This window comes from Lampris incognitus, chromosome 4 (assembly GCF_029633865.1).
Source record: "Lampris incognitus isolate fLamInc1 chromosome 4, fLamInc1.hap2, whole genome shotgun sequence".
Classification (NCBI taxonomy): Eukaryota; Metazoa; Chordata; class Actinopteri; order Lampriformes; family Lampridae; genus Lampris; species Lampris incognitus.
Genome location: NC_079214.1, coordinates 18,147,467 through 18,219,555, shown reverse-complemented (window position 1 = coordinate 18,219,555; position 72,089 = coordinate 18,147,467). Strand labels below are relative to the sequence as shown.

The 72,089-nt window shown below is 42.6% G+C and overlaps 1 protein-coding gene across 1 annotated transcript; it reads right to left on the bottom strand.

The window, feature by feature from the left end:
* Positions 1 to 22,207: 22,207 nt before the first annotated feature.
* loxl1 (lysyl oxidase-like 1) lies at positions 22,208 to 65,505 on the bottom strand. Its single transcript, XM_056278728.1, has 7 exons — positions 64,265 to 65,505; positions 48,463 to 48,571; positions 43,417 to 43,554; positions 29,081 to 29,237; positions 27,529 to 27,624; positions 23,767 to 23,882; positions 22,208 to 22,478 (listed from the first exon to the last, which is right to left on the bottom strand). The coding sequence occupies exons 1-7, from the start codon at positions 65,358 to 65,360 to the stop codon at positions 22,472 to 22,474; spliced, it is 1,719 nt and encodes a 572-aa protein (XP_056134703.1). The 5' UTR covers positions 65,361 to 65,505; the 3' UTR covers positions 22,208 to 22,471.
* Between the last annotated feature and the right edge of the window lie 6,584 nt (positions 65,506 to 72,089).

Genomic DNA, 72,089 nt, shown 5'->3' with positions numbered 1-72,089 from the left:
TAACACAGTAGGAGCATCAGAAAGATGAGACGCACCACACTCACCCTGTTTTGTAATCATTTGTGTGCGCCTCTTTTATTTATGTCTCTCTTGTAATTGACTTTTTTCACTGAATAAGTCAGAGCCAGAGTCAATTTTATTGGCCGAGTAAGAGTGCAGGAATTTGACTAGCTACATTTCTTTAATTCACACAGATATATATACCTGTAAAAATGAGATAAGAGAAGAAATTTAAGTTGGATCTACTGGAAATTTGAAGCTGGGATATCAAAGCTAAATGCATCCATTTATCCAAGCCGCTTTTCCCAACCGGGGTCGCGGGATGCTGGAGCCTATCCCAGCAGTCATTGGGCGGCAGGTGGGGAGACACCCTAGACAGGCCGCCAGGCCATCACAGGGCCCACACACACATTCACACCTAGGGACAATTTAGTATGGCTGATTCACCTGACCTACACGTCTTCGGACTGTGGAAGGAAACCGGAGCACCCAGAGGAAACCCACGCAGACATGGGGCGAACATCCAAACTCCACACAGAAGGCGACCTGGGACGACCCCCAAAGTTGTACTACCACGGGGCTCGAACCCAGGACCTTCTTGTTGTGAGGCGACCGCGCTAACCGCTGCGAAGCTAACTACATTAAATCATGAAAATAACAATATCAGTATGAGTGCCGCTCCAAGTATGAGCAATATCTGAGCTGTAGCATGGTAGAGGTGTGCTATAAGGGGGCCATGATGACATCGGTTATTACGAGGCATAAAGTCTGCATCATTGCGCTGAAGGAAATGATATTGCACCGATCCTGAAGCACAAAGACGAGTGCATAAACATTTTATCACCCTCGTCATAGTAATCACCGTCAACGCTGAGGCCAGGACAAGGAGCCCAGTTTACTGGCGACTTCAGTAGACTCTTAGATGGTGTTTTCTGGGATTTACATTAAACATTATATTAAACACTCCCCTTTTAAAAAAATAAAAATAGAGATGCCCTGTGTTGCATTGTACGCGCTACTCGGACACAGTGCTATGGAAAAAGGGACGATTATCTATTCAAATAACATCTTCAACTAGACCATTAATATTTATGCTCATAGTTTACAAACAGTTCATCATGTTATTATTCTGCAGTCACTCAACCAAGTTGCTTTGCACAAAGCTCTTATTTGTGTCAATTGTTTGTGTGTTTGGTTTGTTACTTTTGCTCCATTTAATCAAGACATTGTACTCGATCGTTAAAATGTAATTTTAAATTGTTTCCAATACATTGAACACAGCAAATGACACCGAACTTCATTAAAACACTTGAGATGAAAAGGGGGGAAAAGGAAACAGCACAGTCTCTGGCTCTAGGTGGCAGTGTTGGTCCTCTGTAGGAGGGCGCTCCAACGACGCCTACGTTTACACTAACTCTCCACCAGGGGCACTGTGTAACGTCAGTCTTTTTCCCCCTCCGGTGGCAATGGTGGCTAAGTACTGTTGCCTCACAATAAGAGGGTCCGGAATTCAAGGTCCATCTGTGTGCGGGGAGGGGGGGGGTTGCATGTTGTCCTTGTTTGCATGGGCCCCTTCTGGATACATCAGTTTTCTCCCACAGTCCAAAGACATGTTTGTTAAGTGAACTAAAATCTCTTAAATTGCCCATAGATGTGAATGGTGTGTGTGTGTGTGTGTGTGTGTGTGTGTGTGTGTGTGTGTGTGTGTGTGTGTGTGTGTGTGTGCGTGTGTGTGTGTGTGCGTGTGTGAGAGAGAGAGAGTAACTGTGTTTGGGGGCCCTGTGATGGATTGGCGACCTGTCCAGAGCATCTCCCTGCCCTCTGCCCAATGCCTGATGGGATATACCCCCCGCCCCCCCCCCCCCACACACACACACACACAACCCTGAATTGGACTAAGTACAAATAGATGATGATTCCCATCAAAGTGTGTATCACAATGTACAATAGTCAGGGTGATTTAAGTGCCCCAGACAGGCTATGTTTACTTGTTCATCTAATAACTTTACTCTTGGTAAAGTCAAATACACCAAACACAATTTCACCCTCGGCATCCTCTGAGAAGGTGCCTCATCACAGATTAGATTCAAAATGCACTTTAAATGGATTTATCTGTGGATGTCCTCTTCCCTGCTGTCTGCCTCTCCCTATGTTGGGAGTGAATTACTCAGTGGAGCTGGAGATGAAATTACACACTGATATAGGCACCCAGAGGACCGACTGGCAGCCACCAACCAGCACTATTATTGCCAAAAACATGAAAATATCTTGTCGGCGGACAGGTAGTGACAGCTAAACCTTGCGGCTTCAGGTGAATCTGACTGGATGTTACCCATAGAAACTAGTCTCTTTTGTCCCCTAATAGCATATATACTGGGGGGATTCATCCAACCGCTTCCCTCCAAGGAGCTGGAGAAGAAGAAAGAGGTGGAATTTTCTCCGAGATTTACTGGATTATATGCTTTCGACCCGATGTTACAAGCTAAAGCTCAGACAGCCCTTAAATAACTTATTTCTAATTAATGTCATTTAGGGTCCCTGAGGGGGACATTAAGGAAATATGACCGCCTTCAATAATACACTCGCAGCCTAAAGTCACTGGCAGTCACTGAGCTTCTGACCTGCGTTTCCCTCACCCATTGGTATTTAGATCACAATGAAAACATATCCAAATTCTGTTTTCCTTTCGTGAAAAGTTAGAAATGCTATATAAAAGGTGAGAAAAAATATGTTTCCAATGGAACTTAACCTGTTTCAAGAATGTTCTTGACTATATGGCTATTTGGTGCTAATGGGGGGGGGGGTCTGTCTTTCTGTCTATTGCCCATTTCAACCTTGCTTTCAAGAACATTTAGATTTCCAGACTAAATACAACATTAAATGAGGAATTTTTTTCATTGCAATAGTGACCTGCTTAATCCCCAAGATCATTTAGGCCAACCCAAGGGAACAGGGGTGGGGGTGGTCCAAATAAAAGCCAATATATGTGGACTTAAGATTGAAGGAGCACAGAGGGGCTTTCTATTTTATTACTCAGAAGAGACAAGGTGAAAGAGTGCCCCTTCTTACTATTTACTACATGCATATGTACATTCAGAAGGTCTGCAGTCATGCACACAAACACTGATTGCAAATGCTCAAATATACATGAGAATTCGTGCATGCAGACAAACACAAACTTAGAGAGAGAGAGAGAGAGAGAGAGAGAGAGAGAGAGAGAGAGAGAGAGAGAGAGAGAGAGAGAGAGAGAGAGAGAGAGAGAGAGAGAGAGAGATTTACCTTTCTTCTAAGTAATTTTGGAGTGATATTTGTCTGTGGTTCAAACTCAGATTTCATTTCCTACTTTGGAATTACTCAGACATCCTTTGGGCCGGCAGTGACGAGGTGAAGGAAAAGGTGGGTGGGTGGGAATTGAGTTCTTCTGACCACGATGAAGAGTCAGGGGACTTTTACATGAATCTAAATCAGTGGCTATTTCTTTCAGCTGTTAATATTCAGCAAGACCAGGTCAAAACCCGGTATATGTCTGTACCGTTTATGGTCAATGTTCTAAATAAACTGTGGCCAGTTTGTTTCAGGGATCGTCAGCGGTAGTGTCTATGACGTGATTTCCCGGATGTTAAATGTTAATCTGCAGTTTTCTGTAGTGGTCCCGGTAATATTTGTTGTTAAAGTGTACTGAAGTAGCATTGTCACATGGCATGGTTAAGCTACGTTCGAATAATAATAATAATGTAAACTACTAATAAGACACGTTAGCCCCTAGCTAACGGGTCTGACCCTTTAGCCGAGCGGTTAGTGATGTCGCAATGTGGTGCAGTGCACCTCGTATCGAATCCCGCACCGGGCAAGAAAATAACCGGTTACAATAATAATAATAAAAAGTCTATAAATGTAGTCGCAAGAACAATAATTTCCACTCGTATCTTGGCATGTTCTCTTTGAAAGAGAACTTCATTTAACTGTAATTATAACTATTCTAATTATGTTAACTCCTCTTTCATCTGTTTCTATCTGTGGCTGTCTCGTTTTTCCGAGACTCGCTCTGTATTGAGGGTTTTGTCAGAGGGATTGTTATTTGGGGGGCTTTAACTGTGCGCTCTCCCTCATGCCCCTCGGCGCATGGAGGGCTGTTTTCTCTCCTACCCTGCTCTGTGCTGGACTGTTGCAGTGTGTAACCAACCGGATGTGGGAAAGGGCAGCAAAATATCCCGTTCTTAGCGTTTCAGCGTGCGGTAAATGTGGAATGAGCTGCAACCGCGGTGCCGATCGGTCTTTCGGTCGTAACGTCACAAATGCCGCTGATCCTTGGAAGATGGCGCCCGGCGTCGCGCTGCCCTTGGTCCAAGTTACGAAAGACCGATTCATTTTGAAAGAGCAACGGCGTCCATAAGCAACGGCAATAGGGGAAACACCCGCTTCCGTGTTTACCGATGACGTCGTTGGTCGGCCGACCAATAGTGTAACTTAAGTGACATCATTTGTAATGTTTTGAATTGGATTTCAATAAAGTTTTGTTAAAAAAAGATTAAAAAAAACCTTAAGCGACGTCGTTGGTCACCTGATCCAAAGGCTCAACCGTGTAGCTTGGTCACTCAGTCGCTCTAAACAGGATCACTCGGACAATCAAAAAATTACACGGTTTTGTCATTTTGTTGTCTCTTTTGGATGGCCTAATTGTGTAAATACGGACATGACACACAAGTAGCTGTTAAAAAACTTATTTTGGAAGGAAAACAATGTAACGTGCGTGGATAAGAAGACACGCTGGTCGCTGGCTGGCGGGTCTGACCCTTTAGTCAAGCGGTTAGCGATGTCTCCTGCGGGGCGGGCGATACGGGTTCGCCTCCCGGCCGCGGCAGTTCCTGTGATGGCGTTGTCCCCCGAATTCGCTACAATAATAAAAGGCAGCATAGTTGCTTACTTACCTTGTGTATCCGTATCTGTTATCTTCAATGGGACGAGGCTTTGCAAAGGGGACAAAATCAGTGGCAAGTGACGGAGAAGTCTATAAAGAACAAAGTCGTCACTCAAAAATGAGGTCAAAATTCTTGGCAAATATTAATGCTTCATTTTGATCTCTGTGTATTATTGCCTTCAAAGCTTGCAAATGGTATGGGACCTCAACATTTTCTCTTTTTGTCCGTCTGATTACTGACTGCATTACAGGATGTCACACAAACTACTACGACTATTACTTTGGGCCGCTCCCATTAGGGGTCGCCACCACAGATCATCCGTTTCCATCTCTTCCTGTTCTCCGCATCCTCCTCTGTCATGCCAGCCACCTGCATGTCCTCCCTCACCACATCCATAAACCTCCTCTTTGGCCTTCCTCTTTTCCTCTTGCCTGGCAGCTCCATCTTCAGCATCCTTCTCCCAATAAACCCAGCATCTCTCCTCCACACATGTCCAAACCATCTCAATCTTGCCTCTCTTGCTTTGAAATGTCACTTGTCACACAAAACTAAGTAAAATCGAAGTATTTCTCTAGAATGATGAAGTTCTCTGAGATTTGTTTTAGGTAGGAATTAGGCTTGCCATAAATGGATTTATTTTGTGTATAGCAGTAAATAGCCAGAGATGGATCAAATACGGCAAAGGAGCACACCCCGTATGATTTTATACCAATGTCTACACCTTATATTTTCGTGATTTATTTTCTCAAAAATAGACTAAAATATGTAGGATATGATGAAAGATTTTGGTCCTATGTAGCACAATGGTTAAGATCATAGTACTAAACCTGCCAGGATGAGGGGTACAATTCCATTTTGTACGGCTGATACTGAAAATGTATGCACACATGAATGTGCTTTATAAAAGGATAAAAAATGCACTAAACATAATGAATGTGCTTTATAAAAGGGTAAAAAAATTCACTAAACATAATATACTATAAATATATATACTGTGTAATGTCAACAGCAAAGGGACATATTTTGCAAAAAGGTGGTAGATTTTAATCCCAACTGCTGCTTAGTCTTTGGTGTTGATGAACAGAGCAGTGAGCAGGAGAAATTAACTTTACAAAAAGAACATCTTCCTTGCGAATTGTTAACCTAGGCTACAAAAAAATTAATAATCATGCATACAAAAGCACAAAAAACCCCAAAAACAAAACAAAAGCAGATGCATACTGCATGCAAAAGTGCAAACAAAAACAGATGCCTACTCATGTGTTCACAAACACTTAAACATAAATGCACATGCCTACATCATACATGCAAATGTGAAAAAAAATACACAGGTACATACATACACATGCGCACAAAGGCACACATATGCATACCAATATAAATACATCTACTGTTCCCAAAAACTTCAGGCATCAAATTTCCACCTCAGCTCATCCTCACAATGCACATTATGAGCAGAGTCAGGGCAGCCAGCCAGCTACTAAGGAGGGGTCACCCAGCTGCGTGGAGTGAGGCCATGTTAGTCAGCTACAGCAAAAGGAGTGCCGCCGCCACCGGCCTGTGAAATCACCGATCGGATGATGGGAGTCGTCGCTGTGACAGCAAAGGAAACAGTGACAGTGGAGATTGGAGAATGAGTCTTGTGAAATATGGGCCTGTCAGAGGAGAGAGAGGTTGAACACAGTGGCACGGGCCGTTGCTTCCTGCGGCTGACTTCATCATTGGCACTCCCCATGGAGCCATAGGGTAAAGGCTGGTGTGGGTGGTGGTGGGTTGATGGGGTGACGTTTGCAAGACAGCCCACTGACTGAGAGAACCCGATTAAAGGCTGGGAGCCTATCTCCCCCTCCACAAGATTCACTCATTTGTTCCAATTGCCTGGGACTATAAACACGAATATCCAAACTTCACTTTCTGCCTTTCAAGAAAGGGGAGCCTTAATAAGAATTTATTGCCCTGTTGTTGCAAATATGCGGACACCCGGGATACCAGAGGAATTGTCCATTTGCATGCTCCTTAAAATTGATGAGTAGAGAAAGTGAGGGAACCAAGTTCTGAGAAAGAACACCTCTTCTGTGCCACCAAAGTCAAGCCAGATGTTTCAGTGATGAGGCAGGGGGTATTTAAACTGTCAGGCCGTGCATTCAAGTGTGTCTTGATTCTACAACGCAAGCTGCTTCTTTGCCTCGAATAACGCCCATCGCTTTCGATGTGGTGCGTTAGCACAAAAAGTGAGATGTTTGTTAACTCAGATATATATGATGGAGTTGGCTCTGCATAAATTGTGCACAGGATGGGCTATTATCAAAACAAATGAGCCGGTGACTGCAGCCGCATGTAAATCAGAACACTATTTTCCCCTCACAATTCAAATGCCAGCGGTTTCTTATTTGCACCCATTCATTCTTTTCCTTTATACAAAGCCAGCCTTTCCTTGTACCTTTCCCATGCAGCAACGTGTTTATCCCTTCGGAAATGAAGATTTCCTCGTGTCTTTATTCATTTAATTAGGTTGCAAAGCAGAGCTCGAGCTAGAAGATGAATTACCTGTGGCCTTGATATTGTGCTACAGAATCTCTGTGCAGCAGGCTCTGCAGAAATTAGACCTCAAGTCTGGAGGTGGGATTTTTGGCAATGTCTGTGTACAGACTAGTCCCCCCCTCTCTTCCTGTGCTTAATTCAATTATCCTCACACAAACCTGGCAAAGTGGGGAACGGATGTCTTAAGTCATGTCTTTGAGCCTTGTCTTATTCTAAGCCAGCTGGTCTAATTAGGGGTGGAGTAGTTTGGAGCTTTGCATGCAATTAGTCTTTTCATTGATCTCAAGGAAAGTCAAACCATTTGATATCATTGTAACTTTAGTGGACTAAGAGTGCTGTGTTTGTACGCATGATAACCAAAGGGGGTATACCTTAGAGATGGCATGCATACAGCATGGGTATGCGCAGGGGCATGTCCAGGGAATAGCCTGGGGTGACGAAGCCCATTCTTGAAATCTGATTGGCCACCTGAGGTGCCACCCATTATCCTAATCTATGATTGGCTATCTGCCCAATCAGAGGCGGGACTTAGTTTGAACCGTTTGACAAGTAAACCGCTTTCATTTATAGGTGCAATTCAGTCTTAGACCTGGCAGGCAGTAATGCGCCCGAATAGTGTCTAGCCTGCTAAAAAAACAGAGAAGAAGAAGAAGAAGATCTCGTTTTGAGCTGGAGCATAGCGGTCAAACACGCGCCAAGAAGTCTCCAGGGATTCTGGGCTACGTGCGTTACGCTGGTCTTGTCTCAATACTTGTCACTCCTGAAAGATGTGAGTAGACTTTTTGATACACGTACTGTGTCAGTGGTTATAGTGGCTGGCTAAACACCCCCCCCCCCGTATTTTTTAGTTTTCATGATAATATGTTGCAGGTCTGTCATCATCCCAGCTTTCTAGCAAACCTGTCGTCATTGTTTGGCTATTGTCAGCGATGCTAATGCTAGCTATGTGAGTCTGTCTTGTGTAACGTTGGCTTGAGTAAGCTTTGCATGTCGCATTCATTCATGTATGCACAATTAAATGTATTGTGCAAGAGATAAAGTGTCATTCGTCATGTGAACTATTACAGTATGAAAAGAAGTCAGAACATTCCTTCAGAAGAAAGAAATCCAAAACAGCAGAGCAGCCAGCAGTGCGAGTCACTCAGGACGAGAGCCAGCTTGACTCTGGTAGGAGTGTTCAGCAGGAACCTCCTGCTTCAGCTGTACACATGGGTATGTAAAATCCTGATGGTTCCAGATTGCTCTTTTGTAAGAGCCTGTCTTGATAATATCAGTGACATTGTGGTTAATTGCCAGAAATTGCAACTAAAGTTGAAAATCGTGAATTATGTGTGTAGAAGTGCAATAGTCATTGTTTAATTTTAGTCATCTGGGTTGGGTAACATACCACTGAGCCTGCTTAGAAAAAGGCCGATTGTATTCTGATGACAACCCGTGTTTATGTATTTGTTTTTGTTTTTGCAGACTCAGACATGGATGCTGGTGATGAAAGCCCTTCAGCTTCACTTGCACATCAGGGTATGTATGCATTTGCCTTCTTTAAAACTTTATCTGCTTCAACTTGGGACGGGGATGTTTCACTTTTGCTATACTTATATACAGTGTCTTACAGGCAACTACACTGTAGCAATTTTGAAAAGTTGCACAATTTTGTCCACATGGGCTTTTGGCACTTTATACTGTGACTGTATTTTTGAATGTGCATTGTTTTCTTTTGTATGTAGCCTACTTTTGGAGGTACAATTTCTTTAAGTAATTCAATATGGAAGCATTATACTACATATGTCTTTATGCGTACTCAATAATCTAGGTAAGGAAACCACAGACAGTTGAACGAGTTCATCTGGACATGATGCTTACATTTATTATATTACATAAATGAAGTGGGTTTTGGAGACAAAACTGGTAACATAATGCTATTCTGCACGCGCGCACGCACACACACACACACACACACACACACACACACACACACACACACACACACACACACACACACACACACACATACACACACTTCATGCCACCCCTGCATAAGTCAGTGCTCCACTTGGGCCACCCCAGTCAAAAAAGTCTGGACACGCCACTGGGTATGCGCTGAAAATGTTACTAGAGAATATTTTACAGATACAGTTTGGACCCTGGAAGTAAGACGGCAGCCCTGCCAGTGACATTAATACGGCCATTATTAAATAACATAATTTCCCGCGAAAGACCACTGTATGAAATTAATCAGAGCGAACCGGTTGGTGTGTAACACTAATTTTCCTCTTTGGCCGGTCATTTTAAATTTTATTTTTTTCCTTTCAGCTGTTGTTCAGTTATTGATATTATGCATTGAGAGCATTTCCTTGTTAGTAGTAGACCTCGTGGTATATTGGTTATTAGTATGTACTGGGTCCCTGAAGGACAATCAGGGTGGAAATAGCTGGATGGCTGGCTGGATGGATAGATTGATAAGAGTATTACTATGTCTGCTGGTATTATTTGTCAGTTATATGTCGCTGGTATATTAGATTGTTAGTATTTTGTTTTACTTGTTTGGCATAATAACTTAAATGCAGAACATCCCTTTTTACTCTGACTGGACTCCATGTCCTTAGCCCCCCCTTTATACCTTACCCAAACCTGGTTTCTATCATAAATGGGGTAACCCCAATGCTGCCTACACACCCATTACCCTAACCAGTGCTCATCATCCCCATCATATGCCCCTCGCTTCACATACCCATTCACACACATGCAGTTTAACATAACCCTGACCTAGAGCATGCCCCCTCCCCCAACCCTGTAGTACTGCTGTCATTTTCACCGGTAACTTTGTTTTGGTGTCTTTTGTGAGACTTGATTGGGAAGCACTTTGCAGTTGTTGTTTAACAAAGGTACAACAAAAATGTCAAGTTATTGTCATTTGTGTACTTCCTAGACTCAACCCATGAGTCCAATGCTTTCAAACATTACCTATTATATGTCTCTTATTTCACCTTTACTTATAAAATATTTAGAATTACTAGGAATAGGATTCTGAGAAGGTCTTTGAAGGGGTAAGGAGGATAATACAGCTACACAACAGTACTTCTGGCTACTGAGCAGCGCCACTGGAACAGTCGGCATAGTCCCTCGATGATGCTGATTAACACGTCAAATAAGAACTGCATAGGATACTTCTTTCACTCTTGACATCCACCATAGATAAGGCAAGTCCCTTGAATTGTTTTGTTTTCTCAACAGTATTATTTTTTTTGTTTTTTTATTTTTGGTCTCCTAGCACCTGATAGCACAATCTCTAATTGCCACTAGTGTTAAAGAAATGCTTTTGGGAAATACAGGTCCTGGCTACTTCTGTTGCTATGTGCTTCGCTGAAAATCCATCGGAAGCATGTAATTTTTTACCTTTAATTAATACGTCTAACTAGCAGCACTCCCCGCTTCAACCACATTCACTGTCCCTGATGTTGGGACCGTGCAACAATGGGTCCTTTTCATTACAGTTAAAAAAATATAAATAAAGCTGGCAGCGTAAAGAGGTTCCTGCTGGACAGCAACTTTACTGCCTCCACCCGTTTGAGGATACTAGGCCTCATTTGAGCCATTTAGCCCCTCTAGTTGCATGAGAATTCACAGAAGCGAAGACAAAAGCATGTCTATGCAAAAGATGACTCACACAACTTGGATTGTGGTCACACTGTTCCCTCTCAGTGGAAGAGGCAAGGATACACTTCCCCACCCCGTATGAAAACTAACATCAGTACCTGGTGTGTCCTCATTAATCAGTCTTTCTCATGGTTTCAAAACAGCCCCTTCAGTTTTATATGGATATTGGTGAACACAAACACACACACACACACACACACACACACACACACACACACACACAGAGAATGAAGTATGGTATACAGTGCGAACAAGCAAAAATTTGTGGGAACCGCCTGAACAAACAGTCAGAGGAAGTCCCCTCATTGGGGTCAGGGTTGTGATGGGACACACCAAACACCAAAGTGAGAAATGAATATCAAAACAACCGGACACATGAATATTTTTTCCTCTTGAGATGGGAGTTGTTTCCAGCAAGATGCTTTCCTGATGCCCTCCTAGCTGCAACAATAAGTCAATCCCCATTAAAAGCAGCCGTGCTATATTCACACTTTATATACATATAGTATATATATATATATATATATATATATATATAAAACAACCCAAAAAAACAAGCCATGCTTTTTAACTGACATTAGTCCCAAAGGAAGCGGAGTCGTCGGTTGGCTTGTGTGAAACTGCCATTATGCCGCTTCAATTTGTTGGTGAACAATTCGGAGTTGTCACAATACAAATGCATGTGTTCTCACTTCGGAGGATAAACAGTCGAAATGGATGCTTTTAAAACTGCATGCCACTGTATTAGCAAATGAAAATTGTAGCAGTGAGCACCCCCCCCCCCGAAGTTAGGACGTCACACTTACAATCTGTGTAAATCTGCTGCCCTGGACAGATGGCGCTGAAATATCTTCAAACATTGTCAGCCCGTTTCCTTTCCTCTGACTCTGTGTGTGTGTGTGTGTGTGTGTGTGTGTGTGTGTGTGTCATCATCATCATCACCACGTGTGTGTATGTGTGTCATCATCATCATAACCACCACGTGTGTGTATGTGTGTGTGTCATCATCATCATCACCACCACGTGTGTGTATGTGTGTGTGTGTTATCATCATCATCATCACCACGATGTGTGCAAGTGTGTGTGTGTGTCATCATCATCATCACCACCGTGTGTGTAAGTGTGTGTGTGTCATCATCATCATCATCACCACGTGTGTGTGTGTGTGATACAAACCTATAGTTGTATGAGTTTGTGTTTGAGAGTGTAGTATAGGTCTGCTCTCTTCTAATTCTCTTCTGTCTCAGTCTGTAAAGAGGCTACATTTACCTTTTTTGTTTGGAGAATCTTGTTATTTCTTGAAGTAACTTTCTCTTATTTCGTTCTTTCTTTTTCTTTTTTTTTGTTTTTGGACCCCCCCCCCCATTCTCCTCAATAGTACCCGGCCAATTACTCCACTCTTCCGAGCCGTCCCGGTTGCTGCTCCACCCCCTCTGCAGATCCGGAGAGGGCTGCAGACTACCACGTGCCTCCTCTGATACATGTGGAGTCGCCAGCCACTTCTTTTCACCTGACAGTGAGGAGTTTCGCCAGGGGGACATAGTGCATGGGAGGATCACGCTACCCCCCCCCCCCCAGTTCCCCCTCCCCCCTGAACAGGCGCCCCGACCGACCAGAGGAGGCGCTAGTGTAGCGATCAGGACACATACCCACATCCGGCTTCCCACCCGCAGACACGGCCAATTGTGTCTGTAGGGACGCCCGATCAAGCCGGAGATAACGCGGGGATTCAAACCAGTGATCCCCTTGTTGGTAGGCAACGGAATAGACCGCTACACTTCTTTTTTTTTTTTACATCAGCAATGTGTTCTTGTACTTACTGTTCCCTCCTTCAGAATCCCCTGTAAATACATTTGTTCACATTTCTGATTCCATAAGGCAACATGGCGGTTTAGTGCCAGTTCAGTTATGTTTACAGTTGTCATTGAAACCTGTCACGCGGTGCTTGCGGAGTGATAACATATGGTTATAAAGAAATGGCCACTACGTTGGAGGATTAAGGTTTAGAGAACGATACAAGCTTGAGCTTCTCACTGCCCTGCTGATGAAATAACGGATGTGCTTTATTTCCGTGGAGCCTTATAAATATCTTTCTTTATGCCTTTCGTAGTGCGATTGGGATTCCCATAACAAAATTTTATTTGACATTTTTACAATTTTGAATTTTCTTGTAACGCCGTTTTATCGCCACTCTCGGTGGTTTGTCCTCTGCAGCAGGGCCTCAGAGTATAGTATGTTGAAGGAGTACTGCTGGCCCCTGGAAAAAGTCGCTGCAAGTGGTCAAACGTCATCTCATATTAAAAGCTGCAATATGCATCTTTTTGCTGTGAGGCAGAAACGTATACATGTCCTTCCCTCCTGCTAACATACTGGCTTCACACCTCGCCACTTATCATAATGAGCTGTTTACCTTAAAAGGACACATCTAGTTAGAGGCTGAGGTAAGTGGCATCTATCAAGCCATTTTTTTCTTCTTTCGTCCCCCCACAGGGTGGCGGGATGTATAGTTATTACATATACATGTGTTCTATAACAGCTACAACCTGTCATGACCAACAAGTAGGATATGGGATGGATGGGAGTGTTTGTGTGTGTGTGTGTGTGTGTGTGTGTGTGTGTGGGGGGGGGCTCAGTGGTCAGGTTTACTAGTTTTAGGTCTGAATGGCCCTATAAAGTGAGCATGGATATTTGGTTATCTTAAAAAAAACAGTACTGACAACTTTCTTACAATAAACACCAGGTCAAGCTTTAGAAATCATGGATGGGTTTTTCACCCTAATTTTAAAGGGATAGTTTCAGTTTTACTGTGTCCTACTTACGTAGAGTCAGACATACTCATGGATACCCTTGTTATGTCTTTGCATGCAGTTTGCAGTAACACTGAACAGTGAGTTAATAGCCTAGTTTAGCTCAAGAGCTGGGTGTCTATCGGGATCATTAGCAGCTCCTCAGGAAAAAAAAAATTACACCTTCCCTGAAGCAGATAGTTAATAATTGTCAAAAATGATAGAAATTAGATTATAGTTGTGAACTATTTTTGCATTAGATATATGTATAGGCATCATCTTCCAACGCTGAGGGAGATGGATACAAGCTGTAGAAGAAGACGTGCGTAGAAGACAAAAATAAAATGGTGTCCACTAGTTTGTATGACTAGATAAGTAGGAACCATTGTAAAAACCCTGGAAGTGGACCTATCGTGTTAATGTTAGGGCTAAAGGGACAAGCAGTAATTATTCATAATAAAATGCAATTTACTGCTTCAAACACCACCTCTGACCAACACAACTGCTTTATCATGGTATCTGGGTTTTTCTTTCATACGTCTGACTTACTATTGAATGTTTATGCCCCGAACTGGCATGATGTTGGTTTCATTAACATGGTTGTCTCTTCACTGCGCAGCTTAAATTCACAGCATTTGCACTAATATTTTGTGCGGACCTGATCTGGTTTATATACCCAGCACTAGACCAATTGAGCAAGAAATTAACAGCTTCCTCAAAGATGTCCAAAATGTCTATGTTTATGAGCCAAGCTTCTTCTTTTTGCATGTACATTGCACATACTCAAAATAGTATAATACAATGTTGTCAAACCAGACCATGCCGCTGTGCTTCTAGATCGTTCATTTAAACTCAGCTTTGCAGAGAGCCTCTTGGAGGCTTATTATTGCTTTATTGTTAGGGAATGGTTTCTGCAATAGAAATTCAACCAAACAGACAACTTTCTTGTATCCAACAAATCTGACACAGTTTCTCCATACACACACTCTCTGGGAGACTGAAAGTAGTCGGCGGCGGGGGAATCATTTCATACTCTTCTCACCACAATAAACAAAGAGATAAGACAACAAACAACTCGTGCATTCCATCAGGGAACTAGACTCAAACTATTCTACCATGCCCCCACCTGAATTATACAAAAAACAGGCTGAGAAAGTGACAGGTCCCCAGGGTCAAATGGCTACCTGATTGAATTTTTCAAGAAGTCGTTGGGCAAACTTGCCCCATTTCTACCTCTTGAAATGTCTGACGTTCCTTTGAGTCAGGGTGTTTTACCACAAAGACCCACAGAAACATCAGTCGCATGCACCTGAATGTAAACGCATACCACCCGATCTCACTTTTAAATTCGGATGTCAAAATGCTAGCTAAACTGCTCACCTCACAACTCGGGTTGCGTATGCTAAACATTATCTCATCAGATCAGTTTTTACGACGAACCGGACGAACCGTTAGCTGCACTTAACTGTGGGCCGCCGCCTTCGGCCGACCTGTCTGTCTTAGCAGGAGGGAGTAGGCTCTTTTGCGAGCCTGAGTCCACCAGAAACCGTCTTCCTGACATCGTGTCCTTAATGAAGAGCAGCTCACTACGTCCACCAGCGCCCACAGCTGCTACTGGGCGCTGCCCTGGAGTTTCCCGCCGCCTCAAACGTGCACGGAGGGACGCAGCGCCTCGCTTTGCCGCCAAACCGCTGGTGGAAGAAACAGAGGCCTCTCCCGCGCCGTCTCCGGGCAGTCACTTCAGCCACCACCGCCGGGTCCGTGTCCTCCGACGTCGGCTGCAGAGGCTCCGATGCCACACTCTGCACAGAGAACCGTCTGGTAGCCAGCAGGACCCGATCGGCCTCCTCAGCCAAACCTCGGCAGTCACCAGCGGCCAGACACGGGGAGTTAGCCAAAGCCGCGCGCACAGGAGACGGGAGCTGGCGCAGGAAAACGTGCGGGAAAAGGAACCCACCTTCGTCTGAGCCTAGCAGCGACAGCATATTGTCCATGAGATCCACAGCCGTCCCGTCGCCCAAACCGGATAGGGAAAGGATTCTATCTGCCCTCTCTGCGGTAGATAGGCTGTACCTCCGGAGCAGAAGATGTTTGAGGGCGACGTATTTATCGTGTTGCGGAGGGGCGCGCAACAGCTGCATGGCCCGGCGTGTGGACTGCTGATCCAGCGCAGCGACGACCAGATAGTATCTGGAGTCGTCCGCGGAGATTCCACGCAGGTGGAACAGCGCCTCCACATGCTGGAACCACGAGGCCGGGTCGCTCTTCCAGAACTCTGGGAGCCTCACAGCCGTGGCGAGAACGGCCGGCTGTGAGAGTTGGGGCGGCGTGGCCGAAGTGGATTCACACACATCTTCTGCTCCAAACATGTTCAATTCGAGGTCACCAATGTGGCAGGAATGAGGAAAAACACAGGAGACCAAGGCGAGTTTGATGTTTATTCCTCAACTCCAAAAACCAACTAAAGCAGGAACAACCCTGCCCCGGCGAGCCCGGGAACGTAAACCACGCCCCCAGCTCACAGTCCTGCTGGGTGAGAGGCATAGCCCCTAGTGTCCGCCACAATATGTCTAAATCTGGTTTTAAACATCTAGGGATTAACATTACATGCTCCTTTTCCACATTATATAGTGAAAAAATTACTGCTCTGGTTAAAAAACTAAAACTGGACTTTCAGTGATATGCAATACTCCATCTATCCTGTACTGGCCGAGTGAATTGTGTTAAGATGAATGCCATGCCCATCGCACTTTGCTTGAAATGTGTCCTGTTCTTGTTGTAGCATTTATCGTTGGTATATTAATTAATTTATTTCATGTGTGCACTATTACAGATAAAATAATTATCTTTATTCATGTAAACAAAGTCTTCATTGTACACAGTCCATTTTCTAATTGTAATGACTCATGATATTCTGTCTTGATATGGTTCTGTAACAAGTTTACCAAACTAAAAACAACTAAAATATCCTGCCGTGAACCCATGAGACACCATGCATCACACCACACCTTTCCTTTTTTGATTCTGATTTTTTTTTAAATTGACTTCACACCAGAAATGGTCTGCACTATGGTTTGTTTTGGAGGTGGCCAAGACCCTTGTTTTTTGGCTAAACTTTTGGAGTCATTTGGCGTGCACCAGAGTGGACATGATGTGTGCACACCTGTCAAAATATTCCAAACTTAACAGAAAGTTCACAGAGTCCATGCTATGTGTTGTGGATGTGAAAACCACCTTGAAATTTGAACTCAAATCTGTCAACATTTCAAGGTAACTGATTTTTCTCTACTTGCTCCTATTTGCAATAATCACGTTTATCCCTTCTAAATTGGATCCCATTTTCAGTTCTTAGCAGATGGACGGCCTTATCAAATTCACTGACCTCTATATTGATGGTACCTTTGCCAGTTTTGAAGACTTGCCAGCAAATACAATTTACCCAGATCCCATTTATTTAGTTATTTCCAAGGGTCAGTGCTCAGTCCCCCTCCTCTTCTCAATATACACCTCCTCACTTGGTGTAATCATCCGCTCCCGTGGTTTCTCATACCGTTGCTATGCTGACGATACCCATCTCTTCCTGTCATTCCCGCCAGATGACCTCACAGTCTCAGCACAGATATCGTCATGCCTTGCTGATATCTCTGCATGGATAAAAGAACGCCACCTTCAGCTTAACCTATCTAAGACTGAGCTCCTTGTCATCCCAACCATTCCATCCTTACAACAACAGATCAATATCCAGCTTGGATCAACCCAACTCATGCCCACAGTCTGCCCGAAACATGGGTGTCATGATTGATGACCAACTAACCTTTAAGGTTCATGTGTGCTCGATTGCTTGGTCATGCCGATTTACCCTGTGCAACATCAGGAAAATTAGACCCTCCCTGTCTGAGCATGCAGCACAACTGCTGGTACAGGCTCTTGTTATATCACACATTTACTACTGCAACTCCTTACTGGCAGGTCTCCCTGCATGCACTTCCAAACCTCTGCAAATGATCCAGAACGCGGCGGCGCATCTGGTCTTCAACCAACCCAAAACAGCACATGTCACTTCGCTGTTCATATCCCTCCACTGGCTCCCAGTTGCTGCCCGCATCAAATTCAAAACCTTAATGCTTGTTTACAAAACGGCAACAAAAACGGCTCCCGTCTACCTGAACTCCATCATTCACGTCTACACTCAGTCCCGCTCACTACGCTCTGCCAATGAAAGGCACCTGGCACTTCTGCCACAACGGGGCCCTAAGTACAAGCCAGACTCTTCTCTTCTGTAGTTCCCCGGTAGTGGAACGAGTTACCAAACCCCATTCAATCCGCTGATTCCCTCCCCATCTTTAAGAAGAAGCCAAAGACCCAGCTCTTTCACGAACACCTCCACATCTGATCAGATTAAAAAAAAAAAGAAAAGAAAAAAAATCGCTTCTCTGCACCCTATGCATTGCCTTTATGCACTGCCTGTTGACGCCTATGTCCTATCGGACTTGAACATAGTTTTTTGACACTTTCTTGTGTTGTCGCCTCCTGTCTAGATCCTTGCTTGTGTTGTATTAACTCTCAGATGTACGTCGCTTTGGATAAAAGCATCTGCTAAATGAAATTGTAAATTAATTGTAATTTGTTGGTTCATTCAGGCTTAAACTTCAACCTTCACTAAACTGCTGCTCAGATAAGAATTGGAAAATTTTATGAATCATCTCTCACATACTCAATATATTCTCATCTTTCCACAATTCGTCATGTGATAAGATACAAGCAAGAGGAGGAAATGGGGGCTGACCCATGTGACGAGGTTTGGGATAGGGCCTTGCGTGGGGTTAAAACACCTTCACCCATGGATGTCAGGTTCTGATACAATTTAACTGATACAATTTAAAGTCCTTCATCGCATTCACTTAAGCGAAACTAATGAACTTCTGTCCCATTGTAGTAGATGGAACATATGATAGGTCCAGGTGAGTCAGTGTGCCCTACCAAATCTAACCTATAGATTTCGGTCTTGTCATGAACTTACTGGCTTTTGGTCTACTGTATTCAGAACACTTCCAGAAGCACCTGACACAGAGATCAGCCCTAGCATCAGTATAACCAAATTTGGTGTACCAGATGATAACTTTTAAAAAGAGCCAGGGGGATGATATACCCTTTGCCTCTTTATTGGCTCACAGGAGAATCCTATTAGATTGGAAGTCTACTAACCCCTGCAAAGCATCCAACTATATAAAGGACCTCATGTTATTCTTGAAACTAGAAAAGAATAAGCACACAATTTGAGGGTCTATGAGAATTTTTTTTATTCTACAAGGGACCGTTTTATATTAAATTTAAGGAACTAAAGGCCATGGCCCCCCATCGCTGTACCCATTAAGCTTGCGAAATGGTTTTCACCCCATTGTAAAATATAGATGTTACATTTGGTCTTCCAAATGTATCTGTTTAACATGCATTGTTCTGATTCTGATTGCCCTGTGATGGCCTGGCGGCCTGTCCAGGGTGTCTCCCCGCCTGCCGCCCAATGAGTGCTGGGATAGGCTCCAGCATCCCCGCGACCCTGAGACAATGATAAGCGGTTCAGATAATGGACGTTATGTCTTTCTTATTTATTCATTAATTAATTAATTTTCTCCCTGCATTGTCTTGACATCTTGTATCATGTATGTAACCTGGACATTTTTATGTACTTTTGTCACAACCAGAAAAAAAGTTGCTTATCTTTTAACACATTGATACTGATGACTTGGATTATGACAAGTGCACACCACATGTCTAATGCAAGTTCTAGAAATGGGCAAATGTTTGATAATTGCATGACACTGCATGATCCAGTGGAATCATGACCAGTTAGATGGTTTTTCCTGGGCAAAAAAAAAAAAAAAAAACAAATTGTCAGGCTGTCAGATTGTGGAAAGTGAAGGGCATCTTCTGCACCATGATGATAAGAATTAATGTGTTTTTTCCCCCCTTTTTTTTTTGATAAATAGCGTCAGCATGATACAAATTCACAGCATGACATTGCTGTTGCATGGACATTTCTATACCTGAGCATGGATGTCCAACTTGTCGCTGGTTTGTTCATGAACACCGCATTTTTATATGCAGCGTTTATTTATTATGTTTTCAAAAAGGTCAGATTTGCCATATTTCTTGACTCATGCATAGCAAATTCACATACAGCTGCCAGGGCAAATGCCACAATGCATTCAACATATCACACCAGGTATTTCCTAGATAATTTAAAGAAACTTTCTTTCCATACAGCATTTCTTTTGACTCAGCTGATATGTAGCTTCTGTAGGTGTAAATCATATGCCATATACTATTACATTCAGCAGCACAATGCACCACAGCGGTGACAACAGTCACATAGCACTTATAATCCAGTCTGTGCATAGAACAGATGTGTAAATATCTTTATTAGAAATGACACTGTTGACAGGTTTTCAATATTATAAAATTCAGAATTTATCATCACACTTCATAGATATATTTGTCACATATTATTGTCTGGGTTGAGTCTCATAATCAAAAGTTGCTGTGTCTGTCCCAGTGAGCATACAGTATAATCTCGAGCTACCAGAGTAAAAAGTTTTGCAGGTCCAAATAACATGATCGACTACAGTACAATACGTCAGTGTACTTCGGTAAATAAACGGATAGTATAAGACTAGGTCTGATCAGCAATTGAAGAGTTTTGTTCCAAAATAAGATATCCAACAATAAAAAAAATAATTATGAAAGCTATGCTTACAAATATATTGATAGAAAAGAAATAATTATAGTGCTGTTTAAAGCACAGTACGTAACTTAAATCACCGTTTTACATAATAACAACACTATTATGGTATGGATCCTCTGTATTTTAGAAAATGTTGATAAACTTAAGGATAATAATGCTTTTTTTTCTTCCTCTTCCAATTATGGATATGCTTTGTTTTTGAGCAGCACTCTTCATAGGTTCATGTGGAAATCATGAATTCATGACATATTCCTAGACACGAGGGATCTGGATGTGTGCAGCAACAGTGGTTGGCGGCCATTAGGAGCCATCACAGGGATTTCTACTGGAAACCATCCACTCGACAGGAAAACAATATCTCACTCATTTAGAGGTAGGTAGAGATGGCTTTCTGACACACAAGTCATCACAATAATAAGTCTGTAGCAGTAGTGTTTTTTTTTTTTTTTTTTTTTTGCCACAACACACACTATTTAATATATCGGGGGATAATTTAGGTTACGATGAAAAGATTTCCTGAAACTTCACAAATTACAGTAACAATTCAGATACAAACAGGAGAAGTAAAGACAATTAGTTCAAACAAATATAACATTCTCCATCACTTAAGTCATGGATCAATGGCATATTGGTAATGTACATTCTTAAAAGCTATAGACGACCTATGTGGCATCTGACCAGTGTTGGTAGATTCAGAAGAGACTCAAAGTCGACGTAAACACAGTTTACACCATGCGAGACTTGTTCTCTGGAAAGCACCTCTTTGAAAATGGCAATTCCTGCCAGCTAAGCTTTCTGTTGCTTTGTTATTGAAATAAGAAGGGGCAGAACAGGGACAAAACACGATTTTAAGGGGATTTTAAAAAGGGCTACAGCACCTAGTCCTGATGGGCTACGTTTACGTTGACGGACTACTTGATGAAGACTACAAATGCAAACGAGGCCTGCGGTCTCCCTCTCGTTGGGAAACGCAACATTGAATAGGATGTGCCTGGAGAATCACGGCATTGCCACCCTGGCCCAGCGAGGCAGTGAGGAGAAATAAACCAACACATTATGGTTATTCTGAGTCACTGGGCATTTCTGTCTCTCCCCCAGACAGCATGGATGAATGCACCTGGGAAGAGTTTCCCCTAATTTTATTTGCTGGATTGCAGCTGAACCCTGACTCGTCTCGGACCACTCATCTCAGCACCGGCACCATTTCACGCCTTATTTATAATCAAACTGAGCCTAACTGTAGGGGCGTGCACAGATGTTTCTGGCTGTGTGCAGATATGCAAGCAACTAATTTGAAATGTCTATGATGTGTTCTGTAAGTGTAACCAAGCCATATTATCAATGGCAGTGTAGTAATATGTGGGGTAAAGAAGGATTTGGCAGACAGGTAATGAGTACTGGAAAGGGAATATCGTCACAGAGACTCTAGGGGTCTAAAGTGTTGATTATTATGGGTATGTCAGTGTGCAATATGCATTGTGTGTGTGAAACTGTGTTCAATGTGTGTACGCTTAGCTGCGTATGCATGCTTGTATGTGTTTGTTTGTGTGTGTGTGTGTGTGTGTGTCTGTATGTGTGTGTGTGTGCGGGCACGCGTGCGTGTGCGGGTGTGTTTGCATGTGCTCGTTTGTGTTGCTTTCTTACATTCATTTCAGTGCCAGTGGAACCCCTGTTTGCCATGGGCCCAGGAAGCCAAAACAGCACAAAAATATCAACACCAACAGCATCAACAGCACAAAAAAACAACTTAAAAAGAATTCCATTCACATTTCAATGGAACAGCATTTCTCCGGAGGCTCGCCCTGGCTGGGCAGTCTTCCCCAGCCCGATCAGGACCTGCAGAACGAGGGAATAAAACAAGTAAACAATTATTTATTATCAACAGACTACAGTACAGTGCCTGAATCTCAATGATGAGGTTCACTTTCAGTGAGATATATTGAAATTAGATGATGAAAAATGTGACCACAGATGCAACTATTGCTATAATATTAACTGTCCTTAACCAACAAAATAGTAGTATTGCAAGAACTTATCATGAACGTATTTCAAATATTGTGCAATGAACTGAGCACTGAACTACATTTTATACAGAAATGATAAAAAGTGTTTTGGAATGAAACCCTGAACATTTTAAAGGACTGACAGAGTGGTGTGAATAGCATGGGATCTTGTATTACTTTGAACAAAAAAAAAAATCACATTGTATCCTGTGATTCAATTGTGATTGTAGCAATGGTTTGGTTAATATATTTTTAAGTGAATGTTCCATAAGTGCTTGAAAATAAGGGTAATTTGTCAAAGCAATTAAAGGCAATGACACATTGCTCATATATATATATATATATATATCCATAATGAATGTAGTCACCTCAGGAAGACGATGCAGTTCTTCATAAATCTTTAAAAATGCTAACACCCCTACTGCTCCCTTTGGGGGGGGGTATGAAAGTTTCAAAATCGATTAATCTTAACTCATGAATGAGCTCATAATTCATTGACTTATTAGATCTATCAGCTAAGAAAAGATTAAATCCACTGAGTAATTTAAAATGCTGAGAGACTGTCCAGAAAACAGTGTTTAGCAGGCTCCCTGTCGTGTGCTCCTGTGCGGCTGACTAACACTGTGATAACACTGATAGGATGAGCTTCAGTTCCCATTTGGGCCACCCACGCAAACACACGTGATATGCATACTTACAGAAAAAAAAAGAAGTGCACAATCATCATCAGCTGTTGTCCAGCTTTGTATAAAATGAGCAACATTTCCGACATGGGAAACAAGGTAGGCATCTTCACCCAAAGACCAGTCCACTTATTTGAATCATCCTCAGTCGTGATTAGAAATGACAAATTTACTTGAAATTTTTTGACAAGCATTGTCTTTTCAATCACAGCAATTTCACCAGGCATGATTTTATGCGAATGGTTTATTGCGATGCTTTACATTGGTAGTACCACCTCAACCCGTTGTCCCACGCCTTATCCTACGTAGTGTGCCTATCCCGTGCCTTAACCTTTATGGCCGTGTCTTGGTTTTGCTAATGTTACTGTCTTTTCTTGATTATAAAACTCTGTAAACCTTCTTTTCTACTGTTATATTTATTATGTAATTTTTTCTCACTGTGTTATCTTGCAGTTGGTTGTCGTGACAAAGCGTCCCGTGTAGTGAATGTTACACCTGACCACGTTGTTGGTGAAGTCCGACTCCAACACCAAGTACTTGGGATTAACCTGGAGCTGAGAAAAAAAAAAAGAGGAAGTAGACACCGTTAATATTCACAATATTTCATCTTGTCAAAAGTCATTGACTCGTCTTTTGATCAACACACTGTGCGCACCAGAGCCGATTATACAGGTGTTTAATCTAAGAACCTGCAGCAGTCTCTATAAAAGCAAAAACCAAATGAACTGACACCCTGCAACCACCTCCGACACTCAGTGAGTTTACTCGTATTTTTAGCTGAAAAAAATAAAACCTTTTTCCAGAATATAAAAACTCTTATTGAAAACAGATGACACTGTGTCTTTACCAACCACAGGGTGGTAAAGACACCTTGCTGTCACCACCGATGTCTCCTTCTGGAAGTGTATTTGTAATAACACATTTTCTATGACCGGCAATTCAAAAATGCAACTTACCCAGTACAAAGTCTTACACAGAGCACATCCCTAGGGATCCCTAGAAAAAGACACTTGCTGACACTGTGCACTCCATACCACGGACGATTACTTCCACACCATTTGGCTCTGCCCACCTACTCAAGCATTGTGGGCTACCATAATTCATAAACTCTCCTCTCTCTTGGGCCACAGCATTCCAGTTTGCCCATAGGTTTGTCCTGGAGATCTCTCGATGGAAATACCACCCCAACTCCAGCAACCCATTTTGATGGCCTTAACACTTGCCAAGAAAACAGTTCTACTCAGTTGGAAAAGTAGAACGACTCTCACCACATCACAATAGTTACACCTATTAAAAAGATATATCTCAATGGAAAGACTAGCTGCTTATCCAAAAATGAAGTTGATTCATTTAATGAAATATGGGCTACTTTTATCAATGTCTTAGCACCATCCATTGACACATAAGAATTTTTACTGATCTGGGTCGATGTTGTGGGTCTTGGGCATGTGGGGAGCTTTGCCGCGTCAGGTCCCTATGGTTGGATGGGTGTCTATGGGCATTGTCCTGGGTGCCAGTGCCATGGCTACAGGGGGACCCGGGCCTATTGGGGGGGGGGGTTCTGTGGTTTTGGGGGGGGGCAGCTTAGGAGTACGTGTATGGTATGCATTTGTGGGTTTGAGGCTCAGGGTTTGGGGTGGCGGGCACGTTGCTGGGTCATATTTGGGCCTCGTGGTCAGCAGCTGGACGTGCTTGCAGGGGCCGCCCACCCTGGGGGTGGGGTGGTGGGGCTCTCGTGTCTCCCTGCGTGCCATGGGGGCGCGGGGGGGGTCGTGCCAGGGTCGGTGGGATGTGCTGTCTGGTCATGGGCGCCAGGCGGGCACTTGATCTTTTCTGGGTGCACCCAGGGCAGGTTTGCCCAAGTGGCGATTGCCCTCAACGGGGCCGCGTGGGTATGGTCTCCTCTCTGCTCTCGGTGCATGGGGTGCTTCTCACTGGGGGGCCGGGTAACGGGTGGAAGGATGTCTGCCGTGTCTGTGGCCTGCATGTGTGGTGGCGGGGTCCTGGTTCGGAGCCTGCCGGATGCACCAGACAGCCCGCCATGCTGGAGGTGCTTGGTGGGATACGGAGTGCCCCTTGCTGGTTACTGTGGGTAGGTTGCCCTCCGGTACCGGGGATGAGCCGTGGTCCGGTCCGGGGGGGGCTGCTTGGCCGCTCTCCAGGTGGCTAGACTCCTGCATTAGTCTTGCTGTGTGCCTCACCCTTCTCTCGCAAGTCTGGAACGCATACGCAGCATAAACACCAAATATTAGGACTAGAGTTTGCGGTTTTTCTCATGTGAGTTAATTAGACCAACTACTAAAATTAACTCTGCCACTAAAACACTAAAGCTAAATCTTGCAACTATGCCATTAAGACTAACTATGTCCAGATACTAGCCTTATCTGAGATCACTCTTCGGCGGCAATCAGAGGTTCGTCCTTTGTTGTCCGGCGTCAAAGTGCGGGTCTATGGAAAATACAGTCTCTTTTCTCCTGCCAGCTCAAAATTCATCAATGCTCCGTCTGTCATCTGATGATCTTGAAATGTCGATTGTGTCGACGTTTAAGAAATAGAAGGGATCCAGTCGCCTTCTCTTTCTGTGGAAACTGCGTGGCTTGCAGGAAAGCTTAACTGGTTATAACAGCTGATGAGTGGATGAACAAGACCAGGTTATCTTCCAATAAAACCATGGCTGGTGGTAATGTGAAGACATGTGGTCATTAGTTCTTTGTTCTTCTGCAGAAAAGGTATTGCTGAAAGCTTGTAACGTGCACAGTCCACAGCGAGAGATCGAATTTTAAATCCGCCACAGTTTTATGGATGAGATTGCATTACTGGATACAGTACTACTGTAATCAATATTATTACAGTGTAAGGCAAGATGGTGGGTGGACAGGGAGTTATGGGTATTTTAGGGAGCGGTCCCTACAACATTAACATTTATTTTATGCTCCTGTTAGCAATGAGTCTGTCTGAACTAGCCGAACCAGCTTATCAAAATTGGTGTCCACATACTTTTGGCCATGTCGTGTATTAACCAAATCTACTTTTCTGCTTTTATTCAACCTAAGGCCATCATTATATATTGGTACCAAGCTGAAATGTGGGAAAAAAAGCATAATAATATTAAAATGCCAGAAACATCCATGCTTAGTGGCCTCCAAGATGCACACTCCACCATTTGTAGCAGAGATAGTATGGAATTAATTTTGTAAGCTTACTGAAACACAAAGGAATTATGGCATCAGAGAACATCTGAGGGTATTTATCTGAAAGCCACAGACATCGCAAAGTTTTAATAAGTATAGAAAAATAGTAAGACAGACTAATTATTTAGAACCTATTCGAGTAATCCAGTTACAAAGTTGAAGATAATCACAAATTGTTCTTCATCCTTGTTGAACTGTGAATACATTTTGTAGTATATTTAGATTGGACAAGCCTTAGCCGAGCGCGTCATGCATACCTTAATTTATATAACCGGTTTTAATTCCATAGAGGAATAAACAAATATAAACAAATCTGAATCTTCATAATTGTTACTTTAAAGTATAAATCAGTCATCGTCATCATCATTATCAAGGTATGAGTGATTAATATGACACTTCAATTCCTTAAAATGATCCTTGCTAAAGACATTTTCTCAGAGATTCGATTACAAAACAAATGATTCTTAAAAAGGAATTGTATGTGCCTTTGTAGGCAGCTTAATGTCTTATGGGATTCAAATTTCCCTGGAATTATTGCCAAGCTGATATAAAATGTGTATTTTATCAGTTTATCTCAATATGTCATCATGTTATTTGAGAACATGCCCCCTTCTCAAAATTCACTAGAAACAGGGATTTAAAGGTTATTTAAAACAACAACAATAAAAATTCACCTGGACTCATGCTCCCAGACTAAACTGACAGTTCAAGAGGCTGGTTAAAACCCTAAAATTGCCCCTACCATAGGAGAAAATTAAGTGGGAAATAGACAGCCAACTGTACGGGGTAGTGAGTCACGACTTGCAGTAGTTTGGAGACAACTTGAAATTTCCACACTTCTTTTGGGAAAAGACATTTCAAAACTTTATAACCCGCTTATTACCCGCAATTAAAAAAAAAACTTCTTTTTTTTTGCCGGCCTGGACATCTTGCCTCCTATGACCTCTAAACTTGTGCTGTTCAGAAACTTGCCAAGTCCTTGTGTATCAGAACCTCTCCTGGATCTTACCTTTAGTATGTAGTTTCCTGGCTGGATGTCTGTGATATCAATCCATTGACAGTCAATGTCAGCATTGTATGTGTCATAACAGCCCGGGCTCAGACCCTGGAAGGATAGATGGAAAGGAGAAGTAAGTCTTCATAGAGAACACTGACTGCATCAAAGAATACACACCTTAAAACCTCTCAATATATTGCTGCATTTTGAAGCAGGACATTGACATAAAGATAACCGAGTGGTTCCCTCTCTAGCTAGACCCACTGGCAAAAGTTGCAGCATAATTGGTGCACTTGCTCTGGAACACATTGTTGCTTTGGTTTCTAAGTTGAAAATTAAAATTATATGTAGGATTTAGCCATTTAGTCATTATTATTATTATCACTGCACGTTCTGCTTGGAACTCACTGCAAAAGGACCTGAAACTGCTTAATGTGATTCCAATGGGGGACTTTAAGAAACTCATTAACTTACTGGTGATGGACTCCACTAGCACCTGCATGTGCGCACTCTAGCCTATAATATTGTTTTAACTGCATTGACTTATTAATTTATTAATGTTTATTTCATGTTCCTTGTATTTTGTGCAACCTAGATGTCTGTGTGTTGCTGCTGTCTTGGTCAGGACTCTTGAAAATTAGACTCATTGTCTCATTGAGATCTTCCTGATTAAATAAAGATGCTGGAACCCTCTTGTATTTGTTTTGATTATTCTTTATGGATATTCCAAGTTGTTCCTCCCTCATAGTGTCTGGATCTCAGAAATCCTTGGGCCTAGAAACACTTAACTTGGTCAGTAGGTTCAAAACCTTCCCGCTACCCAGTTACAAAATAAAATTAAAAAAGAAAAAAACTACAGCCTGATTGTCTGGTAGGTGGCTCTGTTTCAAGCCACTTTATGTTTTGGCCTCTATCTCAATCAAAATTTTGGCCCCTCCTGAATCCTTGGGTCATGCCAAATCAGGTGGCGCATGTTCGAGACAGCTCGGACCCCATTAATTCTAGCTATATTTATTACTATTGTTATCAATATTAATATTTTGTGTATAAAAATAGACTGGGGATCATTTCATTGGCATTACAGTAAGAAAGGACCATTCTTGTCCTGTCAATACATCTTTGGCACCATCGTTACAGATTCCAGGCCCATAGTCCAGAATCTTGCTCCGTTCCCAGACGGCTCTCTTTGTGGGCACTGAGGCTGACATAGATAAAGGCAGATGTTAATTTGGTGTGGCGGAACTTTTTGGAGTGGCCGGGCTACTCCTGGCCCTCTCTGCTTTGTAATCCCTACCTTACTTGTCACAGTATGCACAGCAATAGTTCTGATATTGGTAAATCTAATTGATGCACATGTCAAATGAGAAACTTGCAAACTATATTGATTTTAACTTGTAATTTGTTGATTACAAGTTAAATGAACCTGTACTTTTAAAGGGAATGTTTGATGAGAACCAGTTGAAATTAAAACATTGCTTAATACATCACTGAGAAAGCTTCTCAAGATGCGAGCGTCTATTTCATTGTTTGTAATCTCTGTGTGCTGTTTGTTTTGATTCATTACCTGAGTATGAGAGGTGCAGGCATAGCGTTTCAGGTGGCCAAAGTCACAGGTGGTGTCTTCCAGACAGAAGCTGGCCTTGTGACCCTCGGCCACTTTTCGGCCAGTGCTGACCTCCAACAAGTCATAATGGCTGAACTCATCCATGCTATGGTAGTGCCTGAAGGACAAATGGGGAAAAAGTACGGTATTTGAAGGTTGACCAAATGGGGGTGGGTGGATGGTGGACGTTGACAGTGTCAGTTTCAATGGTTATTTTTCTGCCGCACTCATGAAAAGACACCTTGACTGGGTAACATGTAGCATTATAAGAGCTATCCCAGATAAATTCCCTAGAAAGTCACTGATACAGAATTAACAAATGTTACATACCGTATAACCAGTTGGCAAAGAAACTTATTAAGTCATCATAGTTACATTGCCGCACCATCTACTTGTAGCTTGTCTAAGGTACGTGTAATCTAGAAATATACCCAAGTTATATACATTCAACCCAACGGCCTCGCCTGTTAACATTTACACCGAGTTGTCAGTTTATTAGGTACACCTCCCACCTTCACACAAATGGCACATTCCAGCATGTCTTAAGTCATGTGACTACAGTCACATTGCTAGCATCAGCTAGTGTTCAATTGAGCATTGGAATGGGCAACACGAGTGACATAGGTGACTTTGAATTTGGCATGATTGTTGCCACTTGGTGTGCCGGTCCTAGCATCTCCCATTCAAGGTTCAATGTTCAAGGTTTTTATTGTCATGAATGCAAAAAGACAGCATGGAAGCAAATGTTGCAGGCTATGAAATTCTTTGGCCTAGAGTTCAACACGCAAGGTAAAATAAAATAAACATCTATCAAACCACTAAGAAAAAAATAAGTATCTATCTGTCTATTTATCTATATATACGTATATAAAACCTTGTTAAAAGAAACACTCAACGGTAGGGAAAGTGCTCAACAAACAAGGAGCAAAATAATCCAGCGAGTCAAGTAAATTCTTTATGAGACAATACAAGCCTGTTTTATGCCATAAGCAATCATCAGCTGTCAATAAAGCTACTGGGGAAAGAACATACCATTTACTGCCTCGTCATGCACATCACGGGCACAACGTCCAATGGTGGAAGGGAGAGGTGTGACATTCCGAAATTCAAAAACACGTGATCACTAATGGTCCAATGGGGGGGGGGGGGTTATTTGTCTATTGTCATGATTTATTTATAATTATTACAAAACAGGTGCTTATGTCTATGTCTGCAGCTGCTGGCCAATTGATTCCTGTTATTCAATGTGGACATTTCTGGTTTGAAAATCAGAAAATATTTTTCAGTTCGACATAGATTGCACATTTTATTACTGGTTGAATATGCTTTGTTCTTTGAGAGGATTTTCCAGGTGGTTGAATAATTAATGTTTCTGTCCGCCAATGACCAAATATAACAGCTTAAAGATGTTACATTCTTTAAACGGTTGTTTCTAAAGCTACACGTGTGCATTAAACCTATTTTTGAATGTTCCCTCTGTTAGACCGACATATGTCTCCATTTTGCCGTTGTCATCTCTCGTCACCGTAGCTTGGTAGATAACTCCTTTCGTCTGGCATTTCCTTTCGAGGGGGCATGTGTTGTTCACACAGCAGTTGCAGCTGGGGGAGTCCAATTGTGATGAAGGTGTCATTGATTTGTTCATGATTCTTGTGTTGCGAGACAATATTATTTGTTGAATGTTAGGCATGCAGCTGTAACTAATTTTGATGGTGTTCCTACTGAATATCTTCCTCAGTTGATGGCCCGGGGTAAAGCACTTATCCAAAAGTTTAAAAAACTGCTTACCGATGTTTGTGGCCACACAAACATGGTGGTAGTCCAGGTGAGGTCCTCGCTGATATTCACACCAAGGAATCTGAAGCTACTGGCTCTCTCCACTGCAGCCCTGTCGATGTGGATAGGGGTGTTTCCCCTCCCCTGCTACTTCCTGTAGTCCACTATTAGCTCCTTGGTCTTGCCGACATTGAGGTGGAGGCTTATGTCCTGACATCAGTGTGTGTGTCAAGGCTCTCACCTCGTTTCTGTAAGCCGTCTCATCATTATTGGAGATCAGACCTATATCTGATTTTGTCAGCAAATTTGACGATGGTGTTGGAGCTGTATGAGGCACACAGTCATGTGTGAACAGGGAATAGAGGGACAGGGACGATGGTGGTCCTCTTGAGACACATGAAGACCATGGATAGATGCAGAGAGAGATTGAAGATATCTGTGAAGACATTACCCAGCTGGTCTGCACATTCCTTGAGGGCTTGGCCGGGGATGCCGTCAGGGTCAGGTGCTTTCCATGCATTATTATTTTGTAGGGACTTTTGCACATCTGCCTCTGAGAGTTTTAATGGGCAGGAATTCTGGCCCAGCACTGGCTCCACAGCAGGGGTACTGATCTCAAAGCGTGCACAGAACACATTCAGATAATCTGGTAGAGAGCCAGATGGTTCAGTAGACCAGCTAAACTTCCCTTTGTAGTCTGTGATGGCTCAGTCCATTCTACATGTCTCCGGTGTTACAGTCTCAATAGTATGACTCTACTTTGTCCCTGTATTGTCCCTTGGCCATCTTAATGGCCTTCCTCAGCTCATACTGAGTCATACTGTACTCCTCCAAATCACTTGTGCTGTGAGCAGCAGCCCATGCTTTGAGTTTAGGGCGAATGTCTCTGTTCATCTGTGGTTTCTGGTTTGGAAATATCCACACAGTAGACCCCTCAGTACCACGTTATCGACGCACTTTCCCATGTATCCGATGACATACTATCATGTGTACGCATCGATGTTGTTGTCCACAACCGAATACATTCCAGTCTGTCATCTCAAAACAGTCATCGAGCACATCATCAGACCCTTTGGTCCAGCGTTGAATGCTGCTCCATACCAGCCGCGCCTGCTTCATGCTCTGCCGGTATGCGGGGAGAGGAATGATTGATGTGTGGTCCAATTTGTCAAACGGGGGTTGGGGTAGACCTTTGTAATCCTCCCAGAACAGAGAGTATATGCGGTCCAGCGTGTTTCCTCCTGGTGTAGGAAAACTGACATGTCTGTATCCAGGCAGAACTTTGCTCAGGTTTGCGCCATTAAAATCATGAGTGATGATGATAGCAGGGTCCGGATGAGTGCTCTTCCTGCTAATTCACAACCCAGTACGATTTGTTCTATGCTTGCATGGTGTTGGCATGTGGTGGAATATACACAGCCATGAGATTGGCCGCAGTAAATTCTCACAGGAGGTAGTAGGGGCGATTTCTGATCATAAGACATTCTAGGTCTGGAGAACATCCTTCATGGATAATGTCCACTTCAGAACATCATATGTTGTTTATCATGAAGCAGACGCCTCCCCCTGCTCTTCCCTGATGCTGGTGTCCAGTCCTGACAGTAAATGGTTCATCCCTCTGGCACAATGCTGATGTCGGGGATCACAGGATCAAGCCACATCTCCGTGAAAATCATAACATTACAGTCCTTAATGTCACATTGAAAACTCACCCTGCTCTGAAGTTAAACCAGTTTAGTGTCCAGAGACTGGACATTCACCAGAAAAATACTCGGGACAGCAGGCCAATTTTCCCTTCTCCTCAGGCTGACCAGGAGACCAGCTTGTCTCTCCCTACTCTTCTCCCTCCTGCGGCGCCTCAAGGGGAACAGCCGGGGTAGCAAGTTGGGGTCGACTGCAATGTTTGTTTGTGTTGACAGTCTCGATGCAAAAGTTGTTCCCATCACAGATCCGATGACCAGCAGTGCCTGTTTATCATATTGAACGATAGACGTGGCTACAGGTGGAGTTGTGGGGGACGAGCTCTCGATATGGCAGCTATATTGGACAGCACCCATGTGGCTGCTGTCCTGGGCTTTTCACCCACAACAGTTTCAAGGATTTACTGACAATGGTGAGAAAAGAAAAAAAAACTACCAGTTATAAATGCCGTGGTTTAAATTGGTTTTGGATCAGAGATCAGAGGGGTCAAAGGAGAATGCTGAGAATCATGCAAGAAAACAGATGAGTCACAACCAGGCAAATCACATCTGAATTCAACACTGGTATGTAGAAATTCCTCTCAGAATGCACCGCTTATCGGACTTTGTCATAAATGGGCTGCAAGAGCTGAACACCATGTTGGGTGCTGTGTGTGGAAGCATGTGGAAGAGTGGGAAAAAGTTGCCTGGTCAGATGAATCCAGGTTCCTTTTGTATTATGCTGATGGAAGGATCAGCATGGCCTAAGCAACATGAATCCATGAAGCCATCCTGTTTGGTTTCAACAGCACGGGTCGGTGGAGGCAGTGTGATGATGTGGGGAATCTTTCCCTGGCACATATTAGGGCCCCTTATACCCTTGAAGAACACCTGAACAGCATTGCATATCTGAATATCATTGCTGACCAAGTTCTTCCCATATGGCTATAGCTTATCCACACTTGGATAGACACTTCCAGCATGATGAGGCACCATGTTACAAAGCATGTATCACCACTGAATGGTCCCAGGGACAAGACTGCAAGATTTTATTGTTTCAGTGGCCTGCACAGTCCCTGGATCTAAACCTTATAGAGCATCTTTGGGATGAGGTGGATAGGGCTGTTCACAGTAAGATTGCATGGGGTCCAATTTGCGGAAACTGTGCAACACAATCATTTCCACATGGTACAACATTCCTAAACAATGCATCCAGCATCTTGTAGAATCCATGACCAAATGACTTCATGCTATTCTGAAGGCCAAAGGAGGCACAACACGCATGCACAGCACGTGTGGGCTCTAGGCTGCTAGCATACATAACATAACTGAGGTGGATGGGGCAACAAGAGATGAACTACAAGCCAGCCAGTCGAAAACTAAATTTCTCCGCCTGTATTTGATACACTTTCGCTAGATGTTTCCAAAGATTGCTTGTGTTTCCAGTCTTACATGCGAAAGACTTGTTGCACTTGTGGCCATGAGCACTGTCAGCATCGACCCTAATGAAGTATAATCAGATTTTTGCCTGTTAAGTTCTCTCCGCCCTTGTCACGAAGAGAGAGAGAGATTTTTTTATTTTAATAAGTAACTTCAGAGAGAGAGAGAGAGAGAGAGAGAGAGAGAGAGAGAGAGAGAGAGAGAGAGAGAGAGAGAGAGAGAGAGAGAGAGAGAGAGAGAGAGAGAGAGAGAGAGAGAGAGAGAGAGAGAGCGAGCGAGAGCAAGAGAGCTGGCCCTGCCCCTCGCCTTGCATGTACGACAGGCTCCTGAAATCTCTTTTCTGGATTGGCTTCTGGATTGGGAACAACAAAAATGCAACATAGACAAATATCTTAATCTTATTGCAAATTAGAAACGGAATTGCTGAGATAAAAGGAGCAAGTTAACATTTATGTAGCCTAAATAAATAGGACATTTATTTTCATAATTTCTCCAATACCGATAGCAGAACCGTTAACATCGGAGCTTATCAATACTACAGTCTTTATTAACTTAGGACCGGCGCCCATTTAATACCGGGTTTCAGTACCCCCATGTCCATTGGTGAGTGGCTCTGTCAATGAACTGGTCTATTTGATACTATCATTTTATGATACTAACTACCTTCTCACATGGGCCTCACCCAAATGTCAAAGTGACCCGAGGAAGCTATTAGCTTTTTAAGATCCTGCTGGGCACATCCTTCTCTTCTCTTTAAGTTCCATCCTGGTGATCAGTGTTGGAGGACATAGCTTCCCATCCCTTTCTGTCTCTAGTAGCCCTGTCAGCATTTGCGTAGGACAATCCTGACCAGTCTTCAATGTTCTTGAACCAGCTTATTTTAGGTCTTCCTCTTCCTCCCTCAATACTTCCTTCTAATAAACTCCTATGTATGTTTTCACGTCTGATTATATGACCAAAAAATCTCAACTTTTGTCTTTTTATGATGTTCACTAGCTGTCTATTTTCATACAATCTTTGCAGCACATTCTCATTCGTCATCCTGGTGGTCCAAGGTACTCTTAACATTCTTGTGTAAGTCCATAGTTCAAAAGCTTGTGTGTGTCTAATCATGCAGGGTGTAAGTGTCCATGTCTCTGAGCTACATCATAAAGTTGACCAAACGCAGCATCTTAGAATTCTCTTTCTAATTGGCATATTTAGCTTTCTGTTGTTTAGTACACTTGTTAACTTGCAGAAATTCTCTCTTGCTATAGCGATTCTTCTTCTTATTTCCTTTTCACTTCTGACGTATTCTGTTATCATTTGACTGAGGGAGGGCTGGGCGATACGGCCTATAAATAATATTGCCATATTGGGCTATAGTGCGATACACAATATATATCTCAATATTTTGAAAGTTCCTCTAAAGCACTTCATAAATGCTCAATTTAACCCTTTGATGCAATCACACCAGTATGATGATTTTAGTAATCCCTGCAACATGTGTCTGCATTAAACCATCCATCCATTATCCAAGCCACTTATCCTGCTCTCAGGGTTGTGGGGATGCTGGAGCCTATCCCAGCAGTCATTGGGTGGCAGGCGGGGAGACACCCTGGACAGATCGCCAGTTGATCACAGCTGCATTAAACCATTCTTGTTTATATTCATTGGTGGTTTCTATTGGAACGATTTTAAACTTCCATACAAAATCGGGGAAATCACAACCAAGTTACATTTAACAAAACAGTATTAATTCAAACCATGCAATTGCACACAGGCTTTTAACAGCTGTTAAATGAAAATAAATAATGGCATGATGTAGGCCTACATACTGTATCCTAGTTCTATATAGCTCAAGCTCAACAAAGACCCTTAACAACAAGCACAAAACTGTCCAGACCCACGGTGCTATTTGTTGTCGTTATTTGTTATCCTCCATGTTTCTGTACATCAGTTGCGAGCACGTCCTACTAAACATCCCTATCAGGTCGTCCATGAGTGAGTGACCACAATTTGAGATGCATAGCCCATGACGAAAGAGGTCACTGCCATCAGAGAATACCATTATCATGAAGGGGTGTAATTGGTCTGCAACAGTGTTTAGGTAGGTGGTATGTGTCAAAGTAACATGAATGTCAGGACCCAAGGTTTCCCAACAGAACACTGCCCAGAGCATCACACTGCCTCTATTGGTTTGCCCTCTTCCCATATTGCATCCTGGTGCCATCTCTTCCCCAGAGAAATGACACACATGCACTTGGCCTTCCACATGATGTAAAAGAAAATGTAATTCATCAGACGGGCCACCTTCTTCCATTATCACATGGCCCAGTTCTGATGCTCACGTGCCCATTGTAGGCACTTTTGATGGTGGACAGGGGTCATCATGGGCACTCTCACTGGTCTGCAGCTATGCAGCCCCTTACACAGCAAGGTGAGATGCACTATGTGTTCTGACACCTGTATATCATAGCCCACATTAACCTTTTCAGCAATTTGAGCTACAGTAGCTCTTCTTTGGGATCAGACCCAATGGGCTAGCGTTCAATCCCCACGGGTATCAGTGAGACTTGGGTACCTATGACCCTGTTCCCGGTTCACCCATTGTCCTTCCTTGGACTACTTTTGGTAGGGGTCTACCACAACAGAGAAGACCCAAGATGCAGGCTGTGCAAAGATGCCCCTGAGACAGTCCAGCACGTAATAGCAGGGTGTACAATGCTATCTGTGGAAGTGTACACTGAAAGTCATAACCAAGTAGCTGAGATAGTGTACAGGAACATCTGTACTGAATACAGATTGGAAGTCCCCAAGTCCAAATGGGAGACACCACCAAAGGTGGTTGAGAATGGCAGAGCTAAGATCCTATGGGACTTCAAGTTCCAGACTGACAAGCAGGTGCTGGCTAACCAACCAGACATTGTGGTGGTTGACAAGGAACAGAAGACTGCAGTAGTGGTCGATGTAGCAATCCCAATTGACGGCAACATCAGGAAGAAAGAGTATGACAAGCTAAAGAAATACCAAGGGCTGAAGGAAGAACTAAATCAAACGTGGAAGATGAATTCCACACTAGTTCAAGTGGTAATAGGAGCACCAGGGGCTGTGACCCCAAAACTGGGTGAGTGGCTCCAACATATTTCAGGAACAAGATCTGAAGTCTCTGTCCAGAAGAGTACAGTCCTAAGAACAGCTATGATACTGCGCAGAACCCTCAAACTCTCAGGCCTCTGGTAGAGGACCCGGGCTTGAGGAGGCCACACACCACCTGAAAAAGGGTGATATATATATAATTTTTTTAATAAACTAAACTGAATAAGGTATCTTCGAGGTCACAGACTATAGCACATGGTCAGCATATTTATCAGAGCTTAGCATTTTAAAATATCGCATTTTTTTCTTTAAACACTTGCACCCCACTCCTCAAGTTATTAGCTCATATAATCATACGTATACACATATTCATATAGACTTGTACATTGTAAATAATGTACATTGTTAGTAAACTTGTACTTTTCCTTCCAATTTTTTCCCAGCTTGTTCCCTTTTTCTCAGAGGTTGCCACAGCGGATTTTATAGTTCCCATTAGTCCCTGTTGAGGGCACAGCACCAATGGCGGCCGTTGTTAACCTGGACATCAGCCAATCCCGTATGGAGCCTCGATCGATTCGGCATGGTCTTGTCAATCCGCATAATGATTTGGCAAAATTTTGTCGGATAACCTTCCTGACACCACCACTAACCCTATGGACGGGGGCAAAGGTAAAGCGCTGGATGCCATCCCAGTATTCATGGCCTGTCACATTGTACATTTCCTTCCAATATATTCTCAAAATAGATATATAGACATATTTGTAAAAAGCAAAACCAAATAATTTAAAGAAAAGTGACAGAAAATACATCTAAAACACATCTTCATTTCTCAAATAGCACCACTCCTTGTATCAAAGTCTTTATCTATATCAGAGCAAAATATTGTTTTCAGGTCAATAGATCAGATTAAGAATATGGCGGGCCATGTGAAGTGTTCCCAAAGAAGGTTTTATATGGAACTTACACATTATAAGGCTTTAAAGCTTTTTTGGATCTTGTGCTCATCCGTTCATTCTCTCTACCAGCTTGATCCGATTCGGGTTTGAGGAGCAGGCATTTTAGCAGGCATTGGGCAGAGGGCCAAGAGATATCCTGGACAAGTGACCTTGCTGCGATTACTCTAAATATTTCAGCAGTATTTACTTGGGTGGATGTTAGACAGGTAAGGTAAGTACTGGACCTCTTACAGACAGTTAAACCCAGACTGTATAAATAATTCCTGCACTTCTTACCTCATGGTCCATGTTTCAACATGGCTCAAGCTTTTACTGGCACAGTCATTAAAGATTGAAACAGGTCTTGGAGGCAAACCGGGTACTTTCCACTGGTGGAGCAAGCGACAATTTAGGAGCTCATTCTTTCCATAAGGAAGGAAACCAATTAAGAGTAGCACGCAGGTGAAGACCTGTTTGTTGAGCTCATAGGACTAAGTGCCATCTCTCCCATGGCATTCTCAACAATGAATAAACACAGATCTGAATACAAGGCAAGAAAGAGGCCTGAAAGACCTCAAATCATCTGGGTGACTTCCACTTTATGTATCTGTGTCTGTATCTATCTGCTTATTGCACATCTGCACCTTTTGTGCTGTATATGTCAGTCTGTATATTTGTACTATTTGGTAATGGAGGGGCCAGGGAGGTTAAAACTATCCTTATTGTTGTTCCCACAATAGACATTTATGTAGATGGAAGTCTTGAAATGATTATCTACTATATATGTGTGTGTGTATGTGTGTGTGTGTGTGTGTGTGTGTGTGTGTGTGTGTGTGTGTGTGTGTGTGTGTGTGTGTGTGTGTGTGTGTGTGTGTGTGTGTGTGTGTGAGAAATGGTGACATTGGATTTGCGGCTGTCTAGAAGGGCCCCATGCCTTTGCTTGGAATCCTGAATTGCCTCACTGACTATGTCAACTATAGGGAATGCAGTCTTGGAAGGAAACAGAGAAGCCTAAATAAGAAGGCTTGTAATCCCAACATACAAAGCATTTCTATCCCTCTTCATACCTATGAGTCATTTTCCACTTGTGAAGCAATAGTGAGAACTTTCAGGGTTTCAAAATGTAGGATGTCCCAACCTAGAGAAACATGTTATATGTGAAATATTTAGCAAAGGTCTGAAATTTGCATTCCATTTAGAACAACCAGGATACGATGCATGTCCAAGCACTTGCACAAATATCAGCCATGCTCTTTGACCCTCAAAGTCAGATGCTGCCATACAGTGGTGCTAGAACAGATGGAAAGCATAAACTGAAGAACTCCCTTATTCCCAAAATTTCACAATTAAAACTGATACTGCAGATAAATGAATAGACACTAACAGGTTAGAGCAAATCTGAATGCTGCTATGGTTGATTCCTTCTTGATGGGCTAAGTGAGTGAATATAAAAATAATTTTTATCTGGAGTATGACACGCTCTCTTTGGGTTACAAAAAAATATTGACTCAATTATTTTTCATAGCCCATGAAAACCAAGGGTGCCATTCCCTCTCTTTCTGATACACAACTGAAAATAATAGGATGAATATGAAATAATTAGATAAATGAAACCTGTCAACTATACAGTTTATTCAACAAAATGTAGGCCACTTAAGTTTATTGTGAGAATCTGGGCCAGAGATTATCTGTCCCTAAAGAAAATTCCTTTCTAACCACATGCTCTGTTCTACAAATGCATAACCATTCCAACATACTTTATAGCACAGGGATGGCTAACCATATGCCATGGGGAACCATGTGTATGCAGATTTTCAAGCCAACCTAACTCCACGCCAGGCGATTTCACTGATACGTTCTTCCTCTTTGGTTGAAGGGTTGCTAATCGGTGAAATCACCTGGTGTGGAGTCCGGCCGGACTGAAAACCTGCATACACATGGCTCTCCTCGGCACGTGGTTAGCCACGCCTGCTTTAGCAGCAGGGTGATCCGATGGCACCAACTGATATGAAAAATAGACAAATTGGTTATTCTGTTCACACTGGCCATGGGAATGATTATTTTGGCATGCTATCCTATGGGAACCACTGTATACTGCATACTGATGTCACGTGTCAACATTGCCAATCTCATAATGGCCCGTCAACATTCCTCTTAGATGAGGACAGAGAAGCAGAGCCTGCTAGTAGCTGCGGCAGGCAGCTCTAGTGAAACTGAGACAGCAAGCAACTAGCTCACATGGAAGATAAGGTCATACAAGATATGCAGATTAAAGTCTTGTTCGCTTATCTTTTTAATTTTGTTCTACTGCCATTTAAACTGATTTGACATTGCACAGTGTCCTTGAGCTTTGGAAAGGTGGTGTACAAATCAAAAATACTCAAACATCACCTCATCAACATACTCAACTTGAGCCATTATTAAGTTATATTGATGAAGCAGTAGAAATCTATCCATTGATGGAAGTGAATACAAAGTTGTGCCATGCCATGCACAATTGGAAAATCTGCACATAGGTGGCCTGATAAACTACATGGCCAAAAGTATGTGGACATCCCTTCTAATTAAGAGATATGGGGATATTTCAGCCACACCCATTACTAACAGCTGTACGAAATCAAACTCACAGCTATGCAATCTCCTTAAACAAATACTGGCAGTGGAATGGGCCATAGAGACCAGTGACTTTCAACATGGAGCCATGGAACCATCATAGCAAGCAACCTTTCCAGCAAGACAGTTTGTAAAATTTCTGCCCTGCTAGAGCTACCCAGGTCAACTGTAAATGCTGTTATTGTGAAATGGAAATGTCTAGGAACCCCAACAGGCCAGCCATGAAGGCCAGACAAGCTCACAGAGCAGGACCACAGAATACTGAAGCACGTAGCGTGTAAAAATCATCTGTGCTGGGTTGTAACACTCATTTCTCCAAACCGTCCCTGGAAGCAACATCATCACCAGAACTTTTCGCTGAATGTTTCATGTAATGGGTTTCCATAGCCGAGCAGCAGCACAGAAGCATAAGATCGCGATGCGCAATGCCAAACGCCGGCTGGAGTGGTGTAAAACTCTCCGCCGTTGGTCTCTGGAGCGATGGAAATACATCCTCAGTAGTGATGAATCAAACTTCACTATCTGGCACTCAGAAAGATGAGTGTGGGTTTGAAGGATGCCAGGAGAACACTACCTGCCCAAATACACAGTACACGGTGCCAACAATAAAGTTTGGTGGAGAAGAAATAATGGTCTGGGGCTGTTTTTCATGGTTCTGGCTAGGCACATTAGTTTCAGTGAAGGGAAATTTTAATGCTACAGCTTACAGTGACATTCTAGATGATGTGCCTCTAACTCTGTGGCAACAGTTTGGGGAAGGTCCTGTTCTGTTTCATCATGACAGTGCCCCTGTGCACAAAGTAAGGTCTATACAGAGATGATTTGTTGAGAATTGACTGGCCTGCACGGAGTCACCTTTGGGACTAACTGGAATGCCCACTGCAAGTTAGGCTTACTTGCCCAACATCATTGCCACTCACTAATACTGACTCATTACCTCACTAATGCTCTTGTGGCCAAATGGAAGCAAATCCCTACAGTGTTTTTCCAAAATCATGTGGAAAGCATTCCCTGAAGAGTCAGGGCTGTTATAGCAGCAAAGGGTGTACCAACTCCATATTAATGCTCATAATTTTGGAATGAGATGTTGAATGACGGGGTGGCACGGTGTCGCAGTGGCTAGCGCAGTCGCCTTACAGCAAGAAGGTCCTGGGTTCGAGCCCTGGGGTAGTCCAACCCTGGTGGGTCATCCCGGGTCGTCCTCTGTGTGGAGTTTGCATGGTCCCCCCGTGTCTGCATGGGTTTCCTCCGGGGGCTCTGGTTTCCTCCCACAGTTTGAAGACATGTAATTCAGGTGAATTGGCCATACTAAACTGTCCCTAGGAATGAATGGATGTGTGTGTGTTGGCCCTGTGAGGGCCTGGCGGCCTGTCCAGGGTGTCTCCCCACCTGCCGTCCAATGACTGTTCGAATAGGCTCCAGCATCCCCGCGACCCTGAGAGCAGGATAAGCGGTGAAGATAATGGATGGATGTTGAATGACATGGTGTCCACACACTTTTGGCCATATATTGTATGTAGTACCAATGAGTATATATTTAGCTGCATTAGAAGTCCCTGCTGTGGGCATCCGGATAATGTAGCGGTCTATTCCGTTGCCTACCAACACGGGATCTCCGGTTCAAATCCCCGTGTTACGTCCGGCTTGGTCAGGCATCCCTACAGACACAATTGGCCGTGTCTGTGGGTGGGAAGCCGGATATGGGTATGTGTCCTGGTCGCTGCACTAGCGCCTCCTCTGGTCGGTCAGGGCACCTGTTCAGGGGGGAGGGGGAATTGGGGGGGAATAGCATGATCCACCCACACGCTGTGTCCCCCTGGTGAAACTCCTCACTGTCAAGTGAAAAGAAGCGCCTGGCGACTCCACGTATCGGAGGAGGCATGTGGCAGTCTGCAGCCCTCCCTGGATCAGCAGAGGGGGTGGAGCAGCGACCGGGACAGCTCAGAGCGGGGTGATTGGCCAGGTACAATTGGGAAGAAAAAAAGGGGGGGGAGAAGTCCCTGCTGTTCTAGAGCCATGTCAATATACCTTTGTGGGTTAAAAATGTGATCGACAGCTCTCATTGTCAATATAAGACTCTAAAATATAAATGATAATTGACTATATTTCTAGTTAAGCAAAACACAGATGTGTGACAGAGCTGCTAATGGACCAGTTGTTGAAGGAATGCACTTTATAAGTGTGCACTATCAGTGTCCCAGTTTGGGACTTCAAAAATCTGGTCACCCTGTGTGACCAGATTTTGGACTACGGTGGATCACCCTACATTTAAACTGTAAGCTAAATTTAATTAATGTCATTCAACCTATAACATGCCCTGGCAGTGAATAAAGGATGGGTAGCACCTTTTCCCAGGTTAGGTAATCCCATGACTGGCACTTTCCACTTGCGATATTGACAATGCTACAGATAGCCTGCTAGCCAACCAACACTAACAGCATTACTGTTACAGTGCAGTGCAGTGCAGGCGCTGGTACCATGTACTATGTGCACATGATTGACAAGCAGGTTGCGACACCTCCTTGAAGAGAGCTGCCTTCTTTGGTTGTTAAGACTAAGGCGCAGTGAGATTTAGAAAAGGCTGATTACATTGCCTTGGGGAGTCACCACCAAGGCTGGATCTTTATTCTCAGAACATTTAATTTCTTGATCTCTGTCGGGATAAAAAAAAAAAATCAACAAGTATTACCAAAATACTTCTAAAAATAAACTGCCACAGGTCTTTGGCCAGTCAGAATATTTGACTTAAGCTACCTGCTGTATATTGAGTACTTACTGATGGCAGCTGTGCCACTCCCAGGTATGACGGGGTCTGTTAGGCATGAAGTCAGCGATTCCTTGATTCTTCACCCTTTGTGGGAAGCGCAGTAGCACCCTCACATCATAGTCAGTGGTTTCAGAGCTGTAGGCAGTGCTGTAAACGGGTACATAGATCAAGACGAAAAAAATGAGAGGGACTGCATTACTTGCAAAAGAGAAAATCCAGATTTGCCTCTCATACCTGAGGCTGAGGGAAAAAGAGAGCACATCAGATAAATACACCAGAACACATCAGATAAATAATACATACAACAGATTACAGATATCACTCGGCATACACATTTTAAACACTGCACATAAAGTTATGTACTCTATTGCCAGATTCTATTTTTTGTGGGGGATGTGGTGGGGGACAGTAGTTCACAATACCACTGAACATCTATGTCATTCATCTTGTTGCTGTTGTTGACATTGGAGTGTATAGCAAATTACAACAGGCCATCTGTCGGTGATTGCTGCAAACTCAGACAGGATATGAAATGGCTTTGAGGGATGGCTGTGCTTGTGATGGGGAGGGCAAGCAGACAGCACACTTCCATCATTTCAATACTGTTTTTGAGTCTGCAGTGCAGAGGCAGCCAAAGGGCCTGGGCCCAGGGCTCAGGGGATGCTCTCCACCGACACAGAAATGAAACTAAATACAACATGTTTTCCCCAAGGTGACAAGGTCTTCCTACATTTATATTGTGTGTTGCTTAGCTAATTTTGTTGAATTTTTTCTTCTTTTTAATTACAGTGGTGAAGGCTTTGATAACCTGGTTGTAAAAAATAGCATCCTGAGAAGGTTATCAGCTGGGTTGCAGGCAAATGTTGCCTGCAAGTTTGGCAATGTAATTCCAAACTGTTTCGAAATAAATATTACAGGGCATGATACAGAAGCCCTGAGAAACGAGAAAAAACAAATTCTGGTGATCCATTTTCTAAGTCTGATCTAAATTGTTTTCTCTCCTGTGTTTATGACTTAGAACATATGACAAAAACAAGTTTCGCCAGGATAATCTTCCTAAGTTCCTTAATTTTTTCTCCATCTGTGAAACGTGGAAAAAAAAGTTTTGCCAGAAAAAAAAGGTTTTGCCAGGATAATTTTTTTTGTGTTACTTTTTTTCATCAGTGAAAAAAGGTGAAAAAATGGTTAGGATAATTTTTCCAAGTGTTTGTTTAGATTGTTTATAAGCCACACGGCCAAGGCTGGTGGAATTTGTTTTCGGTACAGCTTGTTAAACTGCTGCACAATACATCCATGGACAACAGCAGACACTCCACATATTATCACGAACAACATAGTCACACAATAGCAGAAGCAAACATATTACTCACAACAATTAGGTGAATGGTAGTATTTATGCCAATGGAGTGTGAGGAGGAGACTATAGGAAGGAATTCAGAGTCCTGATGGCTAGGGGGGAAAAACTGTTTGTGAAGCGTTTCGTCTTAGTGGAAAGTGATCTGTAGCACCTCCCTGAGGGAAGGAGCTGGAAGAAGTGATGAGCAGGATATGAGGGTCAGAGATGATCTTCTTTGCTCGCTTACAGTCCGGTGTGTATGTAGAGATTCAACTGAGGGGAGTGGGTTGCCTATGATTTTGGATTTTGTTGACAATCCGCTGCATTTTTTTCCCTGTGTTTGACTGCCCGTGCCGCCGTACCATACTGTAATAGAAGCTGTTATGATGGACTCGATAATGGCTGAGTAAAACAGAATGAGAAGTTGATGTTTGATGCAGTACTTTTTTAAGCTGCCTAAGAAAGTAAAGTCATTGTTGAGCTTTTGCAGTGATGAGTTCAGTATTAATTTTCCACTTCAAGTTATTGCTGATGTCTGTTCCAAGGAATTTAGAAGAGTCGGTGGTGGTGATGGGGTCTCTGTTCATTTGTATGGGTGTTTTAGGATCCGGCAAGCATCGTAAGTCAATAATGATTTCTTGGGTTTTGGCTGTATTAAGCAGAAGGTTGTTGTTTGCACACCAAGTGACAGCTTGGTCTACTTCAGTGCGGTACTAGGTTTCATCATTATTGGAGATGAGGCCTACAATGATTGTGTCGTCTGCATGTTTTATTATTTTCACAGAACTGTCTGTGGATGTCAAGTGGGTGGTGTAAAGTGAGAAGAGCTAGCGGGACAGAACACAGCCTTGAGGAGCACCTGTAGCGAATTAGGGGGGCAGCCCGGGAACCACCACAGCCCGACATGAACCCATATCTCCTGCACCGTGGGTGACAACGTTAACCAGTCGACTAAAGGGTCTGACCTGTTAGCCAAAGGCCAACGTGTCTACTTATTCGTGTACGCTACCCCCCTCCTTCAGGATAGGGCGTCCCCGGCCGGACCGTCACAGCCGGGGATCCCACTTCTGACACCAATGCAGCGAATTCCGGGGGCAGCTCGGCTGGACTGTCACAGCTGGGACGCGAATCCGGGTCTCCCGCACCACAGGCGACTACGTTAACCAGTCAACTAATGGGTCGGACCCGTTAGTCGACTGGTTAACGTATGGCTGGGTCAAAGTTCATATCCAACATCCTGGGTAAGACGCTAAACTGCAACCACAGGCTGTAGCAGGGTAGCACCTAACCTCAGCAAGGGCCCTTTGGCTAAGGACGATGTCTCTACTGATAGATCTGGTCCTTCCTGCATGCCTGTATGGTACTTCCCATGGTGCCCAGTCCAGCCAACACATTGGGATAGGAGAAGGGAACTCTGATTTCAAATCCACCCGCTGCCTTGTGGGTTGATGCCTCTTTAGGCAAAGGCTAGGAGAAGGAAACTGAATTCAAATCCCCGCGCACCGTCTACCCAGGTGTCAGTACCCGTAAAGGGTAAACCAAGGGTAAACCATTCCCCGGGCGCTACACAACTAGGATGGGTTAAACACAGAGAGTGAATTTCATTGTATGTATGTACAAATGACAGATGAAGCGTATTCTATTCTATTCAATTCTGTACTGAGGGTAAGAGAGTTTGAGATTAGCTTATTAACCTTAACAAACTGACCTCTGTGGCCAGTTCCACAGGAAGCTCCAAATCCAGTGGCATATGGCTGGGTCAAAGTTCATATCCAAGCGCATGGTAAAGAGTTTGAGTGGGTTGATGGAGTTGAAGGAGGAACTAAAGTCTATGAACAGGATGTGTGTGTAGGTGTCTGGTGACTCCAGGTGTTGCAGGGCACGGTGAAGGGCTATGCTAACTGCATCCTCAATAGAGCAGTTGGCTTGATATTCAAATTGATATGGGTCCATCACTGGGGAGGTACAAGGTTTAAAGTATGATACGCTCAAATGCACTCATGGCCACAGATGTTAGGACAACTGGTCTGAAGTCATTAAGGCAGGTGATCTTTGAGGACACAAATAATATTCATAATACAGCGCAACTGTTTACATGTACCTTTTGAGGATATATTCTAATGAAAACAGAATAAGTTACTCTTTTTGAGAACTGTAACTGATTTAGGACAGTGTATTCAGCATTTGGGCATTAAATACTTTATGTGTAAGTATTGTGCCCAACCACAATTTGCTCATTCCTTGGTGTTACTGGTATCACTGCCAGTATCTCAATATGTGCTAATCATCTGCCAATTGCTGTGCTCTACCGACGAGTGGCATGTGCAGGAGAGAGTGTGTGCATGCTGATTTTAAAAAGATGCACCGTATTATTGTGGGTGCAACAGGGTTATCAAATCACTCTTATGAGTGATCACTCTTATGAGTCTCATAAATTACGAGTCTCATAAAATTATCGAGCATTAATTTTGGTGGTTTTGAGGTTCGGGGGCTGAAGCCAGGCACCCGAACTAATTTCCCTGCATGGGACAATAAAGATACTTTGACTTTGACAACCAGTATATCCTCTGGAATATTGGCAGATAGTCCCAAATCGCCAAAATGTAGTCCTCCTGATGCACAGTAACTCCTCGCGGTTGTATTCCCATAGACATGATGCTTTCTGACATAAACCATAGACAAAAGTGCAAGACACAGCAGCAGAGTGGGTACTGGGGCAAGCCTCACGGGGGCGTCCCGGTAGTGTAGCGGTCTATTCCGTTGCCTTCCAACACGGGGCTCACCAGTCCGAATCCCCGTGTTACCGCCGGCGTGGTCGAGAGTCCCTACAGACACAATTGGCCGTGTCTGCGGGTAGGAAGCCGGATGTGGGTATGTGTCCTGGTCGCTGCACTAGCGCCTCCTCTGGTCGTTCAGAGCGCCTGTTCGAGGGGGAACTGGGGGGGCAACGTGATCCTCCCACGTGCTACATCCCCCTGGTGAAACTTCTCACGGTCAGGTGAAAAGAAGCGGCTGCGACTCCACATGTATAGGAGGAGGAGGCACGTGGTAGTCTGCAGCCCTCCCCGGATCGGCAGAGGAGCAGCGACCGGGACGGCTCGGAAATGACGGAAATTGGCCAACTACAGCTGGGGAGAAGAGGGAGGGGGAACCTCACGGCGGCCATCTTTGTCCTTGTAATACTCATTTCGGCCATGGGAATTTTGAAGCGCACCACTACCCCATGTTCTAAATAGAACTAAAATAATTCATTTTTTCCCCCTTTCAAGTGAATTTAATTTCTCCGTGCCCTCTGAACACAAGGTACGTAGAGTGTGTCACAAAGTTATGCAACATTGCTGTCATGTCTTTGTATTGTTTAGAAATGTATTTTAATCGGCGCGAATCTGCCACAAGCGTTTGCTGTACTGGCGTTAGCCGTTAGCCTGTTAGCTAGCGAGTGAAATGGAATCGGCTCGCCCCAGGTTGTAGCTGTTGGTTAGCCACTAACAATGGTTTTTACTCGGTAGCTAGCGGGCTAACGGCAGATTGGTGCCGAAAAGATTATCCTGGCAAAACCTTCCTTTTCACCTGTTCTTACGCCAAAAAGACAAGAGAGAAAACAATTTAGATCAGAAAATGGATCACCAGTTTTTTTTAAAATCAAAATGCAAAACAGACAAATTTTTCGATGTGCAATAATAACAATTCAGTTCAGTAAGGCACCTTCATAGGCTTACCTTGAAAGGCATTTCTCCTCAGCTGCACAGCGAAGAGAGTACATGTGAGCTCTCTGGATGTATGTGGAAGCCTGGACATAGTTAGGATCAGGAACCAGGTCAGGCAGACCTAAAACATCAGACATAGTGTAACGTCACAGCCTGAAGCCCTAAACCATGCCAAAAGCATCTTTCTTTAAACCTGCTTCCACCTCGTAGTACCAACTGAAACATTGCTCTTCTGCAGCCACTTAACAGGATACACTTAAGTTTTACAATCTGAACTAGTGTGCCAAGTTGGGAAGTAAGTATACTGTGATGATATTACATTTACCTGAATAAAAAAAAAATATATATATATTTATCTTTTGTTTCTGTTAACACAAGCGAACTAAAGTTAATAACCTTATGGATGCTTTGTTACAAACATTCTATGCGTCACAAAAAAAAAGCAATTCGTGATGGTGGTACATAATAATATTTCATTAAAAACCAGTGCATACATTTTGTAGGCAGAGTGACCTGAATTTACTGAAAGCAATACTAGTCCAGTAGATTTGCAAGTGATTGCAATCTGACAGATTACATTCTGAAAATGCAACCTTAACAAACTTGCTGCTGAGGACATTTTTCAAATAAGGGCAGAGCTGACGGTATTTTGTCATCAATGTTTCATTACTGTGTGTTTATAATGGTGCTGATGGAGACTTTGAGGGGCTTTGTGAGGGCTCACAGTTCAGGAAACACTGGAGAATGCCATTGGCAGCTAATTACTGGGCATTCCAGATTATTATCTTTGAGAAACAGAGGTCACAGTTTTCGACTGAGACGAGGACTCACAAAGGGTTGAATTCAGGGGTGGGTAAAGGGGTTATATTTGTTTTCTGTGTGCATAAGCCCTAAAAGCCCAGAGGCATATGGATGCTTATACTCCACAGTACGTTACTATGCAATTCCATTTTAAACATATTTTGCCTCTCACTAAATACATTGGTTAATGAGGGAACTAGTCAGCACAAATAATTATTTAGCCCTGCTAATGTTATGATGTGTCAGGACACAAAACTTAATATGACCCTATCACCCCATGTTAACCTTTAGCATAGGAAATATACATAGAGTAATTATGTCTGTTGGGGATAAAACTAAACTTAGAAACATTTATTTTCTTTCTCTAATGTAGTCTGTTTTCCATATTAAGGTTTCTGCAGGCAAGAGAGAAAGAGAGGGAGGGAGATGGAGAAAGATGGAACGTGTGTGAGGGCAAAACAACAATGATCTCAACCCCCCGCTGTTTTTAAAATGGGCCGGTGACCAAGCCTGTCAGACAAACCGAGGAATAAATAAATAAATAAATAAAAGGTCTGAGTTGTCAGAACTAATGTTTGTCCCATTTCCAGTAAAGGGCATGCCAGCGAGGGTCTCTGGGATAGCTTATCACCCTTCTCTGTTAAGCTCACAAAGGCCAGTCATGCTTTAATGTGAACTTGTTCAAGCAACTGAAAGTCAAACCATCTGACCTCTAAGTCGGAAAGCTTCAATAAAAGCACAAAAAACATCTTATCATTTCTATTGGGGAATACTGAAAAAGATGAAATGGAAATGCTGTAGTTACAGGAAGTAATAGTGCAGTTTGTTCATTTCAATTTACGTGTGTGTTTGTGTGTGTGTATGTGCAACAGGAAAGGCTTTTTTTACTGTCTGCTTATGGAAACCTCATAGGAAGTTTCCTGTCTCATCTTGGTTTGTTCCTTAACGGTCAGGTGAGTCTTTTCCTTCTTGGCTACAGGTTCAAATGAGGGCTTTGCTTTTCCAGGGACTGTGTACATATCCTATTTGGCAGCTCTCTCTGAGACAGACTTACTGTATAGGCTATAGGAAAGCTTCCTGGACAGACCATGTAAACACTGTAAGGTCCGTGTAAAATGCAGAGATCTTTCAGCAGCAGTCTCAACCCCCCTCTTTTCTCTTTACTCTGGAAAAGCTTTGTTCTCAGCCCCCTAATCTTCAGAAAGTGCGAAATTGGGTCTCTTTCAGTGGGATAAAGTGTGTTGAAAAGCCAAAGCTGATCAGCCCTCGAAAGCATGTGACAAAGCTACACATTACACTATAAGTGGGGCGCGGAGAAAAGATCCTCAGTCTTGCAAGGCTTTTTCCTTTAGTCTTATAAGAAATAATAGAGGACATGCACAATTATTCCCTTTATATTTTTGTTTCAAGCAACTCTAGGCTACATAAGGACCATGAATTTGAATGTGTTATAAAGGATTGGGAGATAAGACTGCATGAAATTTATTGAAGTTTTTGAGATGAATGTAACGTGCAATAAACAACATCTTGGAAACTTTTTCTAAGGAACAAGTTAAAAGCACATTCTCATTTCAGTGTTTGCTTTTAGATGGTTTATATTTTATATGGTGGCAAATTGTCTTACTTTGTATTTATATTTATGATTATAATCAACAGTGTAATGTTTTTGTGGCTGGTTTGATATAGCGCAGATTCATTTTACAGATATTTTTGCTGCAAAAACCTATTCCCATCATTCAAAGATACTGTTAAGAAGCTGTGATTGCAGTGTCTGTCCTGCAGCAACCTCAATGGATTATTCCCTAAAAATCATGAACTGATTATTCTTGCCAATGACTGTTCAGGAATTTGTCTCTAACAGAAAAAGCAGAACCAGATGACGAAAGAGTCTGTGGTGGAGTGGATATACAGAAATTTGCCCAACCAATATATGTCACATAGCATTCAATAGTATTCTATTTATTGCATCATTGAAGATATCTAGCATTGAGCGACAGCTCTGAATCGGTTCAAGGAACAAAAATAAAAACCAGAAACAAAAATTTCCCTTGGAACTAAAATGGAAATACAAACTTAATCATCTTTAATTGAGCAGGAACAGTATCATTCATTTATAAGAAAATAAACTGAATTTGTCTTCATCTTCAGTTAAGATTTCACAAAATGTACTATTTCTGTTTTACCTCCCATTCCCAAATATCGTTAGATCTTATTCACACCTCGGTGCAGCTTCATTCAATAGTGTAAATGCTATCAATGGACACTCTCACTGCCATCTCTTCCTTTGTCATGCACTTTCTCTAGGTTTGTCACCCATAATATCCACAGTCAGTGCAGAGCTATCTAGTCTACACAATCCGCTGATGAACAAAGGTGAACTGAGCTCACTAAAATTGCAAAAATGTCCTAATCATAAGACTACCATCATGTTGAAATATAGAATATTATTACATTCTCAGTAAGTATCACTTTTCATTACAAAGGTGCATTCTTGTGTCTTGCCTTTGAATGATAAAGCCATGGAGTAATGCAACAACACCTAGTGCTACTTACTGAGACCACATTGTTCTTCAATTCCGTGTTCTATATATACGAGAAGTATTCCTGGGTTATTCAGATGGTCTTTACAGTATATAAATGAACCTTCATTTTGAGATTATAGGAAACCAATTTTTTTTAATGGCCCATACAGCCTTTTCAGTACATGCATTTTTTGTTAGGCTGTTGTCTAATGATTTGGCAGTGAACCAGTTTCATGGGAAAGAAGCATTTTCCTATGACTGTATAGGTTTACTGTAAATGTGAAGGAAGCAAAACATGTCACAATTGTAATTTATTTCACATTTTCTAATTAAGACTGAACATAAAGCAACAAAGCATTATCTTGACTCAGCAGTGGTTTATAATTTTGTAGCAATGTTTAAAGATAGTCCATCAACCCAGCCTCTGGGAGTGCATTCTTATTACCGGTCCCAAGCCCGGCTAAATGGGGAGGGTTGCGTCAGGAAGGACATCTGGCGTAAAACCTTTGCTAAATCAAATATGTGGGTCATAAATCAGATTTCCATACCGGATTAAAGGCATTCCATCATATCTATCCTCTGATAGTGATTTGGCAGACCCCTTTTATGCAAAATTATGACCAACTAATCACAGATCTCTTTTATCCAAAATTATGACCAACTATCGATTCTATTCATTCATTCATTCATTCATTCATTTATCTTCAGCCATTTGTCTGGGGTAGGGTCGCGGTGGCAGTAAGCCAAGTAGAGCACTCTAGATGTCCCTCTCCCCAGTAATACCCTCCAGCTCCTCCTGAGGGATCCCAAGGTGTTCCCAGGCCAGATTGGACATGTAGTCCCTCCAGCAAGTTCTGGGTCTACCCCAGGGTCTCCTCCCAATTGGCCGTGCCTGGGAAACCTCCAAAGGAAGGCACCCAGGAGGCATGCTAATCAGATGCCCAAACCACCTCAACTGGCTCCTTTCGATGCGAAGGAGCAGCGACTCTACTACGATCTCCCTCCGGATGTCCAAGCTCCTCACCCTATCTCTAAGGCTGAGCCCAGACACCCTATGGAGGAAAGTCATTTCAGCCGCTTGTATCCGTGATCTCACCCTTTCCGTCACTACCCCAAGCTCATGACCATAGGTGAGAGTTGGAATGAAGATTGACTGGTAAATTGAGAGCTTTGCCTTCTGGTTCAGCTTCCTCTCCACCACAACATTCCGGTATAACGTCTGCATTACTGCTGATGCTGCACCAATCTGCCTGTCAATCTCCCGCTCCATCCTACCCTCACTCATGAACAAGACCCCGAGATACTTGAACTCCTTCACTTGAGGCAACAGCTCATCCCCGACCCGGAGGGAGCAATCCACCATTTTCCAGTAGAGAACCATGGCCTCAGATTTGGAGGTATTGACTCTCATCCCAGCCATTTCACACTCAGCTGCAAACTGCCCCAGTGCGCACTGGAGGTCGCGTTGTGATGAAGCCAACAAAACCACATCATCTGCGAAGAGCAGAGATACAATTCTGAGGTTCCCAAAACGGACACACTCCTCACCTTGGCTGCGCCTTGAGATCCTGTCCATGAATATCACAAACAGAATCGGAGACAAGGGACAACCTTGGTGGAGTCTGACACTCACCAAAAATGTGTTTGACTTTGTGCCGAGAATGTGGACACAGCTCTCACTTTGGTTATACAAGGACCAGATGGCTTGTAGCAACTGCCCCGGTATCCCATACTCCCGCAGTACCCCCCACAGAGTGCCCCGGGGTACATGGTCGTAAGCCTTCTCCAAGTCCACAAAACAATAACTCTAGAATCCCATGAAAGAATGAAGTGATGCTCTGTCTTAAAAAATTGCACTAAAGGATACAAATGAAAGGTTGAACAAGGAAAAAAGACAAAATAAAATACAAATCAATTACAAGCAGTTTGTCAAGCTTACTTTTCAAATTTGATTTCCAATAATCATATTGGTGCTTGAAAACAATTTTTGACCGGGGGCGGGGTAGCGTAGCAGTCTAGTCCATTGCCTACCAACAGGGGGATCACCAGTTCGAATCCTCGTTTTATCTCCAGCTTGGTCGGGCGTCCCTACAGACACAATTGGCCATGTCTGCGGGTGGGAAGCTGGATGTGGGTATGTGTCCTGGTTGCTGCACTAGCACCTCCTCTGGTCAGTCGGGGTGCGTGTGCAGGGCGGAGGAGGAACTGGGGGGAATAGCGTGATCCTCACACGTGCTAGGTCCCCCTGGCGAAACTCCTCACTGTCAGGTGAAAAGAAGCGGCTGGCAACTCCACATGTATCGGAGGGGGCATGTAGTAGTCTGCATCCCTCCCTGGATTGGTAGAGGGAGTGGAGCAGCAACTGGGACAGCTCAGTAGAGTGGGGTAATTCGCCAAGTACAATTGGGGAGAAAGAGAAAAAAAAAGGGGGGGCAAAAACACCCCAACAAAACAATTTTTGACAATTGACTTGTCTATTCATTCCCCCATTCTATACTGATCAAGATCATCTTTCTGCATATAATTTGTCCTTGTTTTTAAGACATTAAAAACAAGGAATGGTATTTCCTCAAATCTTTTCTGTGTTTTCCTGGTTTCCCTTGGCAATTTCACATCACAGATGTTGCATGTGGTGTGCCACAAGGTTCAATTTTGGCCCCCTTACTATTGAGTATCGACACGCTTCCAATAAAGCCATCATCCGCAAATACAATATTGACTGTTTGCTCTTACGGGCCTAGAGTTTAGAAATGTCCCTCTCAACTTGATGACATCTAAATAAATAAAAAATCAGGTGCTCGAAAAACTTACATTTAAGTAATGCTTTTACCTATCAATCATGTGTATTTTTGTGCTGTTTTGTTAGTTTGTATTGTATACTTTGTTGTAGGCACTCATTGGCTCCCTACCCCACCTTACCTTTCAAACATTCAGGCATTGTCAGACTCCCTTACCAAACCACGGTTCTTATCCAACTAGGGTCAACCCAAACTACTGTTCCCTTACTTAGCACAGCTCTGTGTGCTGCTTTAACACTGTCCATCAGCATAAATCAATGCACCCTGGCATTCATTTCCTTGGCTCTCACCCAAACCAGGGTTCATATCCAACCAGGTACACCACAGTCACTCTCCCCTTATGCCAACATAGAATTTATTTTGTGTGTTGTTTTGGTTTGCAAATAAAGCACTTAACTGAAATATTATGTAGACTACATGTCCATTTTCTAGAGACATATTACTCTGACTAGGTCTACTTACTGTAGGCAGTTGTCTAGCTTACTGCATATTTCACTTTACATGAACCTTTCAAGCCTGGCATTCTGAATTAATACCAAACTGCATCTATAGAATCAAGGAAATTATTATTTAAAAAAAAGCAACCTTTTGAATTGAGGTGGGGGTCATGGGGCCTAGGTAGGTGAACGTGGGAGCCGAGATGGGATGGGGTTACGTGTCTCTTATTTTTCTGAGCTAAAGGTGGAAACCCTACTGATGGGCTGCCCAAATTTTTCTCTGTGGCTCCTACTTTTACTCTGGCTTACAACAAACAAAATGTGGGACAAATATTGTGTTTGTGTGGGACAATGTGGGACACGTATAGGTATAGCCTATACTTTAATTTGGAATCCATAGGCCTAATGCCTGAATTTATTTTATATGACCCTGAGAGCAGGATAAGTGGTTCAGATAATGGATGGATGGATGGAATGTTCATTTTGACAGTTCAGTAGGTGGACATCTGATTTGTTGATGAAAAAAAAACACCCAAAAAAACCCCACTGTGGATACTCTTAATTCATGTAGCAGGCCTAAAAGAGAGGGTGGGTGTGGGTGCCTTAAATCTATGTCCATCCATTATCCAAACCGCTTATCCTGCTCTCAGGGTCGCGGGGATGCTGGAGCCTATCCCAGCAGTCATTGGACGGCAGGCAGGGAAAAACCCTGGACAGGCCTCCAGGCCATCAAAGGGCCGCAGGCCATCACAGGGCCCCAGGCTTGGTGTTCCCATTGTCCTTTCTAAGGTTACATTGTTTTGTTGTCTTACAAAATGCAATTAAGTACAAGTCATGTTATTGGTATCTTTTCTTTTGTCTTTTTTTCATATTTGGCATTGAAGTAATCCAGAGGTAACTGAAAGTAACCAGATAACATTACTTTGATATTGTCATACTTAGAGCAAGTGACTGGATACATTTTTCAACAGGCAACTTGCAGTTGTAATGGAATACTTTCATAAAGTAACCCTCCCAACCTTGTGTATTTTTTTCTATGTTCCTAATTTCAGAATTCAGTATCCCTGTTTTGAAGGGGGGCATTGGTAAAGTTTAAATGCTAGAAGTTCATTGTTTATCAGGAAATTCAACTACCTACATAATTAAATTATGATGTTTATTGTTGTTTGTATTCTTTGGAACAGATAAGTAATCCAAAATCTTGTGTTCAAAATGTAATTCATAGAAAATATGAGTCAAAAAAGTTTTTTTAACCACTTCCCAGTTCAGGCCACACCCACTTCCACTTTAAATCTGAATACAGATACAAATACAGATATTTTGTGGACTAGAATAGATGCAGATACAAATACAAAAAAATGGTGTTGCGTTACACCCCTAGTATGTATCGTTCTTGTTCTTTTTCATATATTTAATTTTGAATATGTATTTTTTTAATCGACTTTCATGCAAGTGTATGCTGCATTTTTATGTATAAAATGTGGGTAGAACTTAACAATAAGGGTACACAACTCATATTTAATGAATGTGCAGTTAAGGTTTGATTAAACCATTCTACCATATGTAACCCTTATTAAGCATGTGAGCCTTCTACTGGATTATTGTATCCCCTGCATAAGAGATGAATTGAGGACTAATTCTGAATTGCTCAGAAACTTGAAAACTTAAAAAAAAATTGCTCAAAAGTTATATTTATTTAGATGCCATTGTCCTGGCTCGGGTCTACTGATAGTTTTGCCTTGAACATTTACCAATTACAACTGTGTGCCTGAGTGAAGATTTAAGTATCTTTGAATGTAATATGACAATGACAGGATATATGATTTAGAGTACGTCAAGAACTGCAACACTGGTGGATCAGTCATACTTAAAGGAAAAATATTTATTTTTTACAACCTGGATTTTATTTTTGTTGTTTTGGCAATTGCGTACATTAGTTTTATATCATTTTACTCGCCTGCTTCATTGTGAAGGTCTTGGGCGTGACAGCACCGCTTTACACAGCTTTATAATGGCTTCAGCACCATGGGATACGAGCTTCAGACATGTTTTAACAGGTCAAATTTTACCCAAATATCTAAACCGCCTACTTGGAAATGAAAACGAAAGCATTAGCTAAAATCCATTACCTGAAATGTCCAATTTCGTCAACAGTGATCCATTGTGTTACTGTGCTGCTTCCTGGTTCAACTTGGTCAAGGAATGACCAGACCGTCATTAAACTATCTGGCAAGTGCAATTGAGATATCAACGATAGCAAGAAGTCATGTACATAGTCTGACAGAAGCATTGGGATTTTCTGGTTTTCGAAAGGAAAGGTTTAAGGATCATATTCTGTGGCACCATAAGAGACTGTTGTTATGATGTGTCCAGTGGTGGTCCCGTGTTCAAATTCTCCAAAATAAAGCCAGTGATTAAAATCATAACAGATATGCACAATGGTAAAATCTACAAAAATAAGACTGTAAAAAAACAAAATTGTGCTTTAACAGTTTCCTGTGTATATTGGGATTGGTCCACAAGCCAACCTCCGGCCACTTTTCAAAAATATGTCATTCATGTAAAGGTTAAAAACAAAACAAAACAAAAGTAGATAATAAATTTGAAAAGGCACAGACAGTTTGCAGTTAGTCAGTTGGCTGTCCCATAAAACATTTGTGTATAAACAATGCACAACTTGCCATAAAGGGGATGGGAAAATTGATGGCTTTACAGAGTTTCACGTTTCAGCTGAACACATCAGTTGCAGTGGGCAAAGATATGCAATACTGGAAACTTGAAAACAGGAAGAAAAAAACCCAAAAAACACATTGCCTGTTCTGATTAATCCTGGTTCCTGCCATTTTATTCTCATTGGAAGAATATGGCGAATGGAGACAAAGACATGGGTCCAAGCATCCATCGTGCCACATGTCAACATTGCAAGATGGCTCAAGAGTGTGAGCAAAGCACTGCTCATGCTGTTGAAGCCTTCAGCAATAACTGTGGGGTAGATAACTTGCAGACTCCACTCTTCCTCATTGGCATTATCACTATTTTCTTCAGATGGATTTTCAAAATGGGTCAAGGCAGCAACCGTGATGTCTTGATCCATACCCAATATTCTAGGCAAGGAAATCCCAGACAGTTGTATCAGTTCACCTGGGCACAACATTGAGACCGACAAAGTCGCTTAGACGAGTGATGAAATGTTTCTGCCACTAAACGTTGTGTCCAGATGAACTGCAGCTATGATGATTGCATTGTTAGCAACTTAAGTGTTGGCATTGCGTGGGAAATGATTTCTTAAGAAGCATTTTTGATTTATTATTCTGTGTGGTGCTATACTTTGCTTAAAGTGAAGATGCATAGAGTTATTTCAAAAAATGCCCTGTCTCCTCAAGGTACAACTTAACGTGGCTACTTGATGTAGATTAAGACAGACTGCTGTTGCTGTCTGTAGCTAGGAAATAATGATTCTCTCCAACCAAAGTCACTAAGACTATCAGTGAATGACTGACAGATGTTAAGACTGCCCCATCACAGAGAGCTCTCCTGGTTGGTTGAGGGCTACCTGCAAAGCCTCAACCAATCAGGGGAGCTCAGCTGAGATTGAGATCCCGAATACAGACGTAGGATTAAACACAGAGGCCTGATTTTCTCTCAGACCATTAGATTTACTCACAGCTGTTTCATTTTTCCTCAGAAAGTCCTACCAGACAGTAACCATTAGAGCCATGACAAAAGCAGTCATTATTCGGATATTTGGGGATTAGCTATTGTCTAAAAAAAATGCCTGTCACATAAAGTATCAAAAGGACATTTGTTACCATTTAAATATTGTAGCTCTTACATGTTGTAAATTGTTTCTTTAAGTTGTATTTTTTTCTCAAGTTTTCAACAACATTTAAGGGAAACATTTCATTCAATGACTTTGGCCTGGATGTTTGTTTTCTTTGATTAACATGGTTGTAGTGTTTTAATTATTTTTGCCACAGGATGAGGGTCAAGAAACATAAAAAAGGTTATATAAAACATATTATTTATTTTGTCATGTAAATATCAATACATAATAATAAGATAAAACTAAAGTGAATGTCTCAGTCTTCCATGCTCATTGTTATTACCTGTGGTTCATCGTACTTTTATAGAGGCTGAGGTGCTCACTTACAGGCTCTTCCTTATGTAGCATAAAATACAGTTGTTTTCCAGTTAAGGGGTTTCATTTAATTTTTTAAGTTTTAAAGGTAGCCAGAGGTTCTCATGATCTCTACAACCTGAGCAAATGCTCCATTCTGATTGGGTAATAAGCGTTACAAATCACTGGATTACTTTCCATGTGTTCCTCAGGTATAAAAATAGCCATGCACATTGAAAACAAATGGCAGTATTTTGCTACGCTGCAGTGAAGTTTTATCAATAACTATTAGGGTAAGTTACACTTATGTGAGAATCCAGGCTAGAAATAGTACCTCTTTTGTCAGGATATCAGATTGTTGTAATGTTTGCAAGATGTTTTAAAGTTGCTTTAGTGCACTAAGGGGGGTTCATGGGTCTAAAGCTGAAATCTGCGATTTTTGTCTCTTACTAAATTTTTATTTTACCCATGTGGACTATGGGAGTCAGGTTACATAACTGGCGTCTTTGCCATGGTTGGAGACGCTCTCAAGTCCCCGTACACCACTGTTGAAATTTTCACCGAATGGTGCAGTGGCAAACATGTATACATGTTGGGAACAACTCCAGTAGGAATCACTATCACAGCATTACTATCAGTGTAATTATAGGACGGTGTTGCGATATACTTTAATGAAGTTTGTAATACATTAGACTGTCTGTGTTAGCTTTGGTCCAAGGATCGATATGCAGCTAAGATGTGGCTATTGTATTGGGCATTCAATCACTATTACAGTCAAACAATGTTCCAACATATTTGGATCTAGAAGCCAGAGAAGAATAGACCTGTTGACACTGATCTTCTCTGACTACAAACAAGGCGTAGCAGCCCTTGAGATTCGTGTGCCGTCAGCTCACTAGTAAATAGCCTACACCCATGAAAAATTAGATCATTGGAATAAACTAATGCAGGCGATCAAAAAAGTCATCAAACTACATCGCCACATTGTTCTACAGTTATATTGATCATCTGTCCAAGAGAAGCATGGCCATATCGGCGTCACATTTCAATAAATGTTACTGCTAGAGTTGTTTCCAACATGTAAGTGTTTGCTGCTGCACCAATGTTCATCCCACCCAGTCAAAAATGTCAGTAGCGGTATACGTCTCCAACCATGGTAAAGTTGACAGTTAATATTATATAGCCTGACTGCATGGTCCAGATAACTTATACACTACCGTTCAAAAGTTTGGGATCACCCAAACAATTTTGTGTTTTCCATGAAAAGTCACACTTATTCACCACCATATGTTGTGAAATGAATAGAAAATAGAGTCAAGACATTGACAAGGTTAGAAATAATGATTTGTATTTGAAATAAGATTTTTTTTACATCAAACTTTGCTTTCGTCAAAGAATCCTCCATTTGCAGCAATTACAGCATTGCAGACCTTTGGCATTCTAGCTGTTAATTTGTTGAGGTAATCTGGAGAAATTGCACCCCACGCTTCCAGAAGCAGCTCCCACAAGTTGGATTGGTTGGATGGGCACTTCTTGTGTACCATACGGTCAAGCTGCTCCCACAACAGCTCAATGGGGTTCAGATCTGGTGACTGCGCTGGCCACTCCATTACCGATAGAATACCAGCTGCCTGCTTCTGCTCTAAATAGTTCTTGCACAATTTGGAGGTGTGTTTAGGGTCATTGTCCTGTTGTAGGATGAAATTGGCTCCAATCAAGCGCTGTCCACTGGGTATGGCATGGCGTTGCAAAATGAAGTGATAGCCTTCCTTATTCAGAATCCCTTTTACCCTGTACAAATCTCCCACCTTACCAGCACCAAAGCAACCCCAGACCATCACATTACCTCCACCATGCTTAACAGATGGCGTCAGGCATTCTTCCAGCATCTTTTCATTTGTTCTGCGTCTCACAAACGTTCTTCTTTGTGATCCAAACACCTCAAACTTGGATTCATCCATCCACAACACTTTTTTCCAGTCTTCCTCTGTCCAATGTCTGTGTTCTTTTGCCCATCTTAATCTTTTTCTTTTATTGGTCAGTCTCAGATATGGCTTTTTCTTTGCCACTCTGCCCTGAAGCCCAGAATCCCGCAGCCGCCTCTTGACTGTAGATGTTGACACTGGTGTTTTGCGGGTACTATTTAATGAAGATGCCAGTTGGGGACCTGTGAGGCGTCTGTTTCTCAAACTAGAGACTCTAATGTACTTATCTTCTTGCTCAGTTGTGCAACGCGGCCTCCCACTTCTTTTTCTACTCTGGTTAGAGCCCGTTTGTGCTGTCCTCTGAAGGGAGTAGTACACACCGGTGTAGGAAATCTTCAATTTCTTAGCAATTTCTCGCATGGAATAGCCTTCATTTCTAAGAACAAGAATAGACTGTCGAGTTTCAGATGAAAGTTCTCTTTTTCTGGCCATTTTGAGCGTTTAATTGACCCCACAAATGTGATGCTCCAGAAACTCAATCTGCTCAAAGGAAGGTCAGTTTTGTAGCTTCTGTAACGAGCTAAACTGTTTTCAGATGTGTGAACATGATTGCACAAGGGTTTTCTAATCATCAATTAGCCTTCTGAGCCAATGAGCAAACACATTGTACCATTAGAACACTGGAGTGATAGTTGCTTGAAATGGGCCTCTATACACCTATGTAGATATTGCACCAAAAACCAGACATTTGCGGCTAGAATAGTCATTTACCACATTAGCAATGTATAGAGTGTATTTCTTTAAAGTTAAGACTAGTTTAAAGTTATCTTCATTGAAAAGTACAGTGCTTTTGCTTCAAAAATATGGACATTTCAATGTGATCCCAAACTTTTGAACGGTAGTGTATATTAATGGAGAAATGTTACGGATCGCAGCTTTAAATCAGTGTCTCTATTTGATTCAGGTCTGTCCACTGACTACTATGACCCCATGGCAAACTAGCACTCATGGTTAGGTGGGTAGTAAATGACTTTACTAGTAGCTTTTGTAGCTGCAAAAGCCACTCAAAACAGCATTGTAATAATAATAATGCCTCACATTCACACACTAGTGGCAGTGTCAACCACACAAAGTAACAACCAGCTTAAAAAGAGCAATTAGGGGTTTGGTGTCTTGCTCACAGACATCTTGACATGTTTGTTAGGAGGAGCTTTGGTTTGAACTGGCAACCCTCCAATTGCCAAGTGATCTGCTCTACCTCCGGAGCTACTACCACCCTACTTTTACTTGACTTTTATTACAAGTGTTACATATCCGTTTCTAGTTTCTCTATTTTTCCATAGTTTATTTAATTAATATTAAGTTGATTTATTTATTTTATTTTAATTTCAATCCTATTGAAGGTTTGCTGGCTGACCATGTGTGTATAGTATTTCCAGATGCTTATTTGCCAAATTGCCAAGGAACCTTGTTTGCTCAGTAAACGGTCATTGCAATATAGTGAGCAGTCAGCCCAGTAAAATATTTGTCTATTCTGTTTTACATTTTTGTAAACTGTTTTTGCATCTGACTTGGCTGGCTTATTGAAAGTTGGTGGCAAAATTACTTAATTTAGTTTGGGTAAGTTTCTGCTTAGTTTCAGTAGACTTTAGCCTTGTAGCTCAATGTTAGCCGTAAGACTGTAACGGCTCTTTCGAAAGGTTTAAGATATGAAGAAATGTAATCAAAATGTCTACAACTGAGCGATCCACCAGTTCTCATTGGCTGAACTTCTATCACACTGGTTAATGTCATGTGAGAACACGTCTGCACATATGTTGGCATTTTCTTCCACGGGAACGGCTACAAGCTTTAGAATGGTTAAGAAATGGGGGCAATGAGGCAGAGGTTCTGCAAGCCCCAAAAATAAACATACATAAGAAAATCTGCTTTATTACATTTTGGAGTCCTCTCACCCCAGGACCAGAGACAGCCCCCAGCAGCACACACATGAAAACCTCACACATGTCCAAGATTACATCACCCGCTGTTTGCATCCACCTAATTCATTTTGTTTCTCTACATTGTTCGCATTAACCTCTGATAAGATCTGCATCATCCATCCCTTGTTCTCCCCCAGCATAGTGACAGGTTATCAAACAAAGATGATTAATTGCTAATAACTTCAAAGAAACTGTCTTTTGTGTTGGAGAGATTGCTCTCTCTCTTTTTTTTCCTTTGGCCAACGTTCTGAACATTTTGACGCCCCCCCCTCCCCTGAGAGCTCTTACTAAATATTTCTTTGATTTCCTGAGGCTGAGGCAATGGACCTCATGTGTTACAGGGATTTTCCACTCTCTCCCTCCTCCTCAGGGAGTGGTACAGACTCCCCCATTTTCTTTCCCCTCTCCTGTCCTCAGAAACCAGGCCCTTGAGCAGCCACCGCCCGCCACCACCCCCCGTCATCAGCCATCAATTCCCATATGAGGTCACCACCATTACCAAGCTTTACACTTACGCCTTCACATGAACCAATCTATTCCTCTCAGTGCACAACACCCCACGCAAAAACATAGTGGGTCCTGTGTGTGCTCTCATTGCATTGGCAGGGCTCTCTAAGCACCTGGTTTCAATAACCATGCGAATGGGAAAAGATTAACCTTCGGCTCGCTTTGCTTTTGTTTGTAAATCATAGAGGGATCAAGTCATAAGCAGCTCTACATTCTGATACTTAAAGATATTTCATTATATCTGACAAAGATGAAAGGCGATATTCTGAAAAACAATATTGTATACCCGAGGTATGACGAGAACAGCTCAGAAGTCAAGCAGTGAGCTTTCTGCTCTCCCGGGTGCTATATATCTCAGGTTCATACTGTATGCCCACTGCTTCCAGGAAACACACAGAGATGGGAGAAGAGCTTTGCCTCATTTTTGCCTTTTCTGTTTTGCAGATAGAAGTAGCTTGGTGAGACCCCACAACTCCACAGGATGTGGCATGCTTTCCTCTTTGAGGTTTATGTCACTTTCTCTCAGGCAATATTTCCCGTTTCTAGAAAACTAGATACGGATGAATAAATCTGTAACATCTCCAAATCATTCACTTCTATCGCCCACCCAACTTGTACTACATCCATTTCTAAGACGGTGTCAAGCAAACTATGCATTCTGAAATAAATTAGACATACCTTTGTGTGTTTTTCTTTTGACAGAAACAACAGAAATCTTAGTTTACCTCTTTGTTCTGGTCGGTACACACTCCCTACATTGATGCTGGGGTTCTCAAGGGCGGAGTTTGGAGAACTTCTGCCCGGAGGAATGGGCTGGAGAAAGGGTGGTTGGGGTCTTCCAAATGGAGGAAATTGCTCATACTGAGGACTTCTGACTGCAGGCTGAGCAGCTGGAACTGTTCTGTCTACTGCTTCTGGGGCAGGTTGGTTCATGTCAGGGGCAGAGACCGCAGAATCCTGGTTATAAAGACTGTGGGTGTATCTGCGGTCCAAACCATCTGAAAAGGGTGGCTGGGCAGCATGTGCTGGCACCGCAGGATTAGGCACATAGCCATAAGGTTGGTAGAAGCGGTAGCTATCGTCTGTGTATTCAGTGGGGGACCCTGGGAGCACAGGGCCTACACCACCTCCATATCCTACTCCAGTGTATCCTCCTCCACCTCCACCTCCATATACTCCACCACTATAGCCTCTCCCTGGGGCAACAGGCTGAAAGGGGGGCTCATAGCTCCTGACCGGTCCATCCACCAAACTGGGGTCATAAGGTACTGCTGGATAAGGAGGCTGTTGAGGCACAGGGTACTGTGGGTAGGGTGGCACATTGTAAGATGATGAGGAGAAAGAGGATGATGAAGATGATGAAGAGCCTGTGGATGGTCTAAAACGAGTGCTGGAGGATGAGTGGAAGCGGCCACCACCTGTGCTCCCTGTGGTCTGTCTCCAGTTATCGGCCACTTGACCAAAGCCAAAGGGGTGCCTGGCCTGCCCTCGGACAGTGTCTGAGGTTCCTCTCGATGGCGCTTGTCTGCGCACGTTGCCGCCTTGAGGTCTGCGTGTGGAGCGTTGAGGAGCATCGGCCACAACCACTCTGGGACCCCTGTCTTGTGTCTGTGCCCCAGCAGGCACATATTCAGCTCCGCTATTCAGGAGGCTGAAAACCTGGCCGTTGTTCTCCCACTGAATCACCTGTCTCCAGGGCGCGACAGCGCTCTCTGGCCCCTGGCTCTGGCTCTGCCCCTGCCCCTGAGTCTGTGTGGCAACCTGAGCCTGCCCTGTGCTCAGCAGGAAACATACCAAACATGCCACAATGATAGTTAGCATACTGGGCCCCAAGGAAACCACAACTCGATACAGAGGGGGGGAAAAAACAAAAAAAACGCTTCCACTCTACTAGAGGCTCAAACTTAAACCACCTGTAGTTCTGTCAATAAAGCATGTGTATCCTCTTTCCGTGGCTGTTGCTCTCATGTGAGTGTGGAGACCAAAGTGGTGTTCAGAGGTAAGCCAGTGGTTGAGTCCATCCGCAGGTCTTCACTGCCAGCGAGAGTGGAGGTTGAGTGTGTATCCAGGAGCAGTCATACCCAGGAGGGAAAGAAGGGGCTTCAGAAGTCCTACTGATGGTGTTAACGTCTGTTGGTACTCAGAGAATATGTGCTGTATCTCTGTCGGACTGCTAGCTTGCCTGTTATTAGTCTGAGCATTGCGTTCTGCCTGCTGGGAAGAAGAGTCTGTCTGCTGCACGTCTGCAGGCTTCTATTTGCCTCTCTTATTGCTTACAATGGGCTGTGAAAAAAGCTCTCTCTAACTTTTTTTCTTTCTTTAAAGGAAAGGTCCTACATGGCCCTAGTGCTAGCGCTGTTTCCTGGCCTGTAGCAGCCAGGACTCCATAAGGCTTCCAGAGTCAACATTACCATCTGCAATGGCACTCAGTCTTATATCACATCTCACTTTTCACTGCTCAAATTCTTCTATTATCTTGAACAAGTGTGGATGTAGGAAACATGGCCTTGCTTTGCACACAGGTGTTTCTAAAACGTACTTGTTCTGTTGCTCATTTCAGAACCTTTCAAAATAACAATAATCATATGCAGATGGGAAATAACTCAAACTATGACTTCAGAGAGTAATTGGCAGCAAGAAGGTGAACTCCTTTACAGCAAACCAAAGCATTAAGGGAGTTCGCAGAGTGAACAAGTTCTGTTTAACTAGCAGACTAGGGGTGGGGAGAAGGTTTGAAAGGCATGTTTTTTCTCTCTACACAAACATAGCATAAAGACAGAAATCTGAAAATATAATCTATCATCATCCAGTTTGGCTCATAACGTAAAAAAAAAAAATTGGTAGGATTCAGTCTCCAAAACAATGCCTCCTTTAAGTTGTGGGTTCATGTTGGAAAACATGATGTGCTCCACCCTGTCGTACAATCAAGATGAGGTCAATTAGGGAACAGTGTTTTTTCATTTCAACATATCCCCACCCCCTTCCGAAGACATTCACATACACACATGCGCCTGCATAAACACACACACGCGCACACACACACACACACACACACACATACATTCATTCCCCTTGTGGCTTGTAGAACCCTGAATAAACAAAAGACACACACACACACACATGCAGAACTCTGCAACAAGACATCGCTGTGTGTACAGTTCCTTTAGAATACCATCAAAGTGATGTTACATGGCAAACTGCTCATTTACACAGCTGCGCTGCAGTTCTAGTCACTAGTAAACACATCCTAAATGTTGGATTAAGAAACAACTGTTTAGCCATTGCCTTGACAGAGTGGATGGAGACAATATCAGATTTCCCCCTGATATAACAGCCAGCAGTTTACAAGATGTTTGGCTTGGCACGCTCTCGCATTGGCAGCAGCCAAAATGTGCCACAGACCAAAGAAAGAACAACATTTCTTCACAAGACTTCGGATTTTAATATGTAAGAGCTAGAATTCAACCATAGTCACCTCTTTGAAACAGGACCCAATAAAACAAGTTGATGCGCTCATACTGCTTTCATAATACATTTTCCTGAAAATAGGAAAATGTCCTGTGAAGACTGGCTTTGTGATGCTGATTTGTGAATGAGGAAATGTGAGAGGAAGTCCTCAGGGGAAATGACAGGCTGTGAGGTTGCAGGAGAGGGCATCAATATGGATGTGATATTGTCACTGTGTACACAGCAGAGCTGTCTCTCTGTGGAACTAAATCATTTCCTCATGCCACTTGACTGTGATTCAAAACAGTCTCCTACGTCCATGGCCAAAGTCACAAGCACAGACTAACTGAACATAAAGACAGATAATATAAATAGAGGTGTGGATATGAGTCCTAACGTTCACCACAAATATAAACTTCAGTATGACCATTTGGGATAAAAAAAAAAAATCCAGAGATGAGTTTTGACATGACTTGGACGAGGCTTCATTTTGACTTAAAATATGACTTGTGCAATATCATTTTTCAAAATGTCCAAGCAAATATTAGGATGTATTGTTTATGAAATATAATAGCTAGCACAATTTACAGGTGCAAACTACTGATGATTGTTATCAGCATTAGTGGCTCACCTCCAGACTCTTTGTGATAACATAACTTAGGATACACTTCTTGTGGACAAAAAAAAAGTGTACACTGACAAAAATGAAGAGACTTGCATACTTCTTCCTCATTTGACTACATAAAAATAATATCAGCTATGGGGGAGAATGTAATAGAGAAAAAGGCCCAATGATCCAATACTGATTTTTTAAGGACACATTCCAAATTTTGTGGACCTAAGAGCTAAAAGCAGAAATAGAAACATTATTATAAATGTATCACTGTTTGGCCCATTATTCACGGGTGGATATTGCATTTCAGAGTGAAACTGTTGTTGGGAGAAAATCTGTCACTGGGCTTCTCAGTGATCACCAATTTCCAATCCAACCTCTAGGTTTGACTGAGGTGTGTCTGCTACTGCTGAACGATTCCCATTCTCACTACTTACGGGTTCGTATATGTAGTGAGAATGTTCATGATGCGCGTAGAGGATGTGAGTTGGCTTTTCCAGAGACAGAAGACCAAGAAAGCACCAGGCCCAGATGGTGTCTCCCCCTCCTGTCTTAAAGCCTGTGCTGACCAACTGGCTCCAATCTTCATGCAGATCTTCCAACAGACCCCTGGAGCTGTGTGAAGCACCCTCCTGCTTCAAATGCTCCACCATCATTCCGGTCCCCAAGAAACCCTCCATCAAAGGACTGAATGACTACAGGCCTGTCGCTCTGATGCCTGTGGTCATGAAGCCCTTTGAACGACTGGTGTTGGCCCACCTGAAGTGTGTTACAGGACACCTGCTGGAATCCCCGCAGTTTGCCTACCGTGCAAACAGGTCAGTGGATGATGCAATCAACATGGGCCTGCCCTATATTCTGCAACACCTTGACTGCCCAGTGACATATGCAAGGATCCTGTTTTGAGGACGTCAGCTCAGCGTTCAACACCATCATTCCGGAAATCCTCTCCACCAAACTCTCCCAGCTCACTGTATCTCCCGCTATCTGTCAGTGGATCACCAGCTTCCTGACAGGCAGGAAACAGCAGGTGAGGCTGGGGGAAGTTACTTCTGGTATACAGACAGTCAACACTGGTGCTTCCCAGAGATGTGTCCTCTCCCCACTGCTCTTCTCCCTCTATACCAACGACTGCTCCTCCAAGGATCCAGCTGTTAAACTACTGAAGTTTGTAGACAACACTATCTACATATCGGCAGGAGGTTGAGTGGCTGGTGTTCTGGTGTAGTCAGAACAACTTGAAGCTGAACATGCTCAAGACTGTAGATGACAGTGGACTTTAGGAGACACCCCTCGCCACTGCTCCCCCTCATAATATCTAACAGCCCTGTGTCAACTATGGAAACCTTCAAATTTCTGGGAACTACCATTTCCAAAGATCTGAAGTTGGGGACCAACATCCACTCCATCCTCAAAAAGGCCCAGCAGTTGAGGAAATTTTGTCTGCCACAGGAGCTGATGAGCCAGTTCTACACTGCAGTCACTGAATCTGTCCTGTGCACATCCATCACGATTTGGTTTGGAGCAGCACAAAACAGGATAGGAACAGACTGAAGTGAACAGTAAGGACAGCAGAAACAATCATTGGCGCTCTCCTGCTGACCCTGCAAGACTTGTACACCTCTAGAGCCTGGAAATGGGTGGGCAAAATAAGCACAGATCTCCCACACCCAGGACACAGTCTGTTTGAACTCCTACCCTCTGGCAAGTGCTACAGAACAATGTGCACCAAAACCACCTGACATAGGAACAGTCCCCCCCCATCTCTCGCTTGAACGGCATGGTGCAATAATGGACACTTGTTATGTAAATATGACACTTTGTAAACAGCCCCCTCTGGTCAAGATGTCTCACTTACATATCTATAATGTGCACTACCTCTTTTTATACACATACAATACACATACAACTGTGGTATACTGGTTATAAATTATTATCAGAATCAAAATCATGTTTATTGGCCACTGGCATTGGCACATATACAGGTCATTGGCACATACAAGGGCCATTGGCACATACATGGAATTTGACTCTGGTTTCGTGGCTCTCTCAGTGTACTTAACATAGAATAACAACACTACAACACAACAATCTTCAGATATATATATATATATATATATATATATAGATATACACATACATACTATATACACACAAGGATTGACTTATACAGGTGAAATAAGAGGTGATAAAGTGCAATGGTTACTGTTATAATTATAACATAAGTATATAAAATATATAATTATATAATAGATAATAGATAACTATTTAGTATATATTTTTAGTATATAATATAATAAGCATAACCTATGATGTTATATTTGAATATGATATAATATATAGGCAATATAATATATAAGCATAAGTTATTAATTATTTAGCCATAACAAAACTGTATCATAGTGACATAACCTGTTGAGCATACATACTTACCTCCAGTATTCTATTTATCATTCCATTTATTTCTTTTGTTTTTCTTTTGTTTCTGCTTTGTTTTTAGTTTTTTGTGTGTGATTGATATATGCAAGTACTAGAAGCTGCTGTAAACTGGAGTCAAATTCCCCTTTGTGCCTTTTTTAAGTTTTCATCCTCTTTGTTTCTTATCCGTCCCTCTTAGGTTTATATCATATGCGCTTTCTCATGGATAAATTAAGCTCTTTGTTTAATTTTTTTTAATTACAGATTCATCCCAGGGGAATTTTTTTTCTTGCAGACAAGAGAGTGTTGATTTCAAGACGCTGCCCAGAAGAGAGCCCCAGAATGCCCTGAAATCCAGTCTTTGAAACATTCCTCTGAGATTAGTCTGAGCTACATGGCAAGGTCTCTTGTTTTTGTGTTGACTGCTGTGTGTGTGTTTCCTGGGGGAAACACCATGAAGCGTGGTGAAAGAAAGCATTGATCGGAGAGTCTCTGCGGCACAAGAAAGGGAAGGTGGGGGTGCACGGGGACTAGTCACCCAGTTGAGAGCAATGCTTAGTGCTACTGAAGTGGGACTAGCTGTGCTGTTACTTTCCAAGTGAATACACAAAGTAGATAAATAGGGGCACAAAGTGGCTGACTGTTGTCAAACTGAATTTTGATAAACCTTTAGTTTGTACTGTAAAATTCCATCACTATGAAAGTAGGTTATATCTTTTCAATGAATGTGAAAAAGAATAAATAATATTTAAAAAAATTATTCGGTTGTACCAGCTTGCTGTTTTTGTACAGATTGTATTTTAGAGGTTTCATTTTTTAGAACATACCGGTTGAACTACTCCTGTCTTTTTCTGTAAATGTATGGAAAAAGTTAATCTCTTACTTTTTACAGTAATTAGAAGTACTTTATTTAACAGTAGACCATTATTGCCTGAGGAATCAAGTAAGATTTGTTTGCCGTACCAATACCAGCTGAATGTATGAAAGGTGAGCTTCATAATAGCCCAGAGTTCCCAAAAAATTAGATCAGAAAAAATTAAGGTAATATACAGTCTGGATAACCAGCCTGTGTGTTAAAAAGCAAATAAATAAATGGCCCCGGAGCAAGCAAGACTGTTTATGCAGTGCATATACAGCCTCACTTGCTCCATGGCCATTTATTTGCTTTTTGCTTAAGAGAGCCAAATACAAATCCGTTTTCGATCGCAAGGGCTTCCCCAGCCTGTGTGTTGTATTGAACTTCATAAAAGCTATTAGTAAACAACTACTTTTCACCTAGCGTGCATTTATATTACACATATTTATTTACATATATTTATATTATTGAATTATTTTGAGAAAAACATGTCATAAAGGTCAAATGGAAGAATCCAGCAAGCATGTAAATGAAAATAAAACCTTTATAATGTTCACATTTGTGTACATAGTCAAATAGATATTGAGCACTTCCTGAAGTCTTAAGAAGTCAACATATTCAGCATTTCTTTGCCATGCAGTATAGCCTGCCACAGAATGTTTGTCACTGCCTTTCAGTGAAACATTTCAAATGTCCTTAAACTAATCTAAGGGTCACAGTTGAGAAACTGTACTTATCCAAAGGCTGCAAAATTATGTGTTTTTGTTGCCACAGAAGTTTGATACTGTCTGGCTTTTCCGATTTTATAAAGGGTCAGTTATATAAAAAAAAGCCCAACTCCTGTTGTGGTAAAGTGGCTTTTCATGGCAGAGTGGAATTGGGTCTTACAGTGTAATAATACAGCAAGCATCATGTGTACCAACTTATATGTAGCACACAGAATCTTGTCTGAAGTACAATTCAAGCTCTGCATAGATAAAGAAATGGGACTTAGCAAGAAGTCAGGAAAACAAGACTAGGTCAAAGCCTAGTATATGGCTGGACATGTATGGTCCATGTTCGAAGTTGTGGGCAGTTTGTTGTAGGGATAGTCAGCGGTTGTGTCTATAATGTGAATTCCTGGATATTAAATGTTCATCGACAATTTTCTGTAGCGGTCCCAGTAATATTTGTTGTTAAAGTGTACTGAAGTAATATATCACATGACATAGGTAAG

What these genes read in the sequence shown, in the direction of transcription:
- loxl1 (XM_056278728.1), bottom strand. Translation starts at nt 65,360, where the DNA reads ATGCTAACTATCATTGTGGCATGTTTGGTATGTTTCCTGCTGAGCACA. An exon ending in GTACCGACCAGAACAAAGAG is followed by an intron (nt 48,572 to 64,264) that starts GTAAACTAAGAT and finishes CTGATGTTTTAG; the next exon opens with GTCTGCCTGACCTGGTTCCT. An exon ending in GAGTGGCACAGCTGCCATCA is followed by an intron (nt 29,238 to 43,416) that starts GTAAGTACTCAA and finishes TTTGTCCTTCAG; the next exon opens with GCACTACCATAGCATGGATG.